General features: G+C 38.9%; 4 protein-coding genes and 1 pseudogene across 8 annotated transcripts; 2 read left to right on the top strand and 3 right to left on the bottom strand.

The window, feature by feature from the left end:
- Positions 1–1,679: 1,679 nt before the first annotated feature.
- LOC113128318 (perforin-1-like) lies at positions 1,680–4,002 on the bottom strand. Its single transcript, XM_026303562.2, has 3 exons — positions 3,866–4,002; positions 3,136–3,677; positions 1,680–3,052 (listed from the first exon to the last, which is right to left on the bottom strand). Exons 2-3 carry the CDS (start codon positions 3,675–3,677, stop codon positions 1,882–1,884), a joined length of 1,713 nt encoding a protein of 570 aa, XP_026159347.1. The 5' UTR covers positions 3,866–4,002; the 3' UTR covers positions 1,680–1,881.
- A 14,187-nt stretch (positions 4,003–18,189) lies between these two features.
- On the bottom strand, positions 18,190–20,434 carry LOC113128328 (perforin-1-like). Its single transcript, XM_026303577.1, has 3 exons — positions 20,383–20,434; positions 19,658–20,193; positions 18,190–19,574 (listed from the first exon to the last, which is right to left on the bottom strand). The coding sequence occupies exons 2-3, from the start codon at positions 20,191–20,193 to the stop codon at positions 18,410–18,412; spliced, it is 1,701 nt and encodes a 566-aa protein (XP_026159362.1). The 5' UTR covers positions 20,383–20,434; the 3' UTR covers positions 18,190–18,409.
- A 10,467-nt stretch (positions 20,435–30,901) lies between these two features.
- Positions 30,902–32,980, bottom strand: LOC113128104 (perforin-1-like; annotated as a pseudogene).
- Positions 32,981–40,510: 7,530 nt separating this feature from the next.
- Positions 40,511–42,332, top strand: LOC113127685 (myeloid-associated differentiation marker-like). Its single transcript, XM_026302373.2, has one exon. The coding sequence runs from the start codon at positions 40,923–40,925 to the stop codon at positions 41,817–41,819; it is 897 nt and encodes a 298-aa protein (XP_026158158.1). The 5' UTR covers positions 40,511–40,922; the 3' UTR covers positions 41,820–42,332.
- Positions 42,333–42,512: 180 nt separating this feature from the next.
- LOC113127684 (testis-expressed protein 2-like) lies at positions 42,513–71,033 on the top strand. Of its 5 annotated transcripts, XM_026302367.1 has the most exons (14): positions 42,513–42,754; positions 42,891–43,156; positions 43,675–43,766; positions 57,453–59,019; positions 59,719–59,919; positions 60,422–60,725; positions 60,947–61,185; positions 61,367–61,558; positions 62,143–62,242; positions 66,301–66,427; positions 67,291–67,404; positions 68,358–68,567; positions 68,753–68,873; positions 69,155–71,033. In XM_026302367.1, exons 4-14 carry the CDS (start codon positions 57,478–57,480, stop codon positions 69,305–69,307), a joined length of 3,303 nt encoding a protein of 1,100 aa, XP_026158152.1. In that variant the 5' UTR covers positions 42,513–42,754; positions 42,891–43,156; positions 43,675–43,766; positions 57,453–57,477; the 3' UTR covers positions 69,308–71,033. The 5 variants fall into 5 exon arrangements, with proteins under 5 accessions (XP_026158152.1, XP_026158155.1, XP_026158153.1 ...); XM_026302370.1 differs by having other exon boundaries at positions 42,513–43,054; positions 43,678–43,766; XM_026302368.1 differs by having other exon boundaries at positions 42,513–43,054.
- Positions 71,034–72,089: the final 1,056 nt, after the last annotated feature.

Genomic DNA, 72,089 nt, shown 5'->3' with positions numbered 1-72,089 from the left:
AAAATGCTGTGCTTTTGTGAAATAAAGAAAGCAGACAGGGTGCGCTCTGTCTTCTCTCTCTGTCATTTCTCCTCACAGACACGTAAATAAAACAACCAGAATCTCAGCGAATACTTGGCTCATAAAAATAAGAAACATATGACTACAAAGCTTGAAATGTTTTCTTTTAAATGAAAGAATTCAAATCGAAAACAAATCATCACTTTTTATTTAATCCGTATGAACGCGAGGAGAAGTACGTTTTCTCCTGTCTCACCTCATTACAGCTAAAGTGACCCCGTCTCTCACTGAGCACACTGTTCATATGGAAATAATTTGAGGTGAGCCAAGTAATTATGTGCACGCCCCCGAGAAATAACATAAAACGTCAAACCTCATTATAGAATTTACTCACTTTTTCTGTGTGTTTGGATGATGGCACGTTACGTGGGTGAAGAAGCGCTTATGTTCCTGACAGAGACGAATAGTTTACTTTCTCCTCAGAGGAAAAACACGACTCAAATGTATTGTATTGTATTGTGTTGCAGTAACCCCCTCTCAGCCACATTGACTGAAAGGCTCATCATGCGGTTCTTTGTGCGGGTCTTTTATCTTCTCAGGTAAATCACATGACATATTCATGGTGAGACACACCTTCCTGCATATGCCTTTTCTAAACAAAAAGTGTCTTAGAAAATTTCAATCAGTGTATTGTTTTCTGTGAATGACTGAACAAGATGATTTTCACATCATTTTGAAGCAAACACTTTACACTACAACATACATTTCTCCAAAGTCTTGTGAACCAATGTTCTGTTTGTGTTTTATGGCCTTATTTCAGTGACTTAAAAATTGTAGTTTTTCACTAACCATGCATAAACACTGTTTTCTCAAAAACGCAATCATGTGTAAACTTGCTGCTCACATATTATTGTAGCCTAGTTTGTGCTGATTACAGTGTTATCAGACTTTAGCCATTAATATGTTTAAAAGCAACTGAAAAAAGCACAAATGTCAGGCATGTCAACACTTGTACAGGGCCCCAAAACATCCTCAGATCCCAGAGGGTTAAATGACAAGTTTCAGGCTTGAAATATATCTGTAGGAGGTGTTTCAATGGTGGAGGTTACTGACGACACTGATTTTCCTGTTTATCACTCTTATCTTTTTTTCATATCCATTTTTTCTTACTTTAGTCTTTATTACCTCCCTCTTAAGTATATTTAGATAGCATGTCACATAACATGCTGTCAGTCATATCCTTCCAAAGTTAAATAAGGAGAAAATATCATACTTGCTAATAATCCTCTACATTTACTTTACAACGTTTTTAGGAGTTATTGTTTGGAATCAACCCATGTCCAGGGTGTACCCCTGCCTACCCAAAAGAGAGCTGGAATAGGCTCCAGCAGAGCTCGATGACCCTGGTTAAGGAATAAGTGGGTATAGATAATGGATGAATGTTTGGAGTCAGATATATGACAAAATCCAGTGTAATTATACTGTTTAATTTGATCCTTAGCAAAGAATTCACAGCTGCAAATTAAAGTGATAACTACAATAATACATCAATAAATATGATCCAGTAATTTAAAACACATTAATTTGATGGAAGCCTTGAGTGCTGTTGCTTTTTGTATGCATGTTTTGCACGTTAACTACACAATTGCAAAACATTTTAAATAAGACAGACATCCATGTTATCTTTATTTAAGCTTTATTAGCAGATTGTCTTAGAAGAAACAAGCATAAAATTTCAATAGTTTCTAACAAACACATATTTGGAGAAGTGTTAGATAAGCTTAACAGTGTAAAAGATCCTATTAACTACTATAAGCAAGATATTCACCATACATCAAATTCATATCCTGTCATCAGCACTTCTCACATCAACAGCCAACCTCAACCTATCTCAATGACAGATTTACTCCTGTCTGACTCTCCAACAAGGACCCCATTTCTGGTGTAGAAGACCTCGGCCAGAGAGGGGCTCATGGGTGAGGGTATGTACTCGTCACATCGGTCACCACCAAGATTTGGTGCACACTCCACTATGTAGGAGAAGAAGAAGGTGCCATGATTAAACATGCAACTGTCTGTCACCTTCCCGTTATGCAGGTCAAATGAGCATTCACCAAGCAGATCACTGTTCCAGTAAGTATCCTCATCATAAACACTAAAAACAAGTTTGTCTTTCATGTTGATGGAGATGGGTCCAAATTCAAATGTTTCTGGCCATTTTGGATTGTTATTGTTACTTATGATGATAGTGTTCTTAATCTGATTACCATATTTAACCTGCACTGAACCATCTGTCTGAGTCCATTTATCACCATACAGACCCTCCGCATAAAGCTGAAATACTTTTAATGTTGCGAGACCTTTTCCAGCAGGACAGCAGTTTGACTTGATATTCTGATTGTTGTTGCAAACACAAGCACAAGGATCCCTTTTGTTTGATCTGTGGCCAATTTGACAAGATTCTGAACATTTCTTCAACACAGCATTTTTCTTGATGTACTTCTCTACCTCTCGCTTCAGTCCGACCAAGGCAGGATGACCACTTGGCAGTACCATGTGCAGAGGCTTTAAATTGTATCGGATCACATCAGGTATAGATTTCAGAGAGGTAAGCCAGTTATTATAGACACTGGGATTTGATTGGCCTTCAAACAAGATATCACCTCCTTCTATGTTTCCACCAATGACCTCTGTGCTACGCTCATGATATTTGCTGCTGAAACTTTGATTAGAGCCTAAAGTCTTCTTCTTCCCCTCACAGTGTTTGACCATGGCTTCAATACGAGCACTATTTACAAAGCTAGCTGATGCCTCAACTGACAAACAATCATTTATGTCTGTTGCCGACAGTCCAGACATGGTAGCCTCACAGGTCCTGACAGAAGTGGTGGCTTTTATTTCTCCTCCTAGAAATACTTGTGTGATGTAATGTGTACCATAGGTGTCGATCAGATTGCGATACAGTGACTCAGTTTTAGGTGAATAGGAAGGAAGGGAACTGATGGCTGATTTAAATTCAGGACTCAATGTGGGATTTGTTGTCAGTCTGTAGCTGTGGAGCACAGGAAATGTAAAAATAAGTTAAGTTGCATTTTATTCACAGTTCCCAGTTTATTAATTTTATTTCATACTCACCCATAGAATTTACAGTTGATAGAATGGGAAAAGAAGTTGTAGCGATCTTGTTTTGACTTTTGTATGGCAAAGGAAGCAACTCTGGAGTGGGAGCCTCCAAAACCAACTCCAATCGTGACATTGTGGTCTACTGGGATATCAAGGCCCATTTTCCAATCATTTGACACTGACGACGTGGAGTCATTGACAAGAGTTTCAACAGAATCATAGAGTGTACTGGAGACCTTTAAACTGCACTTGGGTTGGATCCTCCAGTCAATCAGAGAAACTGGGACCTTCTGCTCTTCATTGTTCATGTAGCTGTTCCTATAAAGCCTGCATGTGCCATTGCCAAGGTTCCACGTTTCAGTGTCGATGACATAGGCACCTTTCCGCTCCATTGTGACGATGTCGAAGCCTTCTCCACCCAGATTGTAACCAGGGACAAAGTGAGCATTTTTACACTCCTGTGGTGTACCAATGAAGCTCACACTGGGTGGCAGACACAGACATAGAGGACTGCATGCCCAGCGCAGGAGAATGAGTTGCCACAGCCGTGCCATCTGCATGAACAAATTTAACAGTGAGAGAAAATAACATGACAGTCAAACAATACAAACCTTGAATGAATAATTTCTATATCAACTGGATGTTACTGAGATAATAAATAGGAAAAGCAAGGATTTGATGTGGGAGATTACTCATTACTCAAAGTATTAGTTGCAGATGGTAGAGAATTCAGGGCTCTTACCGTACTGTGGGTGTTGTCAGCAAACTCTGTTCAGTAGTTTACAATATCTGAGCTATATTATAGTTTTGATGTGGAGGTGGAGTCCTGATTGTCACACATTTTATAATTAACCATTTGCATTTAGCCACTTATTTTTAACTTAACTTTTTTTAACTGTGTGATGTATTTCCTTCCTGTCTTTTTAAGATGAGGGGCACAACTTAAATGTCCACATAGAAAAAGTGGACTTTTATGGTGTTGTCTTCCTGGATTGTATTGTATGTCCCACTGGTATGTGCGAAAACATGATCCCACCAGGGTAACCCCTTATTTTTTTTTACCTTGGGGCAAATTTTGACCGGAGTGCTTGTTCCATCTTTGGAAAACAGGCAGAATGAAATGTTTCAAACAAAACTTTGTTTTAGGGCCTCAATCAATGCCAGGCCTAATAAAGCCACTTCCACAGTTTATAATTTTTTTTTTTATTCTATGAAACTCTTGAGTCCAAAACAACAGAATCAGAATTAGTTCAACCAACTCTGAATTAATTAATTCTGAGTCTCCCAGGTTATAAAAGGTTATAAAAAGCTATCATCAGTGGAGCTCAGATATAACACACATGGCAAATATACAATATTTATCATTCTTTTAAAATTTAGAAAATTTCTTTAAACCAGTGACCTGCAAATGAAAAAGTGATGGATATGTTTACATTATGTATTTTTTTAGGTGTAATCCAATGGGCCAAAAGCACACATGGCAGCTGCTCAAAATTTAAATATAAGAACATTATAAAAACAGGTAAAGCCTACTGTATTAGCTCATTCTTATGGCCTCATTTGGTTTAAGCATATTTGATACATTAAAGGATATTCAGTGATTCACATTCAGTTGCTTTCATTCCAAACACACTACAATTTTAACATGTAGACAAGGTTTCAGCTGCAAATCATTACAATCCTACTAAGAAGGTTAATATTTGAGTTCTACTTAGCCAACAGAAAGAAAGCAGAAGGTCTCAATATGAGTCAAAGACCATCACCAGGCCCTCTGGTAGAGGAGCTGGCCTTGAGTCAGATCATTGGGTGGTCCATTGCTGAAAGTATCCCTGGGGGAAGATCATTAGAGCCAGTCACCTTACAGTACAAAAGAGTTACATAAGCTGTATTATATTCATTAAGCCTAGCAGTCTACAGAAGTAATGACCCCTATTTGTTTACTGAATTCCATCCTCCATCTTCACCCTGACTCTGGTCCTACAGTGGGCCACACTGTAATGCTACTGTTGGCCCACCTTATGTTAAGATGACAAAAGAGAGGACTGACAGGGCCACTCTCTGCCTGCAAGCAGGTAGCCATCAAACTCCCCTGTAATTAAATGGTAATACAGTTTGAAGGGTGTAGTAATAAGAGACAAGAAATTAAATGCTATTTGTACCAAGAAATACCACTGGCAAATCTGTTGTTCAGAATAGGCTCTCAATACATTCTTGAGTCATGGACAGAGCCAGCCCAGATGGCTTCAACATTAGTAATAAGCTGCATCACTTCTGATCTTGATAGTGCACAGGAGAGAACATTCAGTTGCTGAATACTGTAATGTATAGGCCTAGCTATGCTTTGTTAAGAGAGCAACCCATCTACCTGCACACTAATGCTGTGGAAAGACTTTCTGTTCACATAGTCACACTAACTAAGGCTGCTGCAATGGGGATGTGCCTTCCATCAGTGCAGCCTGTGACACTGGGAAACCCTGTAAATTTAAAAGGAATTAGGCCTGTCAGCCCCTCTATGAGGTAAGAGCATGGGACAAAAGTATCATTTTAAATTTTAGTATTTGCTTAAATTCATTTGTCTCTTATGAAACACCCACCTGCATTTCTGTGGAACTCTTATAATAATGTGATATTAATAGTCATTACAGGTTTGTAGCCTGGAGACAATGAAAATCTGAAGTAGGTGATTAAGTGTAACAGCCACTTTTCTTACAGCCCTAGAGGGCATTGTTTTGCCAATATTGTTTGCATCTCCACTATAAGACAATTCCATTGGCAAAAGAACTAATGGCAATGTACCGAATGTGGTCTGACCTGAGAGCAAATCCACTGTGCAGTATTGGAAATGAAGGGGTGACAGCACTTCAAGTCTCGTCAGGTCTGGTCATCCTCCCCTGACATGAAGCTAAATAAATTGTGCTTCTATTTCAACAGTGTTGTGTATTTTGAGTTACCAGGGCCACCATAGTAAAAATTGTGACAGAAACTGTGGCAATACAGCAATGCACGCAAGGTTGACTGTCAAGTGTGTACAGAGTTTACTTTTCCTGCGTGTCTTTTGTGAAGTCAGTATATTTTGAATTCAGTATTTTTGTATATGTAATTTTAAAAAAAATTTAAATCATCTGGTATTTTTGTTTCTGATCTCAGTGTGGTAATATATTATTACACTTTTCATCTTGAGTAGTGAGCAGTTCATCTGTTTACACTGTCACATTGTGAGGGCACAATATCTAGGTAAGAAAGAAAGACATTAGGGTCAGATCAGGGTTAGACATGCAGCAGCTAGGCCCTGAACATGGGTTAGTGTACTTGTGTTTTTTTTATCTGTCGTTATGTGCAAAGGTAACACTCCCCTGTGGTGCTGCACAGCTTAATACTTTAAATGTGTAAACTCCTGGATACTATGTTGTGATATACTAATATACACAACTTTGATGACCCGTCTCACAGTAACTACACATGCACACACATTTTTGATCTCTCATACATTTCCTGCTTTCATTTGAAATAATCAGTGGGTTTATAACGAGGGGGGTAAAAGATACTTTACAGTTATCACTGGGAGGTTGTGATGCATTGATGGAGTCACCTGCTAAACATCTCATTGGTGGAGGCCACTGAACCCACAAACACCCCTGTTTTTTTTTTTTTAAATGTTTCACTTCCTTTATCTGGAGTCTTATTTCCTCCCACTTGAGTACATTTTATAACTCCGCTGGTTGTCAAGAACATTTCTTTATATACGTCACCATGAAAAAATATCTTCATGCAGTTTATCCCTGTATAAACTAATAAAATATTGCTTGTGTTGCTCATAGGGCTCAAACTGTCATCAGACTGTTAGGATTTGCAGTTCAGACCCAAATGCAGAGACAACAAAAGCCAGAATAAGAACAAAAAATCATTTACTGAGAATCACAAAACCAAAGTAACTATCTAACATGAAAACACTGAACTAGAGGCAGCAAGTACCAAGAAGACAGTGAACCTTCCAACACTGAAGAAACCAGGATGTGGCGCTTATATAGAGCTACTGATTGAGATAATATTGGGTAAACTATGTAGTGATATTGAAATGATCAATTGTCTTTTGACATGAATCAGTGAATTAATCTGTTACTCAGTGTGATTTTGATCATTAGTAGTCAAAGTGACATTGTAGTTTGGGCCTTTGCTCTGGTAAGATGAAAACTAGCAATTGTAATAACTTAGTAAGCGGGGACAATTTGGGAAATTATTGAGTGCTGCAGCACATGAAACACCAGCTGATTCAGAGAATAGAGAAAGGTGAGTGTAGCCTACTTTGATGCAGTTCCAGTCCAGCTACAGCTAAGATAAACTTGAATTAAAAGTAATATTCATTAAGAGTCCAGTCATCTCACTCACTGAGCTGCAGGACTGAACGATACAGGAGATCCTTCATCCACACTGCCATCAGGCTCTACAACAGATTAGCATCGTTCAGTCCTGCAGCTCAGTGAGGTGAGTCGTCCACTGCAGCTGCTGGTCCATCAGGATATAGTGAAGGGGGTGGTCAGTGTATTCAGAATATTTATGAACGTGACAAGACTCAGAATTGTACATGAAGTCTGCTGTGTACAGTGTGTACAGGAATGGAGCCCAAACTGTCTGGTGCTGATCAACCAGGGGCCTCTCTGTGTAAACAATATGGCCTGTTCAGATTACATTTGAACTTTTATTAAGTAGTATTTAATGGAATACAAAAGCCTGGTACACACATCACAGCCATGATTCTGTAATGGCAGGCTAACACTGTTGGTGTTTGTCTTCATCTGTCAAAACTGAAGGCAAGGGAAGTGATGTGTTCACTGTCTATAACACAGAGAGCAGCTGTGCTGATACACAGAGGTAAAGTGATTGGCTGGGATCTTCAGAGCACACTTTGTGCTTTTCTAAATGCACACGCACACATACGCGCACACACACACACACACACACACACAGGGGACATACTTGTGTCTGCCCTGTGAAAACATGCATGCACCCAAACCTATTTACTCACATTGATCTATATACATAGAAACTTTTAAACTGTACAATAGATGAATGCATGTACACTTTTATTACAGTTTGTTCATGATGTTAAACTGTGGTGATTTGCACCTACCTCAAGTGAGAATGAAAACACTACTGCTGCCTGTAAAAGGAAGTAAACTGCTCTGACAGAAATAGCACTACATACAATACTGTACAATACAATATTTGACATATGTAACATTAATAAAGCACTGATGAAGTACAGAAGCCTAGTATTGGATGTGATTTCTGGTGTAGAGGAGCAAACACAGACAGTGCTGCAATAAAAATGAGGGTTTGTGCTGTGGTGTTTGTAAAATAGGTGCAAGTGCTTATTGTCTGAAATGGCTTATATTACCGGCATCATGATCAAGCCCATGTTAATTATTTCCTTTCATTTTATTTTTGAGCTTTTTATCTTGCAGTATGTAGCATTACTCTCTCTTTCTCCTCTATGAATCAATGTTTCTGTTCTTTGGGTTTCAGTTCCATCTTTTCTGGTTCATAAAACAACTCTCATGGTTATACAACCACCTCACATCACCAGATAACCTCTACCTGACCAAACACACTGCTCATCAGCTTCTCCAACAAGGAGAAAAACACTTTCTATTGGAAATGGAGTATTCTATTATGTCATGAAGTGTTATAAAGTATTCTATTATGTCATATATCATAAAGTTATGGAAAATGAAAATGTACGAGGCCTGGAAAAGTACTGGAAAAATAAAGATGAAAAAAGATAAAACTGAATTCACACTGTACCAGGGAAATTCAGATTCAAAACTGTTGTTTAAAATTTCAAACATGAACTCCAAGAGGGACAGAAGCATGGTGGCAGTCTAAAGCTTTTTTTTTCTTCCATTGCAGGTATCATGCAGACAGCTGATCCTTCAATGCTGTACTTTCAAAAACAGGGCATTCTGTGAGGTAACAAACCCATAACATCTCATATGAATTTTTGACAAGAGGAGTGTTCTCATATGTGTGCAGTATCTCCCATGTTAGATCCTGCAAATCATGGCTTTTTCAATAGGCCTCTTGTCCTCAATCATTAATAACCCAATTATTTTCCTGGAGGACCGCCTGTTCAAAGCAGGTTTACAGTTCTGCCATGATTTGTCTTTATTGTATACCAGTGTCAGTACTGTGATATTTAGTGCCTGCCATTATGTGACCCCTAGTTAATACTTTTTATGATACACTTTCTTTCTGCAATAATTCATTTGTTTACTTGTGGGCAGTTGTATCCAAGGGCATCATTCCCCATATAGGATGTGATGGACATTTCCTCCTTATTTTTTAAATCATATTTTTTAATTCACTTTTTTTTAGTTCAGTTTTTTAGTTTGAATACTTTGTAAAATCCTTTTAAACTGGATATTTGGACAACAGATACATGTAATGAATTGTACATATACAATTCAGCTCTCTCATACAGCACACATACACAAGGTAGGTAGAATACTGATGCCTTATTGTGTGAGGTTCCACTTTGTCCAGAAGATGGTGCCATTAACTGTATAAATTTGACAGTAGGCTGGGCCAACTGGTTTTAAAAAGATGTATGTATCCACTGGTTGTAAGTTGACAGCTCAATAATAATATAGACTTTCCTTCATCTCCATTCTGGGATTTGTTAAATCATCCATCCATTTTCTATACCGCTTATTCCTTTACCAGGGTCATGGGGATCTGCTGGAGTTAAATCATCAAAATATATATCTTCATTTGATGAGACAACTGCCTACTATATTGTAATGACAAGTGTACATCAGACCTATTGTTGTACTGTAAGTCAGTGTAGCTACCCTGTATAACCTACTACATGATAAGCTATGTTCTCCAAGTCTCCATTCAACCTCCTCACCCAACAACTCTTTGCTGACTTCAGTTGTTCCTCCGAAGCCTCATCTGTAAGTGTGTCTCAATTCATGGGCCATATATTTCAATGAACGTCTACAAAGACGTAAACCTTGTAGCAGTTGAAGACCAATTAATTCAATTCAATTCAGTTTTATTTGTATAGCACCAAATCACAATACAAATCATCTCAAGGCACAAATCCCTTATGAGCAAGCACTCGGCGACAGTGGAGAGGAAAAACTCCCTATAACTGAAGAAAAAACCTCCAGCAGAACCAGGCTCAGTTTGGGCAGGATTCTGCCTCGACCGGTTGGGGTGAGTGTATAGAGGAGAGAGAAAAGAACAGCAACAATAAACAACAAATGCAGGTTGGTGGGGCCAGTAGCTGCACATCAGCAATATACAGCTCCAGGACCAGGGACACCTGCAGAAGGTACAGAGAGAGAGGGAGAGCACAAAGTTAGTGACATTCAATAGTGGAATATACACGTGAGGAGGGAGGAGAGGGGGAAGGGAGGGGAGGGTTAGGGGAGGGGAACTCAGTGCACCGATGGTCCTCAGGCAGTCTAGGCCTATAGCAGCATAACTAAGGGATCGTTCAGGGTTACCTGAAGCCAGCCCTAACTATACTCTTTTAAAGTTTTAAGTCTAGCCTTAAAAGTACACAGAGTGTCTGCCTCTTGAACCCAGACTGGGAGCTGGTTCCACAGGAGAGGAGCTTGATAACTAAAGGCTCTGCCTCCCATTCTAATTTTGGGAACTCTGGGAACCACAAGTAGACCTGTACTCTGAGAGCGAAGTGGTCTATTGGGATAATATGGTACTATGAGGTCTTTAAGGTATGAAGGAGCTTGATCATGAAGGCATTTGTATGTGAGAAGAAGGATTTTAAATTCTATTCTGGATTTTACAGGGAGCCAATGAAGAGAAGCTAATATAGGAGAAATATGATCTCTCTTGCCAGTTCCTGTCAGGACTCTGGCTGCATTCTGGATTAACTGGAGACTTTTTATGGTGTCATACTGGGACATCCAGATAGTAATGAGTTACAGTAATCTAGCCTTGAAGTAACAAATGTATGGACTAGTTTTCATTTTGAGACAGGATGTTCCTAATTTTGGCAATGTTGCACGTGAAAGAAGGCAGTTCTAGAGATTTGTTTTATGTGTGAGTTAAAGGACAGGTTCTGGTCAAAAATAACTCCAAGGTTTTTCACAGCAGTGCTGGAAGCCAGGGCTATTTCTGAGAAATTTAGGCCCAAATACAATAATTTCTGTTTTCTGTGAATTTAAAAGTAGAAAGTTAGTGAAAGTGACTTATATGGCCAAGTATGGTGAACCATACTCAGAATTTGTGCTCTGCATTTAACCCACCCAAGTGCACACACACCCAGAGCCAATGCTGCGGCACAGTTGGGAGTCAAGGGTCTCACTTCAGTCATGGTATTGAAGGTGGACAAAGCACTGGCTATTCACTCTGTGTCACTGACAATTCCTGCTAGACCTGAAACTTGAACCTGCAATTTTTAGGTTACAAGTCTGACTCCCTAGCCATTAGGCTAGGCCCCCAGGCCTTTATGTCAGTTAGACATACTTGAAGTCTGGTTAACTGGTTTGTGTTAGCAGGTTTCATAGATAGATACAGCTGAGTGGGATCTGCATAGCAGTGGTAATTAATAGAGTGCTTCCTAATAACATTGCCTAAAGGAAGCATGTACAAGGTGAACAGAATCAGTCCTAGCACAGAACCTTGTGCAACTCCATAACTAACTTTTGTGTGCGTGGAAGGTTCATCATGGACATGAACATACTGGAATGTGTCCGATGAATAGGATTGGAATTTTAACGCTGTTCCTCTGATACCAGTCACATGCTCCAGTCTCTGTAATAAGATTCTGTGGTCAATAGTGTGAAATGCAGTACTAAGGTTTAGCAGGACAAGTATAGAAAGGAGTCCACTATCTGAAGCTAAGAGGAGATAGTTGGTGACTTTTAACAGTGCTGTTTCTATACTATGATGTGCTCTAAATCCTGAATGAAAATCTTCGAATAGTTCATTTTTGTGTGGTCTGGAATAGCAACAGATTTTCCAAGGATTTTAGAAATAAATGGTAGGTTGGATATTGGTCTATAATTAGCTAAGACTCCTGGATCAAGACTAGGCTTTTTGAGTAAGGGTTTCATTACTGCAGTCGTAAAAGCCTGTGGTATGTAGCCTGATACGAGAGATAAATTTACCAAGTCTAATAAAGATGAAGTTAATTAATGGCAGGGTGTCTGTAAGCAGTCTAGTCGGGATCTATGGGAGAGAAGCAGTCTAAACATAACTGAGGTCTTACAGATGATTCAAGAGCTACTGTAGCAGAAGATTCATTTATTGTAGTTATAGGAAGCATCTGATGAATTTTGTCTCTAATGGTTGTGATTTTATTTGTAAAGAAACTCATAAAGTCATCACTGCTGAGAGCTAAGGGAACACTGGGCTGAACAGAGCTGTGACTTTTTGTCAGCCTGGCTACAGTGCTGAAAAGAAACCTGGGATTGTTCTTATTTTCCTCTATTAGTGATGAATAGTATGCAGTTCTGGCATTACGGAGAGCTTTTTTATATGTTAATAGACTTTTTCCAGGCTATATAAAATTCCTCTAAATTTGTGGAACACCACTTCCTTTCCAGCCTTCGTGATGCCTGCTTTAAGTACAAATATGTAAATTATACCATGGGGCTAACTTCCTCTGATTCACTAACTTCTTTTTCAGAGGGGCCACAGTATCAAGCGCTTCACACAGTGAGGCTACAGCACTGTCAACAATATGATCAATTTGGTAGGGATTGGGATTGAGGCAGCTGCCCTCCACTGTGCTGGCAAATGGCATAGATGTAAATAAAGATGGAATCGTTTTCTTAAATTTATTAGCAGCGTTGTCAGATAAACATCTGCTGTAGTGGAATTTTCTTCTAAATGCTGCATGATCCAGTATCTTAAATTCAAAAGTTATTAAAGAATGATCTGACAAAATAGGATTTGGGGGAAAAACTATTAAATGTTCAATTTCGATGCCATAAGTCAGAACAAGATTAAGGCTGTGATTGAAACAGTGGGTGGGCTTATTAACATTTTGAGTGAAACCAATTGAATCTAATATTGAATTAAATGCAGTGCTGAGACTATTATTCTATTATATATTCTATATTTATATTCTATTTATCTACATGAATGTTAAAATCTCCCACCATAATGACTTTATCTGAACTAAGCACTAAATCAGACATTCAGTTAAAAACTGAGTAAGGGACAGGTGGACGGTACACAATAACAAGTAGAACTGGTTTTTGTGTTTTCCAGTTTGGATGTGAGAGGCTAAGAGTGAGGCTCTCAAATGAGTTATAACTGTTCTGAGGATAAAAGTTTAATAATAAGTTTGAGTGTAAGATTGCAGCTATTCCTCCACCTCGACCTGTGCTTTGAGGAACATGACAATTTTTTATGACTGAGGGGGGTTGATTCATTCAGACTGACATATTCATCCTGCTGCAGCCAGGTTTCAGTGAGACAGAATAAGTCAATTTTGTGATCAGTTATCAAATCATTTACTAACAGAGATTTAGACAAAAGAGACCTAATATAGGTAGGCTGAACTATGGCTTCAACCAAAATGAGATGTGCTAGTCTATGAAGAACTTCCTATTTGCATTATCAACTCTTCCCGCTCCTACTACTGAGTCATGAAATGTTGCTCCAGCTAGCAACCTTACAGCTGTAGGTGGACCAAGGTACCCAAAACAATTTATCACTAATAATTGAGCCAGAAATTGAGATTTTATTGTGTTTTTTTATGTTCATGTTCTGTTAGAGAAAAATGAGACATATTTGCTTTTTGACATCAATGAATTTTGAGATGTAGACGCAAGTTTACACCATATTTCACCTGTTCTATCCTCCTTACATTGGCTTCCAATTAACCAAACTGAACTGAGAATTGTACTCTTTGTTTTTAAAGCCTTACATGGTCTTGCCCCAGCGTATCTTATGGATATTTTACACCCTCACATGCCGTCCAGAACACTTACATCAGGAAGTCTAGAATTGCTCTCTGTTCAGAGGTCGAGGCTTAAACAACGCGAAGACCGTGCCATTACGATTGCAGGCCCTCCAGCTTGTTGGTCTCAGTGATAGTTACAGTGGGGATTGTTCATAAGGAAGCATTCACATCTTCTAGTGGACTTTTAGATGGTACTTGTCTTGTTAACAAGCTGCAGAGGTTCCAAGTGTCCAGCTTACTCTTCAATCTCAGGTCAGCTGCTCTTGTGTTGAGCTCACAGGAGCTTATTATTGGGGCTTGGTATCCTTATCCCAACTACCGCTTACACCTGTGTTAATGTTGGTGCTTTTAAAATCATAAGGTGTTTTCATTGGGGGGCATGTCTATGGTGACGCCTTTCGTGTCCTTGTTTTTGCATCTTTTCTAAGCCTTTATATTATACAAGAATTTGTATAATGCTGCCTCCAGCTTGTTGGTCTCTGACACTCACCAGTCCTCTGCCTCCTTTCCACTTAGTGTACAGTCTCAGGATGCTGGATTTGTGGTAAAAGGACAAGGAGATTCCTTTTCTTCACATCAGTGGCCTCTATTTCCTCTTTTATTATGCCAGGGATTGGCTGTAGTGGTAGATATAGCAATCCCAAGTGATAGCAGCATCAGGAAGAAGGAACATGAGAAGCTTGAGAAATACCAAGGGTTAAAAGAAGAACTAGATAAGATCTGGAAGATGTGTGAAGGCAACAGTGATCCCCGTGGTAATCGGCACCCTGAGGACTGTGACCCCCAGACTGGGAGACTCCAACAAATCCCAGGAACAACATCAGAGCCCTCAGTTCAGAACCCTCAAACTCCAAGGCCATACACACACACTTACACCACCTGTAGGGGTGAGAAGGAAATTTTTATATATTTCCCCTCTCACCCCTATGGGTGGTGTCTGTGGCTTCCTCAATCTCGGGTCCTGGGAGTTTGAGGGTTCTTCGTAGTATCTTAGCTGTTCCTAGCATTGCGCTCTTCTGGACTGAGAGCTCTGATGTTGTTCCTGGGATCTGTTGGAACCACTCTACCAGTTTGGGGGTCACAGCCCTTAGGGTGCCGATTACCACGGGGACCACTGTTGCTTTTACCTTCCACATCTTTTCTAGTTCTTCTTTCAGCCCTTGGTATCAGATCGTTCTGAAATATATATATAATTATTTGCTACATTTATTTTGTCATTGAATGACAACTTTCAGGCTTTATCAATGGGAGGTTGTGTTTCAGTGGTGGAAGTGACCGAGGACACCGGTTTTCCTGTTTATCATTCTTATTTCTCGTATCCATTTTTTCTTACTTCAGACATTATTACCTCCCACTTGAGGATATTTAGATAAAATGTCACATGGTATTATGCTGTCAGTCATATCCTTCCAAAGATACTTAAATTAGGAGAAAATATACTTACTACTTATTCTCTACATTTACAACTTTTTTATTAGTTATTGTTCAGAATCAGCACTGTGATGGACTGGTGACCTGTGCAGGGTGCACCACTGCCTTTTACCCTAAGAGAGCTGGGAGAGGCTTCAGCAGATCCCCGTGACCCTGGTTAAGGACTAAGCGGGTATAGAAAATGGATGGATGGATGTTTGGAATCAGATATATGACAAAATCCAGTATAATTATATTGTTTATTTTGAGCCTTAGCAAAGAATTTACAGCTGCAAATTAAAGTGATAACTACAATAATACATCAATAAATATGATCCAGTAATTTAAAACACATTAATTTGATGTAAGTCATAATAGGGTTAAATGGAGGCAGATGATTCGCTGTGGCGACCCCTGAAGGGAGCAGCTGAAAGGAAAAGAAGAATTTGATGTAAGTCATAACCGCTGTTGCTTTTAGTACGTCAAGTATCTTTAGCAGCTTATTACTTTAGTACTTTTACTTAAATAGAATTTTGAATGGCAAGGAAAGGCAGGTTTATCTATATAGCACAATTCGTACACAGAGTAATTCAAAGTGCTTTACAGAAATAAAAGACAGGTTAAAAGTACATAGGCAAGAATCAAAATAAGAAATAGCAAATAGTGAAATTAAAATTAAAGGAAACTGAGTGCAGATAAATCACTGTCAGTTGTCATATGTTATATGCCACACTAAAAAGAAAGGTTTTTAGCTTGGATTTAAACATTGCCAGAGATGAAGCTTGTCTAACATCATCTATTCCGGGTTAACTCTGACTCTGGGCACGAGCAGAAGGCCTGTCTCTGATGTTCTCAGAGTTCGAGATGGTTCATCTGGCATCAACATGTCAGAGATGTAATGTGGTGCTGAGCCATGAAGAGACTTATACACAAGCAGTGTGAGAACAGGAGTAATGTGGTTGTACTTCCTAGTTCTAGTCAGGACCCGAGGGGCAGTGTTCCGAATGTACTGCATTCTTTTTGAGAGCCCCATGAATAGGCCGTTACAGTAATCTAACCTGCTAGAGATAAATGCAATTGCAACAACACATCATCAGTAGGGTAAAACTAACCTGTCTCGCGATGGTCTAATCCCAGCTCACGTTCCCTATAAATGGTTTAGACATGATTCCTTTGATTCTGGCAATGTTTTTGAGATCGTAAAAAGCTGACGATGTTATCAATTTAATGTGACTGTTAAAATTCATGTCTGAGTCCATGATTACCCCTAGATTTCTAACTTGATTTTTAAATTTTAGAGAAAGAGACTCGAGGTGACTGCTGACACTTTCTCTTTGTTTCTGTGGTCCAAAGATGATTATTTCAGTCTTGTCACTGTTTATTTGGAGAGAGTTGTTTTGCATCCACAGAGTGATCTGTTCAATACAGTGACACAATGAATCTACTGGTCCATATTCACCAGCTGTGAGTGAAATGTAAATCTGAGTGTCATCTGCATAGTTATGATAGGACACATTATTGCTGCATATTAACTGGCCTAAAGGAAACATGTAAAGGTTGAACAAAAGAGGTCCCAGGATGGACCCTTGGGGGACCCTACATGTCAACACCATTTGGTCTGAGACACAGTTACCAACTTCAATGAAATACTTCCTGTCTTCAAGATAGGACTTAAACCATTTAAGGGCAGTACCAGAGATGCCTATCCAGTCCTCTAACCTTTGTAACAGGAATGCAGGTTTCAGGAATGCAGACTTTTACTTGAAACAATGTATTCTTACACTGTGGTTAATTTGAAGAGCTCAATACTTCTTACACCAATGCTTATGCAAATATAAATTTTAAGTTTAAGCATTTAAGTTGTGCACATTAACCACAAAATTGCAAAACATTTTAATAAATAAGACAGACATCCATGTTGTCTTCATCTGATGGCTGTGAGTACCCCTGTCAAAGTTTGGTCAGTCTATGCATGCTTATTCATTTACAGTGGAAAGTAACTACTACCCACTACTACTACTAACTACCTACTACTACTAAAGAAGAAGAAGAAAAAGAAGAAGTACTTTATTAATTCCCCAGGGGAAATTCAATTGTTACAGCAGTTATTCTAATTTAAAGTTATTAGATTTAATCTTATTTAAATGATATTAATTAATAGTAATTAATAAAGTCATAAAGTAATTAACTTGTATGTAGAAAAGTAATAGAGTATTTATTTACTTTTGGGGGTTTGTGTGTGTGCGTGTGTGTGTGTGTGTGTGTATGTGTGTGTGTGCATTATTGTTTATATTGTGGAATTGTAGTCTTACTACCTTACTACATTTCTTTTATAACATTAGTTAGTACTTACTGTTTGAAATCAGATATATAAAACTAAATTAGCTTGACCTTTATCAGCTGCAACATTAAAGTGATGAACACAATAATACATCAGTAAATATGACCTGAGTAATATATATGAATTGGACCAGTGCTATTGAGTACTTTTATTTTTGGTACTTCATGCTTGCTGTTCATACTTTTGTACTTTTACCTAAATAAAATTTTGAATGCAGACTTTAACTTGTAAGTAGTATTAGTACACAGGGGTATTTATAATTACAGTGCAGTGATCTCAGTACTTCCTCCACCAATACTTATGCAATCATGAATACGCATTTCAGTTGTGCACATTAACCGCAAAATTACAAAACATTTTTCACACATAAGACAGACATCCATGTTGTCTTTATTGATGCTTTATTAGCAGATTGTGCAACTAACAAGGAACAAGCGTAACATTTCAACTAACAAACACATATTTGGAGAAGCGTTAGATAAGCTTAACAGTGTAAAAGATCCTATTAACTACTATAAGCAAGGTATTCACCATACATCAAATTCATATCCTGTCATCAGCACTTCTCACATCAACAGCCAACCTCAACCTCACTCAATGACAGATTTACTCCTGTCTGACTCTCCAACAAGGACCCCGTTTCTGGTGTAGAAGACCTCGGCCAGAGAGGGGCTCATGGGTGAGGGTATGTACTCGTCACATCGGTCACCACCAAGATTTGGTGCACACTCCACTATGTAGGAGAAGAAGAAGGTGCCATGATTAAACATGCAACTGTCTGTCACCTTCCCGTTATGCAGGTCAAATGAGCATTCACCAAGCAGATCACTGTTCCAGTAAGTATCCTCATCATAAACACTAAAAACAAGTTTGTCTTTCATGTTGATGGAGATGGGTCCAAATTCAAATGTTTCTTTCCATTTTGGATTGTTATTGTTACTTATGATGATAGTGTTCTTAATCTGATTACCATATTTAACCTGCACTGAACCATCTGTCTGAGTCCATTTATCACCATACAGACCCTCCGCATAAAGCTGAAATACTTTTAATGTTGCGAGACCTTTTCCAGCAGGACAGCAGTTTGACTTGATATTCCGATTGCTGTTGCAAACACAAGCACAAGGATCCCTTTTGTTTGATCTGTGGCCAATTTGACAAGATTCTGAACATTTCTTCAACACAGCATTTTTCTTGATGTACTTCTCTACCTCTCGCTTCAGTCCGACCAAGGCAGGATGACCACTTGGCAGTACCATGTGCAGAGGCTTTAAATTGTATCGGATCACATCAGGTATAGATTTCAGAGAGGTAAGCCAGTTATTATAGACACTGGGATTTGATTGGCCTTCAAACAAGATATCACCTCCTTCTATGTTTCCACCAATGACCTCTGTGCTACGCTCATGATATTTGCTGCTGAAACTTTGATTAGAGCCTAAAGTCTTCTTCTTCCCCTCACAGTGTTTGACCATGGCTTTAATACGAGCACTATTTACAAAGCTAGCTGATGCCTCAACTGACAAACAATCATTTATGTCTGTTGCCGACAGTCCAGACATGGTAGCCTCACAGGTCCTGACAGAAGTGGTGGCTTTTATTTCTCCTCCTAGAAATACTTGTGTGATGTAATGTGTACCATAGGTGTCGATCAGATTGCGATACAGTGACTCAGTTTTAGGTGAATAGGAAGGAAGGGAACTGATGGCTGATTTAAATTCAGGACTCAATGTGGGATTTGTTGTCAGTCTGTAGCTGTGGAGCACAGGAAATGTAAAAATAAGTTAAGTTGCATTTTATTCACAGTTCCCAGTTTATTAATTTTATTTCATACTCACCCATAGAATTTACAGTTGATAGAATGGGAAAAGAAGTTGTAGCGATCTTGTTTTGACTTTTGCATGGCAAAGGAAGCAACTCTGGAGTGGGAGCCTCCAAAACCAGTCGTGACATTGTGGTCTACTGGGATATCAAGGCCAATTTTCCAATCATTTGACACTGATGATGTAGAGTCATTGACAAGAGTTTCAACAGAATCATAGAGTGTACTGGAGACCTTTAAACTGCACTTGGGTTGGATCCTCCAGTCAACCACGGCAACTGGGACCTTCTGCTCTTCATTGTTCATGTAGCTGTTCCTATAAAGCCTGCATGTGCCATTGCCAAGGTTCCACGTTTCAGTGTCGATGACATAGGCACCTTTCCGCTCCATTGTGACGATGTCGAAGCCTTCTCCACCCAGATTGTAACCAGGGACAAAGTGAGCATTTTTACACTCCTGTGGTGTACCAATGAAGCTCACACTGGGTGGCAGACACAGACATAGAGGACTGCATGCCCAGCACAGGAGAATGAGTTGCCACAGCCGTGCCATCTGCATGAACAAATTTAACAGTGAGAGAAAATAACATGACAGTCAAACAATACAAACCTTGAATGAATAATTTCTATATTAACTGGATGTTACTGCGATAATAAGTAAAGAAAAGCAAGGATTTGATGTGGGAGATTACTCATTACTCAAAGTATTAGTTGCAGATGGTAGAGAATTCAGGGCTCTTACCGTACTGTGGGTGTTGTCAGCAAACTCTGTTCAGTAGTTTACAATATCTGAGCATTTTTGATCTCTCATACATTTCCTGCTTTCATTTGAATTTATCAGTGGGTTTATAACGAAGGGGGATAAGATACTTTACAGTTATCACTGGGAGGTTGTGATGCATTGATGGAGTCACCTGCTAAACATCTCATTGTTGGAGGCCACTGAACCCACAAACACCACTGTTTTTTTTTTTTAAATGTTTCACTTCCTTTATCTGGAGTCTTATTTCCTCCCACTTGAGTACATTTTATAACTCCGCTGGTGGTCAAGAACATTTCTTTAGATAAGTCACCATGACTAAATATCTTCATGCAGTTTATCCCTGTATAAACTAATAAAATATTGCTTGTGTTGCTCATAGGGCTCAAACTGTCATCAGACTGTTAGGATTTGCAGTTCAGACCCAAATGCAGAGACAACAAAAGCCAGAATAAGAACAAAAAATCATTTACTGAGAATCACAAAAACCAAAGTAACTATCTAACATGAAAACACTGAACTAGAGGCAGGAAACAGTGCAGGATGTGGCACTTATATAGAGCTACTGATTGAGATAATATTGGGTAAACTATGTAGTGATATTGAAACGATCAATTGTCTTATGACATGAATCAGTGAATTAATCTGTTACTCAGTGTGATTTTGATCATTAGTAGTCAAAGTGACATTGTAGTTTGGGCCTTTGCTCTGGTAAGATGAAAACTAGCAATTGTAATAACTTAGTAAGCGGGGACAATTTGGGAAATTATTGAGTGCTGCAGCACATGAAACACCAGCTGATTCAGAGAATAGAGAAAGGTGAGTGTAGCCTACTTTGATGCAGTTCCAGTCCAGCTACAGCTAAGATAAACTTGAATTAAAAGTAATATTCATTAAGAGTCCAGTCATCTCACTCACTGAGCTGCAGGACTGAACGATACAGGAGATCCTTCATCCACACTGCCATCAGGCTCTACAACAGATTAGCATCGTTCAGTCCTGCAGCTCAGTGAGGTGAGTCGTCCACTGCAGCTGCTGGTCCATCAGGATATAGTGAAGGGGGTGGTCAGTGTATTCAGAATATTTATGAACGTGACAAGACTCAGAATTGTACATGAAGTCTGCTGTGTACAGTGTGTACAGGAATGGAGCCCAAACTGTCTGGTGCTGATCAACCAGGGGCCTCTCTGTGTAAACAATATGGCCTGTTCAGATTACATTTGAACTTTTATTAAGTAGTATTTAATGGAATACAAAAGCCTGGTACACACATCACAGCCATGATTCTGTAATGGCAGGCTAACACTGTTGGTGTTTGTCTTCATCTGTCAAAACTGAAGGCAAGGGAAGTGATGTGTTCACTGTCTATAACACAGAGAGCAGCTGTGCTGATACACAGAGGTAAAGTGATTGGCTGGGATCTTCAGAGCACGCTTTGTGCTTTTCTAAATGCACACACACACATACGCACACACACACACACACACACACACACACACACAGGGGACATACTTGTGTCTGCCCTGTGAAAACATGCATGCACCCAAACCTATTTACTCACATTGATCTATATACATAGAAACTTTTAAACTGTACAGTAGATGAATGCATGTATACTTTTATTACAGTTTGTTCATGATGTTAAACAACACTGCAGGTTGGTGGGGCCAGTAACATCAGCATTATACAACTCCAGGACCAGGGACACCTGTAGAAAGTACAGAGAGGGAAAGGACAGAGAGAGAGAGAGAGAGAGAGAGAGAGCACAAAGTTAGTGACATTCAGTGGTGGAATATACATGTGAGGAGGGAGGAGAGGGGGGTAGGGGAAGGGAAGGGAGGGGAGGGTTAGGGTAGGGGAGCTCAGTGCACCAATGGCCCTGGGACAGTCTAGGCCTATAGCATAACTAAGGGATCGTTCAGGGTTACCTGAAGCCAGCCCTAACTGTAAGCCTTGTCAAAGAGGAAAGTTTTAAGTCTAGCCTTAAAAGTACAAAGAGTGTCTGCCTCCTGAACCCAGACTGGGAGCTGGTTCCACAGGAGAGGAGCTTGATAACTAAAGGCTCTGCCTCCCATTCTACTTTTGGAAACTCTGGGAAAGACAAGTAGACCTGCACTCTGAGAGCGAAGTGGTCTATTGGGATAATATGGTACTATGAGGTCTTTAAGGTATGAAGGAGCTTGATCATGAAGGCATTTGTATGTGAGAAGGATTTTAAATTCTATTCTGGATTTTACAGGGAGCCAATGAAGAGAAGCTAATATAGGAGAAATATGATCTCTCTTGCCAGTTCCTGTCAGGACTCTGGCTGCATTCTGGATTAACTGGAGGCTTTTTATGGTGTCATACTGGGACATCCAGATAGTAATGAGTTACAGTAATCTAGCCTTGAAGTAACAAATGCATGGACTAGTTTTCATTTTGAGACAGGATGTTCCTAATTTTGGCAATGTTGTGCACGTGAAAGTAGGCAGTTCTAGAGATTTGCTTTATGTGTGAGTTAAAGGACAGGTCCTGGTCAAAAATAACTCCAAGGTTTTTCACAGCAGTGCTGGAGGCCAGGACTATGGCATCTAAAGTAGCTATATTGTTAGAAAAGCTGTTTCTGAGGTTTTTAGGCCCAAATACAATAACTTCTGTTTTCTCTGAATTTAAAAGTAGAAAGTTACTGGTCGTCCAGGCCTTTATATCAGTTAGACATGCTTGAAGTCTGGCTAACTGGTTTGTGTTATCAGGTTTCATAGATACAACTGATTGTTATCTGCATAGCAGTGGTAATTAATAGCATGCTTCCTAATAACATTGCCTAAAGGAAGCATGTACAAGGTGAACAGAATTGTTCTTAGCACAGAGCCTTGTGGAACTCCATAACTAACTTTTGTGTGCGTGTGGAAGGTTCATCATGGACATGAACATACTGGAATGTGTCCGATAAATACGACTGGAACCTTTTTAATGCTGTTCCTCTTGATACCAGTTACATGCGCCAGTCTGTGTAATAAGATGCTGTGGTCGATAGCAAGATGCAGCTGAATTCACACTGTACCAGGGAAATTCAGATTCAAAATTGTTGTTTAAAATTTCAAACATGAGTGAGGCAGAGTTAGCTAGCCCTGCACGTCAGTCACCCCAACCACAGAAATTTCACTCCAGTTGCCAGTGTGAAGACACCTGCTGCCAAATGCAGTGTTCTCTTTTCTGAAGTCATTTCATTTATGTCAAACACAGTGTGAGGTAGTGTGGGCGCTTCATGTGGCTTATTCCCTCTATCTAGGGGATCCACTGATATTCAATACAACTCCGCTGGAACCTGTAACAGCCAATTTATGTATTACTGTTATAATTACTGCTGTATTACTTTATAGCACCACTTGATGGTGCCTCTTTTCTTTGTGATTATACTGTAAGCTTGTACATATACAATTCAGCTCTCATAAAGCTCACATGCACACATGGTATGCAGAATATTGATGCCTTTTTGTGTGGGGTTCCACTTTATCCAGAAGATGGTGCCATTGACTGTATAAATTGTTATTTATGATCTTGATTCTCAAAGGAAAACTAGCCCCAAACTTAGAAACCAGGATCAAAACTGTAAAGCTTTCATTAGCTTGATGAACACAGCCATGGTATAAGCCTGCTTCACGAAAACTGAGCTTGGAGTAGGGCTGTGAGTGGGTTAGGAGTTTGACTCACCAGTACTCTTGAACCACATGAGACAAGTATCCAGACTGGCCACATTCAAGGCAGTTTTTCTCTCACATGATGTTGATGTTATTTGGTGGAGAGCTTGGTTCAGTCTAACTACAAAGGTTTGCCAAATCTCCTTGTCTTCAATCAAAACCGGTTCTTACTATAAATGAGGGGAAACAGGAAAGTTTGCCCACTTTCACATCACAGTAAGTGCAACCCCCTATACATCAGTATTGTGAAAACATGGAGAATGGAATGGGTTTGTCCAAGCTAAACTGATGCTTATTTGCTAACACTGTTTAGATGTTTAGTAGAAGCACAGAGCCATAGTTCACATGTCAATGTCACACAATCAGCATTTGGTCTCTGTATGATCACAGTGAGCTGCTCTGTAAAAGACTGATCAGAGATGTGATACTGTGGCTATATGTGGCTACAGAAACCTGTTATGTAACTGACTGCCCTTACAAAAAGAAGTTTATTCAAGTTTGCTATTACTTCTTTTAAACTTTAAAATACAATAGTATAATTTCAATTTACTCTGTATATACAGTACCTAATTAAAGATGTATTAAACAACATTATACCCAAGTTTATTTTATACCCAATTATTAGCTTATACAGGTACAATTAAAGTATATTGAGCCTGTACTTGTACTTATACTTAAGTGTGCTAGCTTATATTGAGAAGGATACTGAAGTATCTAAATGCATTTCCTTTATACTTGTATGTAATTTTTAGACTTGATATACTTAGTAAAATTAAGTATAATCAAGTATAATCAAGCATTCATGGCTTATACATACCATTAAAGTAGCATGCCAGGGTGTCGGGGGGGAGGTGGAGAGGGTAAGATTGATGAGATTTCCCCAGCATACCCCAAACATGGACACTGCGACTATTATTGTTACATTCCATTTGTCGTGTGTGTTTGTACCTGGTTATTATTTTATCTTGTGTTGTAGTTAATTAGTCTTGTCCAGTTATTTGTACTTGCACCCTAGATGTAGCTGCTGTTGTGATACATGCTCTGGCCTTTTGCTGTTTGGTGGTTTGCTTAGGTGATTGTACAGCACTATCTGTTGCCTTGTCAAATGAAAGGACAATTATGAAGCTGTCATAGTTTCCTATACAGGCCAGCACTTGCTACAATTTATTTGCAGAGCCCAAAACATCTTCAAAGTATATTAATATACTAGCTTTACACTTTAAGAAGGGAGCTGAGTCTTATGTGACTAGCAACTAACAGTATATATTTAAGCTTATTTGCAGTATAATTCAAAGTATACTTTCATAAACTAAAAAGTGGGGCAGGAGTATATACTGTAACTAGTTCCATTAAGCTCAATTCACAGTAGAGTTGTAGTAGAAAATTAAACCTAGATATCCTAAAGTTTACTTTAGGATATCGGTTATGAATCGGTGTGGTGTTGGTGAAAGACGAGAGGTAGGACCGAAGTGCAGGACAGCAGGCAGTTTATTCCCCTGAAACATCCAGGGCTCTGGCAAACAAATACTCACCGCCACTTGGCGGGCAGACAGACAGGTAAAAAATGATAATGCCACTCAGTGAAACGAACAGGCAGGTCAACAGGTAAAACACTCTTCTGGCAAACATTAACTACGTTAACTGGGCAATGCTCCGACAGAGAACAAAGGACATACAGAAACCTAAATACTCTCAGAACATGACTCCATTAACAACAGGTGAAAGCAATCTTACTAATGAACAAACGGAACACAAAGCTACCTGGGATTAATAAACAGAACCGGAACACAGGAAACTGACCAAAACAAAAGACAAACAGGAACCAGAAACCTCGGGGCCTAACATACCCAAAGTAAACTTAAAAGCATGCTTATATAAACAAAAAAGTATACTACTAGTATATTAGCACTTTGAATTGCGTAGTGTATGAAAGGTGCTATACAAATAAATTTGCCTTTGCCTTTGTCTTTGCCCTTGCCTTTAGTATACTTACAATACAACATAAAGCATACCGAGGAAGTGGGTGGGGGATGTGCTTTTAACCAGCTTTTTAAACATTTTTTAATCATGTTTTGATATGTTTTTATAGCATTAAGATGACTTACCCTTATATGGAGGGTGTTTTTCTTCTGTTGGTGCTGGTATGTCATTTTTTATGTGGAGTTCTGGCATACAAACAAACCCTCCAGTACAGTCGGGATTTTTGTCATTTACTGCACAACATTGGTGTGAATTCCACGGCAGTTTTTCCTAAAGCGATTATTCAGCCACTGGACTAAGTTGGTGCTGGGTGTGTACAACGATGGCAAGGAAAGGAGGAAGATGCGGTGGTGTGTGTTGAGGCTTAAGAGATAGTGATTTCGAAGGATTCCCATCACCTCAGTTATCCTCGCCAATGTCCAGTTACTTAGCAACAAAGTGGAAGAACTTCAGGCAAATGTCAAGTTCGGAGTGGGAGTAAAACAGTGCTTGTATCCTTGCCCACATGAAAGCTTAAGGAATATGACTTGCAGTCTGATTCAGAGATTGATAACTTTGGAGTTCCCTTTCATTTGGACAGAGACCCTGCAGTGACCAGTAAGTCACTCGGTGGAGTAATGCAGTGGTCGTTAGAACATCACTATGTACGCCAGATATTGAGCTCCTTAGTGTGTCCCTATATCCCTTCTACCTTCCAACTATTTGTGACTCTTGTTTATATCCACCTGAAGGCTAATATTGATAATGCTACTTAAGGCTTAAGCAACAGTACAGTACCTCCAGGTCATTGCGTGAAAGGCATGAATGTTCGTTATGAGTGATGCGGAAATCCCTGGGTAACATTTATCAGTATGTGACTTGTCCTACCCCTCTCTGCAGGTGTTTGGATCTTTGTTTTGGGACTGTTAAAGGTGCTTCTAAAGCTTCTTGCAGAGCTCCACTTGGTACAATGTTCTGTTTTACAAATCAGTACTGAAGAGAAATAAGCCAATATGACGATTGGTTCCGGCCTGGACAGAAGACTTGATTCAGTGTCTCCAGGACTGTTTCCTTTGATTGTAAGGGAGTTTTTCACCAAGCGCTTGCTCATTCAGGATTTGTTGGGTTTTGTTTTTCATTTTTGTAGAGTGCATTGAGATGACTGTACTGTGATTTGGCACTATACAAACAAAATAAATTGAATTAATTAAAAATATAAAAACAGGATTGAAAATCTGTTGAGCTATGGAAATTCACATTCTGCTTGGGAGAGGGTAAAAAGACATTGTGCCACTGGCAGATATCTTATGCTTCGTTTTTCAGCTGTCTTTACAACTATATAAGGTCCCCTGATCAAAGCCCCTAAGCTTTGGAGTAACCTGCCTGAGGATATCAGATCATCAATCATTGCTTTATGCTGCATTTTTTTTTTTTTCCAACTTTTGGTGTGCATTTTATCTTGTTGTTCCTTTAATTGCTGTCTTAAGCTCTTGTGAAGTTTGGAAAAGTGCTCTATAAATAAAACTTATTGATATTTTGCTGAAGTGTCCCAGAGATTTTAGACTGATTCCAACCCTTGATTGCTTCCCACATTTCCTTTTCAGCTCCTACCAAGTTAGTCCCATTGTCTGATCTCATAACATCACCTGACCTCTCCAAAAGCTTATCTCCTTTTTAAAGAGCTGTCAATTCTTTGCTGAAACTTTGGCTTTGGCAAAACTTAATGATCTCCATTTAAGTGGCTCTCTCCTACCAGGCAAAACCAAAACAAAACATCTCCATGGCACTCATGGACATTAGGGAAACCTGACTTACCATCATAACAGTTTGCTTACTAACTTCACTCAATTATTCAAAATAATGGTCTACAATAATATCTCATTCCATTATTATATTATACCACCGTCCTCAGATAATCTAACAAACAGGGCCGTGCAGAGACCTTTGAAGAGGCAGGTGCTCAAAGTATAAAAGGGGCACCTGGAACAAGGCTTTATATACGGCTGTATATATATACAATACTGTATATTGTGACATATTCCTTGCTGATATACATATCAATACAAAATATATTCTGTATTGATATAGCAGTCAATGCTGTGATGCAGTTTTGAAAAAGAAACTGAACATAAAAGTCCACTTTAAATGTGTAAAAGGTTAAAAATATTTTCTTTGAACCTAATAACCCTCATGTACAGTACAGGATGTTCTCATCCACCAAGGGTCATTTTTCACTCTTAATTTGGCCATAACTTTCACTGCATTTCAGCAAATGGAATGATTTTGGGTGATAAACCTTAATTTGACATAAATTTTGGAAATATGATTTTAAAATTTTCCATAGGTCAATAATAAATCAAATTCACTAGCCTTTCATTATGTTCGGGATGAAAACGTTCACTAAACAAACTGCTGTAAAAAATATATAAGATAAATATTTTTTTCAACTTTTTTTTGCATAAATCTGTTCATCAACTTCAGTTCTGATCAAAACTACTAAATGTTAAAAAAAATTCCAGGATTTTAATGCTGTAACACTTCCTGTCACAATTCCCGAGTTCTCCCCGGTTGTGAAGCACCACACAACACACTGCTAGCGTTTAATCTATTTATTCAGGTCTCTCTTGTCCAGTCTGCTCTGCAGCAGACCTTGCTTGGGCTCTCGTCGTCGTCTCGCTGCCTGTCTTTGTTTGTTGTTGTGCCGAGCTCCTCTGCCCATCACACCTTTTCCTATATATCAGGAGACATCTCATCAACCTTCATTGCAGTCAGTTGGGCCCAATTTCAGCTGCTGTTCCTCAGGCCGCTGCTCCAGCGCTCTCCCTCCCTGCAGCTTTGCCAAAATCACGCCCCACCACCACAAACTCTTTAAATGCCAATTTCATAAGTGATGTCACAGATTTGGGGGGGAAAAACACACAAACTGACTTATTTTCAATATAAAAAGTGATTGTGGACTGGATATTTATATTTTTTTACCCCCTTTCACAGTCTTTGATATGTACCTCAGCTCTCAGAAAACAAAGACTCTACATTGAGCAAACAAAAACAAAGTAAGTGTATTTATGCACCTGCTGAATTTTGATTCAGGAGAAGTACAGACTAAAAAATATAAGTGGATTTAAACACTGGCATGCCATCCTGCTGGTCATTTTATGGTGAGAAGCAAGCACCATGAGTAGTGGCTTCACTTGTACCAAAGTTTTGGAAATGATTATGCAGCCTGACACCTCCAGCAAGCTGCAGAATATATTTGTCATGAGTCCCCTTTTGGGACTTCCTGCCGGGGACCTTTATGCTAAAAGGACTTCCTGTTTTCCCCCTGCATCGGTCCCCGGCAGCTTTACATTTGGTTCTCATTATTCACACCTGTCTCCAATTACCTGTTTCTGCTTTCTATAAGTTCTCCCTGTCTTCCTTTGTTTTTTGCAGAAGCATAAATCTGTGTTGACGGTAGCAGCTCTGACGCTTTGGATGGTCGGATGGACTGGTGACCTGTCCAGGGTGAATCCCTGCCTTTCACCCAAAGAGAGCTGGGATAAGCTCCCTGTGACCATAAATAGGAAAAATCAGGTATTGATAATGGATGGATCTAAATTTAGACCTTGTTGATGTTTTGTGTATCTTTTATGGCATTAGATATTTCTAGTGGCATAGGCTACAATGTCATTACTCTTGCAACCTTCCTTGTTTAAGACAAGTCAAAATTCCAGCTAAACTGCAAGGTTAAACTAAGCCTGGTCTATTCATACCAGATGTCCCTACCACTGGAGTAACTAGCTAATGATTTACAGAAGTACCACTTATGATTCAGTGCATAAAGCCCCATAATACCCTGGTTTTCAAATGTATTTGAACTGCCTTTTTGTGTTACAGTTGAGGTAAGATTTGTTTTAGATAATTACAGGTATTTTTGTAATTATTTATGTATTCGTTATTTGTAATGACTCGAGGTTTATTTCACATATAGGATCACTGTTGATCTTTATCAACATATAACAACACCTTATGGCAGAAGCTTAACCATGATGCCTATATTAGCACCATAAAGCAAAGGCTTAAAGAGGAGTACCAAGGTTTCACCTTCTTTCACTAGAATACATGACCCCTCAGCAGAATCTCATTTAAGAAAAAGTTACTAAATATTAACTATTTTAATAATTTCCATGCATCTGATGGCCGTGAGTACCCCTGTCAAATTATGGTCAGTCTATGCATGCTTATTCACAGTAGTGGAAATTAACTACCTATTACTACTACATTTCTTTTATAACATTAGTTAGTAGTTACTGTTTGAAATCAGATATATAAAACTAAATTAGCTTGACCTTTATCAGCTGCAACATTAAAGTGATGAACACAATAATACATCAATAAATATGATCTGAGTAATATATATGAATTTGAGTACTTTTATTTTTGGTACTTCATGCTTGCCGTTAGTACTGTTGTACTTTTACCTAAATAAAATTTTTAATGCAGACTTTTACTTGTAAGTAGTATAATCACACAATGGTATTTATAATTATAGGGCAGTGATCTCAGTACTTCCTCCACCAATACTTATGCAATCATGAATACGCATTTCAGTTATGTACATTAAAAATTACAAAACATTTTTCACACATAAGACAGACATCCATGTTGTCTTTATTGATGCTTTATTAGCAGATTGTGCAACTAACAAGGAACAAGCTGAGTATACTGACTAGTTTCTCACAAACATATTTGGAGAAAAGCTAGATAAGCATAACACTAAAGGATCCCATGAACTACTATAAGCAAGGTATTCATTATAAATCAAATGCATATTTTGGCATCAGCACTTCTCACATCAACAGCCTGGTTCTGCTGGAGGTTTAGGTACTGCTGTCTGACTCTCCAACAAGGACCCCATTTCTAGTGTAGAAGGCCTTGGCCAGAGAGGGGCTCATGGGTGAGGGTATGTACTCGTCACATCGGTCACCACCAAGATTTGGTGCACACTCTACTATGTAGGAGAAGAAGAAGGTGCCATAGTCAAACATGCAACTGTCTGTCACCTTCCCGTTATGCAGGTCAAATGAGCACTTGCCAAGCAGATCACTGTTCCAGTAAGTATCCTCATCATAAACACTAAAAACAAGTTTGTCTTTCATGTTGATGGAGATGGGTCCAAATTCAAATGTTTCTTTCCATTTTGGATTGTTATTGTTACTTATGATGATAGTGTTCTTAATCTGATTACCATATTTAACCTGCACTGAACCATCTGTCTGAGTCCATTTATCACCATACAGACCCTCCGCATAAAGCTGAAATACTTTTAATGTTGCGAGACCTTTTCCAGCAGGACAGCAGTTTGACTTGATATTCTGATTGTTGTTGCAAACACAAGCACAAGGATCCCTTTTGTTTGATCTGTGGCCAATTTGACAAGATTCTGAACATTTCTTCAACACAGCATTTTTCTTGATGTACTTCTCTACCTCTCGCTTCAGTCCAACCACGGCAGGATGACCACTTGGCAGTACCATGTGCAGAGGCTTTAAATTGTATCGGATCACATCAGGTATAGATTTCAGAGAGGTAAGCCATTTATTATAGACACTGGGATTTGATTGGCCTTCAAACAAGATATCACCTCCTTCTATGTTTCCACCAATGACCTCTGTGCTACGCTCATGATATTTGCTGCTGAAACTAGAGCCTAACATCTTCCTCTTTGCCTCACAGTGTTTGACCATGGCTTCAATACGAGCACTATTTACAAAGCTAGCTGATGCCTCAACTGACAAACAATCAATAACCTCTGTTTGTGATAATCCACATAGGGTTGCCTCACAGGTCCTGACAGCAGTGATGGCTTTTATTTCTCCTCCTAGAAATACGTGTGTGATGTAATGTGTACCATAGGTGTCGATCAGATTGCAATATAGTGACTCAGTTTTAGGTGAATTGAAATCAAGGGAATCGATGGCTGATTTAAATTCAGGACTCAGTGGAGGATTTGTTGCCATTTGTTATTTGTTTGTCTGTAACTGTGGAGCACAGGAAAAATAAGTTAGTGTATCACAGTGGCATTTCATTCACAGTTTCCAGTTTATGTTGTTTGCTTTTTCTCATACTCACCCATAGAATTTACAGTTGATAGAATGGGAAAAGAAGTTGTAGCGATCTTGTTTTGACTTTTGCATGGCAAAGGAAGCAACTCTGGAGTGGGAGCCTCCAAAACCAACTCCAATCGTGACGCTGGGGTCTACTGGGACATCAAGGCCCATTTTCCAATCATTTGACACTGATGATGTAGAGTCATTGACAAAAGTTTCAACAGAATCATAGAGTGTACTGGAGACCTTTAAACTGCACTTGGGTTGGATCCTCCAGTCAACCACGGCAACTGGGACCTTCTGCTCTTCATTGTTCATGTAGCTGTTCCTATAAAGCCTGCATGTGCCATTGCCAAGGTTCCACGTTTCAGTGTCGATGACATAGGCACCTTTCCGCTCCATTGTGACGATGTCGAAGCCTTCTCCACCCAGATTGTAACCAGGGACAAAGTGAGCATTTTTACACTCCTGTGGTGTACCAATGAAGCTCACACTGGGTGGCAGACACAGACATAGAGGACTGCATGCCCAGCACAGGAGAATGAGTTGCCACAGCCGTGCCATCTGCATGAACAAATTTAACAGTGAGAGAAAATAACATGACAGTCAAACAATACAAACCTTGAATGAATAATTTCTATATCAACTGGATGTTACTGAGATAATAAATAGGAAAAGCAAGGATTTGATGTGGGAGATTACTCATTACTCAAAGTATTAGTTGCAGATGGTAGAGAATTCAGGGCTCTTACCGTACTGTGGGTGTTGTCAGCAAACTCTGTTCAGTAGTTTACATTATCTGAGCTATATTATAGTTTTGATGTGGAGGTGGAGTCCTGATTGTCACACATTTTATAATTAACCATTTGCATTTAATTACTTGCCTGCATTAGAATGTGTGACGTTTGTATTTCCTTCCTACAATATTAAGATAAGAGATGCAACTTAAATGTCCACATAGGAAAAGTGGACTTTTACGGTAATAAAAAGTAACTTCCTGGATTGTACTGCATGTCTCATTGCTATGTGCAAAGACATGGCCCCACAAACATAAACCATTGTATTGTTTTAACAAATGACTGCTTTGTCCTGAATACCTGCTACATTTTTGAATAACAGGCAGAACAGAATGAGACTTTTAAAGCAAAACTTTGTTTTAGACGCTTAATTAATTTTTTATTCTTTATTATTCTGACTTGATTAACCCCGACATGTGAAACGCTGAGTCCTTGGCTCCAAAACAGCTCAACCAACTCTGAGTTGATTAACTGGATTTGTCAGGATTGTCACATCGGATGAGTGTTGTTCTTTTCTAATTATATGTTCTTATGGAAAACAACACCTGTCACAAAAATGTCACATGCACTTTCTGAGGTGACTGTGAGTTTATGCAGGCACTGGTTTTGAGAATACCAGGGTATTAGGGTAGGGTAGGGTAGGGGACCTCAGTGCACCGATGGAGAGTCCTCAGGTAGTCTATAGCAGCGTAATAGCGTAACTAAGGGATGGTTCAGAGTTACCTGAATCAACCCTGACTATAAGCTTTGTCAAAAAGGAAGGTTTTAAGACTAGCCTTATTTGTACCAAGAATTACCACTGGCAAATCTGTTGTTCAGAATAGGCTCTCAATAAAGTCTTGAGTCATGGACAGAGCCAGCCCAGATGGCTTCAACATTAGTAATAAGCTGCATCACTTCTGATCTTGATAGTGCACAGGAGAGAACATTCAGTTGCTGAATACTGTAATGTATAGGCCTAGCTATGCTTTGTTAAGAGAGCAGCCCATCTACCTGCACACTAATGCTTTGGAAAGACTTTCTGTTCACATAGTCACACTAACTAAGGCTGCTGCAATGGGGATGTGCCTTCCATCAGTGCAGCCTGTGACACTGGAAACCCTGTAAATTTAAAAGGAATTAGGCCTGTCAGCCCCTCTATGGAATAAGACCATTGTAAATGTAATTTGTAGTAGATGATAAGTGTAACAGCTATAGAGGCCATTGCTTTGTCAATATTATTTGAATTGGTATATAATCAATTGGGAAAAAAACAAAGAGCAATGCACAGAATTTTAGGTTTACAGTTATGTGTGATGCATGGCTGTGAGTTACCTGCGAAAACCACCATGTTAGTGGAGGCCACTGAACCCACAAACACCTTAATTTTTTTAAATATCTTTCACATCCGCTATCTGGCATTTCATTTCCTCCCACTTCAGCACATTTTATGACTCCCCTGGTTAACATGCACATTTCACTTAGTTACAGCATCAACATGACATTGTCCTGTAGGTTAATAAAAATATATTCATTGCAGTATACTGCTAAACAGGATTAGTTTTACTCCATTCCGTCCCAAAGTAATGAAATATTGACAATTTGGTGAAAAGACAGAAGCCCTTTTACTGTAGTACATAAGCACTCAGCAGCACTTCAGAGGTATACTGGATAAAAGTTATTTTATTATTTTAATTGGTTCAGATACTTGTTTGTTTGGCCAGTCTATCCATCTTATGCAATAATTATAAGGTTTGTGCCCAGTCCCCACTTCTGTAGGCCTCCTCCTTGGCCTGGCACACTTTCCTGAGGTTGGGTGTGAACCATGTTTTATTGTTGCTGTACGCACAGGAGGACTTGGTCTGCACACACGTCCTCACAAAAACTGATGTAGGACATCACAGTGTCAGTGAGTTTGTCGAGGACTGCAGCTTCAAAAACCCTCCAATCAGTGCAGTCAAAGCAGGCCTGTGTATCCAGCTTTGATGCCGCTGTCCATTTCCTCAAAATACCACAGGCTTAGAGGATTTTAACTTTAGCCTGTAGGTTGAGATGAAGCAGACAGTGATCAGATTGTCCTAAAGCAGCACAGGGAACAGAGCGATAAGTGTCCTAACTGTGTAATAGTGGTCCAGTGTGTTCATGACACCAGTGGAAACATTTATGATGCTGTCTGTATTTGGGAACTTCATGGGTGAGGTTTGCTCTGTTAAAATTCTGAAGAATGATGAGTCCAGACTTATTTCAGCTTTGTTCTTTCTTCACATTTGTTACCTTGCCAATTACTGTAGACCCCTATACACCATCAATGTTAGCTAAGCCAGCTGTTTTAGAACAAACGAGACAAATAAAACGGTTTTGCAGAGTCCAGGTTTTTGGCATTGAGAAGTAGCAGTTCATACATCTTATTTGCCAGGGAGTGGACATTTGCTGGGAGTATATACAGGAGCAGAGTGCGCAAACCCCACTGTCTGATGAGCACTCCTGCGAGCTTCCCTCGTCTGCGCCTCTGGCGAACTACATGAAGAGCAGTAGACATGCCTCTGATCAAAAACCCGATAAAAAACATGATGAAAACATACTCAGGGAAGACTGTGTGATGCTCAAAAGTTCCTCTCTGGTATAAGTTATCAGAGAGGGGAAGCAGAACATAGAAAAAACACACATAAACACACACAGTACTGGAGACCGAAGGACTGTGGCTGTCCTCAGTAGCGCCATCATAATTGTTTTTGGCATATTCTACCACTACTTTCTAACAAACACATATTGGATTATATCTGAGAAATTGAGAATGCAGCTCTGGAAAGACTGAAGGGTTTCTGTTAATGACTACTGCACTCCAGACCTTGCCATACCACCCATAGCTTATACACAGAGGCATGTTTATGAGAAGCCTTCAGTTTCCTTGAAGTATATGGAGATCAAATGCACAAACTATGGTGACCCCTTCAGCAAGAGTAAAGAGCTGTTTGCTGTTCACTAGAACATAATCCAAATTGTCAGTGTCAATGTCACTTCAACCCAACAGAAACAACAGTATTCAGATTCTTTAGTATTTCATGGCAAGTCTGATCAAGTTGAAGTGCCTTGACACAGGCGAGCTGATATTTGCCCAGGAGATGGGGTAAGATAATGTGTGCGACCAGAAGATATCTGGTTGACATGATTGACAGTTTACTTAAGAGTAAACCTTAAAAAGAGCAAGAAGAATTTAACTTCTATTTCTTTACTCAGCTCATACACTGACATGTCTTCTTCCACCAGTGTTAAGCTAATGACACTTTTCCTCTCATTCTCTCCTTTTCACATTCAGATGTGGGCAGATGGATAAGCTTTTCAGTTTGTTGGGTAGATATTTAACCAATTCAAGCAACAGACCTGGGGGATCAATTGCTCAGTTAGTCCCAGATTTTGTCCATGGTGAAATATCTATATAAATATTGGCTGCATATTGCCACGAAAAGATGATTTTGGTTATTTAGGATCACTCAGCAGTCAAAGATTTCAGGTGGTGATGTAAAATAGCTCAATATCCCCAACTCAGACATAAAATCTGCAGTAGATGCTTATGGTCACCAGACAAATTATCTTAATGCTTTCAAGGTGCTTTCCAAATGGAGGAACCTTTTCATATTTCTTAGAACTGTTGAAGGAAGTTCCCTTTTTAGGACAGCTCCTACTTCAAAGTAGGTACTTTTCTAGTTCAGTAGAAATCACAAGTGACATCCGTTTACATTGCAGCACTGGCAACTGGCAAACTTTTTTTTGTCATTTTATTGGTGTAAGCAGCAGCTTTTGACATAGAAGAAACTCACACAAACTGACAGATGCCAAAGTCCAGGCTTTACTGAACCTACAGTATGAAACAGAGGAAATTCAGAGAGATCTTGACGGATCAAAGTGAAATATTAAAATTGTCACTAGCGTTGTCGTTGAATGTCGTGCAGAAGTGACATTGCTATAGCAACCATCAGTGTTACTTCAGTGTTCCTACTGGTGGTGTGCATGCAAACCAAAAAAAAAGGCTTTAAGGGCTGTAGGTCTCTGGTCCATTCTTCAGCGGGGCAGTTCCTAGAACTGATTCCCTAGAGCTGTGCGGTCCAAAAGTGCTTCAGTTTAAAGGTGTATAGACCTTATTTATGGATTGTCCAAATACAGTAGTCATTATAATTGCAGTGCATAAACTCTAAGGGTTTATTCTTTAAGTTTAGGAGTAAAGGTGTACTTATTCATTTGTCAGGCTTACTCATACTTGGTAAACCCACAGTTTTTGGTTTACTGTAATTTTTGTTCTTTTTTTGTCAGCACTATAAATACCTTGTGTGAACAACTGGATGATAAAGCACTTACACATGCAGTAGAAACTGTTTTTGCAAATTAACAATAGAGATCATAGTAATAGTCATTTCAAACTCCCTGTCACTTCAATAGAACTGTACTCTCTGTGCAGCAGGTTTGCAGATGTCTTCCAGCTTAATTTCCTTTTTTTTAATTGCTTTTTCCATCTCTAAGTGTATTTACTGAATGATGTGAATTGAAGGTTGAATTGCCATTGTGATTGTGATAACATATTATCACAAGAAGAACTTTGTGTGTTTTTCCTCTAAATGCTTGATTCATTGCTGTGACATTTCATGAGAACATGAAAAGTACTCATTCATAGAAACACTGCTACACCACATGAGCCAAAATGTACCACAATTGGTCTATGCTCATCAGGCATTTCATGCTGCGTGCTCATGTGCTTGAGCCTTGAATAAGTAAGTTTCATTTTGCACAGGTTTTCTCTTTTAATAGTATTTCAGCCATTCCTGTTAGTAATAGTTATGCTTTCAGGAGTATTTCAAGAATTCAGGCATTCTTTAGTGTACCCTATTCAACCAACACAACTTTTCCACACAGTTTCCTTTGAGCAGCACACAGTAATGAGACACAGAGATATTATCTAATCATTTTTCACATATTTCCATCTTTTTCATCCATCCATCCATATATACCCGCTTAATCCTAACTAGGGTTACAGGGATCTGCTGGCGCCTATCCCAGCTCTCTTTGGGTGAAAGGCAGGGGTACACCCTGGACAGGTCACCAGTCCATCACAGAGATCAACAACCTCAGACACACTCACACTCACTCCATCCATCCATCCATTTTCTATACCCGCTTTCACACTTACTCCTATGGGCAATTTAGAGTAACCAATCAAACGGACATTAAAGTCACTGTGTATGGCATTGGCTTCAGTTCAGTATAACTATGGCAATGGTTTTTTCCATGTGATTACACATGCTCTCCCTGTCAATATGTGGCCATAAAAATTACTTATTTACTCCAATGATGATTTACATTTGGCATATAGCATTAAAATTGTAAGTGGGGTGAATGTTCTGTACTGGAACTAGTTGCTGGTTGAACAAATGGCATTATAGGTTTTTTGAAATGTAGAATAAACATCACAACTGTGACAGTCATCTCAAGAGACTCATATGAGACTTCCTGTGTGACACAGTGGAACTGTGCTCTCTCTGTGCAGTTTGCAGATGCATCCCACCTTAAAATGCAACACAGTCTACAAAGATGTTTACTGACTGAAAGGACTGTACAATCTTTTGCTAAGCTTATTACCTTTACAACAGTGGATAAATCAGCTGAATATGATGGTGCAGCACTGCCTTTTACTACATACATTCACAGTGAATTTCTCTTTCACTACAGTAAAATTTATGTTAGTATGTAGTTTTTTAAAAATATTTTGTGGGTTAATTTAAGTACTACTCCAAACGAATTAAAACAATTATTGTAATGAAGACTAAAAGATTTATTTTGTTGTTTGGTCTCAGTGACAAATTAATAATTCAATTTAAGGTATTTTAAGCAACACGTGGCAATAACAATTTCAGTAATGATACAAGAACAAAGGTTCATCTTTCAAAGATTTTCACAAAGGCCAGACTGCAGGTGCTTCCTTTTGCCAATGTTTAACCATTACAATTGTATCAGTTTATCTTTTATGTCATTTTTTTTTCTCTTCGTCATAATTATTTGTATTTTAATGCACAATACATATTAACATATAAGTAATTTTTTTAAAGAATTTTGCAAAATGTTTTAGAAAAGTGCAATATCATTATTTTTGTACTCTAGTTTAATACATTTGCTAATTCAACACTTTTGTACTGCTGTAGCTCCATAAACACACTGTATTAATATATTTGATGGCTTCTAGCTCTTTTTCCTATTACATTTAAAATTATTTTAAGTCATAACTTTCAATTAAAAGTAAGCATAATATTGACTTTTTGTTAAAACAAACAAACAAAACACAAATAATATTTTTTGTTTCAATGTGGCAGCATTATAAACCCAGATGCTTCTAACTGTGAATTGTTATGTTTATTAAGACCAAACTGTACTTTTAAAAGTCATCATAGGTTGACACTTTTTTAATTGTCAGTTAAAATAGCTATTAGTCTGCAATCAGATAATCATTAATTAAGTGATTATCTGATTGCAGTAAGTAGTATGGATAGGTTTTCTTTTACTGCATTTTTGTTAGCATCTTGTTGATGTATAAGTATGCCCTCTGCTGCTGTTCATTCAATACTACAGGCAAATAAATAAATTAAATGTAAGTAATTTCAATGGGGCATGATGAAATAACTAAGACAATCTCACCACAATGACCTATTCAGATTACATTTTAACTTTTATTAAGTTGTATTTAAATGAATACAAATGCCTGGTACACACATTATAGTCATGATTCTGTAATGGCAGGCTAACACTGTTTACCACTGGTGTTTGTCTTCATCTGTCAAAACTGACTTTTTGAACTTGAGCTGTGTGACACCAGGGAAGTGATGTGCCCACTTTCTATTTATAACACAGAGAGCAGGTGTGCTGATACACAGAGGGAAAGTGATTGGCTGGGATCTTCAGAGCACACTTTGTGCTTTTGTAAATGCACACGCACACAGGGGACATACTTGTGTCTGCCCTGTCAAAACACACATGCACACAAACATATTCACATACATGGATCTATATACATAGAAACTTTTAACAGTACAACAGATGAATGCATGTACACCTGTATGGATACAACAAGAAGTATTTCATGAACACATGTACATTTACACAGAAGAAGATTTACAGCTTGCTGCTGGCACCGACACACACACACTCAAAAACTCATTTCAGTGCTGTCAGTTGAAAGGGGACACAGATGCTGTTCACCATATCAGATTTTAGTCTCCTGAGGGTAGAGCAGATACACACCCACAACCAGATCCTCTGATGCAAGAGGATGATTGACGGCACTCAGCAAATCAGTAGATCTTGCCCTAACACAGATGCTCTACAGACAGCTTCAAACGCCATGTAAACCGCTGTTCAGAGACCTGTGACCATATTTTATTCCTCCACCAATGAGGTCAGAGTGGTTGAGAAGAGGTGGGCAGCTAGTGGCACAATAGTGCTGAAAGTCAGAAGTGTTAATCTCTGTAGTTTACCTCATAAAAAATGGAACAACATGCACGAGATTCGAGGGTGGGAGGAAGAGAGCTTTGTTTGCATTTCCTTTTTACTGTGGTCATTTGCACCTACCTCCGGTGACAATGAAAGCACTGCAGCAGCCTCAGAAAGGAAGTAGGCGAGGCTTGTTTTGACTGCATAGTTTTACACAGTAAATATGTTTTGATGTGTTTTTCTCTAAAAGGATTACACACTGTGAGAGAAAGAGAGGTGCAGCACGTTTTTTTCTTAAAATCTAAGGATTCAAGTAGCTATTTTTTAAAGATTTGTTTCAGGTTGCTGTTTTCATGGACTATACTGTACTATTCAGGGCGGGGCACTGGACTGATATTTTGGAAACTACACTATTTGTCTGACAGCCTTTGGAACATAAAGATTTTGAAAAAAAATCTAGAGGAATTGACACTGAGGTATTATTTGACACACCTAAGGAAATCTTGCTTTTGGATATTGGCTCACTCAGATTCAACCTTGTGACAATGCCTGTGATTGTACTGGAGGCGAGAGACTTCACAAGTCCCCTGTTTTTGGTGCGAACATGGGAGGTCTTGTCTAGTTGTACCACCTTCAGCCTTGTGGCCTCGCTGGAACCTTCAGAATTAAACCAAAATTCATCTCACCTCCAACACCTCAACACATTCAGGTGCTTCTGCATGTTTAACTGGTGCTTCTTCTTCACCCTTACTCTCCTTATCCACATTCTCAATGTCATCCAGTTTCACAGCCTCATACCACTATCTTGGAAGAACTTAACTATGACAGTGGCAGTGTTAGGCGCACTGATGTGTCTCAGTGCGTCTGTGGTTTTCTCTTGGCTCGTCATGGATCATCAAGGGGTGACACCGCGTTCTGTGACAGCTGTGGTAGTCTCCTGTCTCGCCTTCCTGGCCTATACCACAGAGTCCTACATTTTACGTACCCAAGCCCATGAACAAAGAGGCTACATGGGCAGCATGCCTGGTCTTCTCAAGATACTTCAACTTTGGGGAAGCTGTCTGATGATACCCCTGGTTGTTGAGATGCTCTTTGGACTGCGTGAAGTACAGTTTCAGCAGCTCCTGGTTTCCTGTGTGTCATACGGCATCTGTGTCCTTATGTCCCTGGTCACAGTGGTGGTAATTTTGGGGGATTTTGCAGGGCAATGTCTCCTACCTTTTGATCGATTTTTGGCTGGCTTCAGTCTGATTGGGGTGTTGTTTTACATGATGGCCACAGTGATTTGTTTTACCAAGATTCTGCAGTTACAAAAAATCATTTTCACAGAACAGGCAAAGCTTGTTATCATGGAAACAGTGGTTGCTAGTATCACACTGTTAGCTTATACAGTGGACCTTGCCTTCTCTGTTAAACTGTTGTGTGACAGGAGTCATTTATGAACTAACACACCACATTATATGTACTGCATGTGAAATTTAATGTGGGCAGACTGGGTAATATTAGGGTAAACTTGTGTGTTTGGAAAGTATGTAAATTCAGATGGAAATGAACAGTTTTCACTGTTAATTATTAATGTGTAATCAAACTCTTTCTCTAGACTTCAGACCTTCTAAATTACGAAGCCTATACATGTTGTTTGCTGTATCGAACTTACACTATGACTGCATTGTGTTGCTATGCTGATTATTACAAATACAGGTGTTTTTATTAACATGTGAAGGAGTTATGTGACATTTATAGTCTCTTTCGCTATGACTCACATACTATATAATAACTTGGAATAAATGACAGGGGCACTGAGTCATAGGCACACGGCGTCCTTTGGGCATAATGAAGTCCTGTATGAACTGTAGCCAAACAGCAGTCACCACTGATAAAGCTTATAAATATAAACTGTTGTATAATTTAGTATTAGGACCTATTAAACTGACCTAATATTTTCTTTTATATCATACACTGCAATGCACACAAATAAATCTTACATGAGCCTTAATTTGAAGAGAACAGTTGTTATTAACTAACACTAGATGGCAACACTCATTAGTGTCTATTTAAAATACTGGACTCAACACGGCAATATAGGCTATAGCGTGTTTTTCTACAACAGAAATGCATTGGTTTCAACAATACTTTATTATAAATGTTTTTAGATAAATGCAGATAAATCACATCTAACTTTAATGTAAATAGTTCAGTAAGACTAAATCTCTTCACCCGGACTGTCTGGAGCAGAGCTACACGACTTATCTCAGTAGGTACAAGTTATTGGATGAATTGATGAAACTAATGAAGTGATGAGATATTCTAGGTTTTGACTGGTTGTTTTGCAGGGTAACCGAATAATTAAAAGCCCATAGCATCACATAATTCTGAGGTAACTCTCTCAATACTACTCATTACTACAAACATCTATTATTATTATTATTATTATTATTATTATTATTATTATTTTATTATTATTATTATTATATTTTTTCTGTTTACTCTCACGTCTGCCTCCTCTCCTCTAGGCCTTTACAGCAGCTCCATCGAAAACTCGATCGAGGAGCCTGTTATCTTGCCGCTGGGCCTCGATTGCTCTGGTCTGGACAGACTGCTGCGTTTTTTCTTAGAGGAACTGAGTCCAGTTAGCCAGTTGTCAACAGGCTGCGCGACGAAACGCTGAAACGACCTGGTACGTGGAAGCGATAACACACGCTATTGTACTAAAGAAAAGCTTTACGACTGGTTTCGGGAGCTTGGTACGTGTAGACAAAAATGAAGTCCCCGACACACGGTAAGCTATCTTTGACTTCTGCTCTTGTTAAAAAAAACATTTTGCGACTTGAGAGAGAATGACCACGACCAGCGCGACTTTAAAAATAAATTTGCAGTAAGCTAGGTTTTCCTTTCTCAGCATTTTTAAATCGTTTATCATGTGACATTGAAGCTAACATGTGTCTCAGTGTCCGTAGTTGAAGTTTGCTGTCGTACCTGCATCACAACACAGGCTGCTCCACTAGTCGTTGTTAGTTAAGCTTGCTCTTACACCTTGACAGGTCCATGCAGACCATGTTAGCATGCTCATTAGCCGCCCCACCACAGCACCCATATGAGAAATACTACTGGAAAGGCTGTTTATTGTTTGCCATATGGTTAGCTCACAGTCCACAACCAGTGTACATAAAGGCTGCCAATGTAACTGCTTAATCACCGAGAAGCAAATAGACTCCATTTATATTGCCATTCATTATGCCAGTTTGTTTTTGTATGGTTAATGATTATTTCTCTTGCTGACAACGTGTTTCTTCTCAGAAGCCCCCTGAGCATCATGGCCATGTGAAACTTGACTCTGCATCAGGCAGATGTAAGTCCCAGGCTGGATTGAATGGCACTGAGGATACAAGGTAAGCACTCTGCCAGTAAATTTGAACTCACTATTGATCCATTTCCTAAGCTGCAAATGACCTTATGATGGCAAAGTCCAGATAGACAGAGAGAGAAGGGAGAGGCAAAAGGCAAACATAGCTCAGGAGACCAATGTTCAGAGTAGGAATACACGAAAAACCGGTGTACATGGATGCCTCCAGGGATGAAGGGAAATGCCTGAATCCTAATCTAAAGAAAAACGGATAGTTAAATATTCTGTTTGCCTTATCACGTGGAAATCATAAATGCAAAGAGTATGTTTGACAGCTTTGTCGAGCAGTGCAGCAATTCTGGTGCAGCAAAGAGAAATTGTACGAGGCAGATTAGTTCTCATGAAACCTGGCCTCTACATGACTGTGGAATGGCTTTTTAAAAATGGCACAGACCTCAAGGCCTTGAGCAAGATAAGAGACTTGTTTTTGTTTTTGTTTTTTTTGTTTTGTTTCTTCTCCCAGACATTTCCAAATGTATGCCAAGGCTTTTCTCTGAAGTTTGGGTCTACATTTCCACTTCAGGGTCTCCAAGTAAAGGTCCTGAAGAGTGCATGATTAAAGTCAATAACAGCAAGCTGTTTTACAGGCTTCTTTGCACACATTGACCTCAAGGAATATTTTAAATATTAAAATTCTTCATATGCATAATGGCCCCCACCCATTTTTCCAGTTTTTTCCTTCAGTTTTTACTTTTGACATGCAGCTGTCACTCTTGTACTGTGAAACATCTGATACAGGCGCAAGTTGGAGTTCAGCCTCATCTAAGAGAATTTCAACGGGTCACATTAGTATTATATTTGATAAGGCTACAACAGAATGCTAAAAATTGGGCTGTTTTGGGCCTTTGAACAGGCTTTGATGTCTTGGGGCTTAAGTCATGTAATGATGATTTATTGATCACCAAATCTGTTGCAGTGATCTCCACCCATATGCATCCAGGCTTTCTGGGGCTTTTGGGTTTCTGAACGTCAGTCTTGTCTCTCTTGTTATTCATGTAAAAATGTACCACACAATCATTTGCATACTTTAGATTCTTGCTTAATTTGGAAAACGGTATGTTATTAGGTTTATTTAATACTATTGAAAGGAAGTAAAAGGAATTTTTAATTTTGATGAATTTTATCCACTTTAAATAGACTAAAAATTTCTGCCTTTACTCTTCTCTTTCCTATCTTCAACTTAGTTCTGGGGTGGGTTTGCTGCATAGATCCCAACTAATAAACTGGGATGTACAGGCCATTTCCAGTTCATTCTTTGATATTCGGAAAAAAATGTCAGCCAAATGTAATAGTACATCTCCTTTAGGGGCTTTTAAAAAGGTTTTTGCATAATGACTGAAAATAGAGCTAGGCAAGGAGGCATAATCTGAATGTGTTGGCTATTTGTAGGACAAATAATTAGAATTTGATTACAATATAAGATATATTTGTAGTATTTGTTGATAATAAAATGATTAGGTAGCATTGTTGTCCTTTTGATTTACCTGATAGATTAGATAGGGTTAGACAGAGGGAGTGAAGGAAGAAGATGTCATCTTGCTTAAGAAAGAAAAGGCAAAAAACAGGATTTTAACACTTGTGAGACTGGAGGAGTAGTAGTGGTAAAGGGAGATGTCACACTTTCTCAGCAGCACAGCTGGCAGTGTATCAAAATGGTTTGGAGAGAATCAGACCTTCGTTTATGGTGTGTGAAAATGTGTTAAAAAGAACCATGTACTTTGCCATGTGCTGAATGTTCAGAATCTGAATGGAGTTCACCTTTGTCTTGGTTGAAAATGCCTAAGCTTTCACTGACTTGTCAAATACCAACTTGTTTGACTTGATGGAAATGAAGTGTTTGCCAGTGCTGTGAAAGCCAAACATTTCTCTCTCATGCTTTTGCGATGCAGTGAAACAAGTAGTGGCAGTGGTTTTTAGTTTTTCATGGATGTTTTTTTTTTTTTTTTTTTTCCCTTCAGACAATGTGTGTCATAGTCATCTCTCACTATTGGATAATTCTCTGCGTAGGAATTGGCCGACACCCGTGTTGACTATGTTGACACCTGTTCAGAACTTTGACTCATTTTGTGGACCTCTCACCAGGGCCAACCTATTTTAAGAAACAATGGAAAAATACTAATAGGAGTTTTGCTGCCTGTATAGCCTTCTTGAGAACCAAGAGAATAGCAGAACAGTTTTAGGCAATTCTCGTTCAGCTTGCCTTCTGTCATATACTAATTCTGTTTTAGCTTTTAAACATGTCATAGATTTCAGGTCCCTCAAGGTTTATTTATATTTAAATGAATTCTGACCAAGTTTTCTCGTTTTTTATAACAGTGGAGAGGCCTATTGTCACATGAGCATGAGTTTATGGAGGAAACAGTTATTGTCAGAGCAATGTCCAAAGCTTTGTTAGATTTGTTTTTTTTTTTTCAGAATTCTACATAGGGCCTTGTCTCTGTTAGACTGAACTTTTTAAAAATCTCTTTAGACATTTGTGATCACAAAGATTTAGTGGTTAACACCTGAAGAACTGCATTCTGCTGCAGGTACCAGCAAATATCACTGTTATTGCAGGCAGGAGCCGCTACCTCACCTGTCCAAACCACTGAAATAATGACCATTACTGACTGAGAATGTGTCTGCCTGCCAGCCAGCATCAACTGCAGGCATGTTTCTGGTGCTATTTCCATCGTACGCTGACGCTACCTTTCATCCTGCTGCCGTCATAATAATCACTTGTTACCCGAGGAAAGAGATAGAGGCGAGGTGGAAGGTGGGAAGAGGTATAAATATCTCCTATCTATAAATATTACTTCATAGTTGCTCACTTGAAACCGAGACATTATTCACAAAAATTTAAGTGCATTCACAGGCAGCATTTTGCAATAGAGCAGAAATGAAGGAAAAATTGAATTGTCACAGCAATGGTGAATTCATTTGCTGTTTTAATTTGAGCCGTGAGGAATAGTTCAGCTCTCTTTTATAAAATTAAAGCCACTCCTTCAGAATTTCAGTCATTCACCATGATCTACAGATTAGTCTGTAATACAGCAACATAACACAGCCCATTTAAGTCACCCTTGAGTGGCTCACACACTTGATAACAATGTAGTCTTTTGTCATTACAGTTTGGCAGAGAAGTGCTTTCCCCAGTTTCTTTCACTTTGCCCAACACTGATAACAATAATCGTGGGATTACTGCATTCCACACTTTTAGTTTCCACTGTACGTTCTGGTAAACAGGAGTGCCAAACTTCTACTAAATGAGGATCATGATTATTTTGTTAATATTTTGATAGATACTTTTGAGAAGGAGGTACGAATTCTGTTATACATTTTGGTTGGTGGTTATTATGAGATTGCCTTTTTTATATTGTGCTTGTGGAAATCAAAGAATGTAGTATTTAGACATATAGGAACGCATGGGAACAATGTAGGGGAACAGTAGAGTCTTTCTAGAGGCAAAGCAGGAAGTTTGTGTCCTGGGATGAACCAGATATGGCTTGCTGAGCTGATTGCTGCAAAAAAGACTTATTACCCCATTCCCATTTTTTCATGTAGTTAGAAAGCTTAGAAGTGCTATTAACAGTTTTTGTGTAAATATTTTGGTACTTTTAGGCTTTTGTTCATCAATGTAAACTTGTGAAAAAGTCCTAAAGACATTGTTTTTCCTCTGCCAGTTCTCAGATATATAAACCATAACTAAACAAAGCACTAGGCTGGACCTTATGAAAAGAGCCCTGGTTTGTCTTGATAACTTGTCTGTAATACATGATTTCATGTGAGAGCTCTTGTGCTCAGTAAACAGTGACGTAACGCCACTTTGTTTCTGTAACCAGTCTTGTTTTTATAAAAAAAAAACTGCATGTGACTAGCTTCAGAGTAGCTTCAGAGTTATTGAATTGATAGTGATAGGTTATAATACCTGTAACAGTAATTGTGAATTTCCTAATTAAGCAAATTTTAACAAAACAGCTAAGACTAACCAGCAAAGTGCTTTATTTTATAACCGAAAAAGCATGTGTGTTAAGGCTAACTTTGCTTGAGCTGTGTCACAGTTTTGTCACTGCTGCAGCCAGGAGATTCATTCAAAAATAATGAGGGCTTGTTGATGAGGTTAAGTAGTTAAGTGAGAAGTGCATTATTTAACACAAACATAATCAAGGTCAGTGCACTGACGTGGTTTGGAAAAAAGGACAAAGCATATTAACTGCCTTTAGAAACACTGTGTTTCTTTGTGTTCTTTGTAAGTAAAGTAAGTGGTAGTAATGTACTCTCTGGATGAAAGCTCTCTCTTCCTCTGTTTTTCTGAATTTTTGTTTCTTAATACAAGATTCTGTTTTAATTCCTAGTCTTGTTGGGTGCTGTTGTCACATGCAAGTGAGCGTGATCTAACAGTTGTGATCCACAACAGCTGACCCATTGCAGGCAATAATTGTGTAATATAACTGTCGTGATGACCCTTAGAAGATAAATGTTAACTATTGCAAATACTTCTTAACAGCATGGTCAGCACAATGTCTGAATACTAGCAAAAAGGAGGAAACATCAAGTTACTTGGGAGTAAGGCCTTTGAATATAACTACAGTATCTATAGTTAGAAAAGGCAGGTATGCTCAAGATATAAATATAGGTATGTTTCTACACTTACCTTAATTTTAGCATGGTAGAATTGTGATCATATAGCTGCAGCAGTAAACATCTCCAAGCTTTATAATTAGTTAATTGCATTTACTTACTCACTTAGTTAATAAATCTTCATTGTGCGTGGAGAAGTATTATTATGCCATTAAAATGCAGTCATCAAAAACTGGTGCTATCTCATTTTCCAACATATGTCAATACCATCTTGCTTTGTCTCATTAGTCTTTTGAACCTGTCCCAATGACCTGACTTAAATACACATTTCAAATTTTAGCTAAATGGTTTTTACCTTCTTGAATGTACAGCGTGGAGTGGCTGCTATTCATCATGTATTTGTCATGACAATACCAATACTGTAGTGTAAGGATAAAAATCATATTCCATTTACTTACATTTGACTGAAATGTGTCTGACACAAACACAAAACCTTATCAACGATGTGTACTTCAAAGGTATGTTTACACAGAATCATCTATTCAAATCCTGGCTCATGTGGGTTAACAGACAGTTTCTTGTCTGTTATCGACGTCGTTGGTTTTCTCATCCATTATCGCAACAGCTGAGGCAGCTGATGTTCCCTAAAAACTACTGTCATGAGGCAGAACCTTATATGTCTGAGGGAATTGGTAAAAACTGGATATTTTTGTGAACATGATAGTTTTAAAATGATACAGCCCATATTGGTTTATCACTACACATTACTATTAGAAAGTTTAAGTTCAAAGAATGAGCAGCAGTGATGCAAAAGAGCCTTGGATTCACAACAGTGATAACAAGATCAGAATACAGTGCTGCTAGTTTGTGGTTTAACTGTGGCTGACCTTCCATAACTTAATCACATTTTATCAGTATATGCTGGTTTCTTGTTTCACTGGCAAGGTGTGCTCTAGTAGGCAGAGGAAGGCTGGAAGACAGTTGATACCCATTATGACCTCACCACTTAACATTTCAGTCTCTGTCTGCCTCACCAGTTTGTCAGCATTCTTCAGAACAGTTTCAGCTCTGTTGGGCTGCTATTGTTTATTTGTCTCCAGAACTGAAATCTGAAAGTAAGTGCATTCACCAAGTTACTAGTCACTTAGCCACCCTAACATACCTGTATATACACACACAAACAGGTTTTTACACTCCCTGGGCACAGCTAATTCTGTTAAGCACACTGAATTCTACCCTACGGTGCAGCTTATTCATCTAAACTGTATCTGTTTTTTACAGTAACATAGAGAAAGGAAGTTTGAAAGCATAGAAAAGATGTCATTTTATCTACTGATATGCAACTACTTAATTGAATAGGTAATGGCTCTCTGTTTTATGGTTCTTTCCCAGTTTAAGCACATGAACCTTATAGTGTTACCATAATGAAAAAAAGCTAAAACAGGAACATTTAAGCATGCTAAGCTTTCATTTTAGTTACATCACTATTGTCCAGACAATAGGGCATATAAACCTCGATTGTAGATATGTGTAAATTACTCTTGCCTGTGGAGCCGTTAACTGTCAGCTGCTGTAACTGCAACGTTGGCTGGAGCATTAGTGCGAGAACTGGGCTGTGAGACACTTTGCAAGTCATTAGCTAAATTTTCAATGTAGGCACAGGGAAAGCCATTACTACCACAAATAAACAGCAGGATTTAAAGTAGGACTTCTTCTAATCCTTTCCTAGCCAGCTGGTATAAGGTATAGTGATGTGGGATTTCATTGTTTTCCACAGGAGAATGTATGTATGAGGCATTTCTTTGTTTTGTTTAGTAGGAATCCTTAGCTTAATACCATGGATCATCTAAATACTAGTGTATGACATTTTAGATGCTTTTAGAGGCCTGCCATATGAAGTCTTATTGGCAGATAACAGGCAGGATGACTTGCAAAAAATATCCTAACAGTGCAGTTACTGGACACTCAATGGAAACATGGTCACCCAGATATTTCAGGCCCACATGATAGAGAGAAAAATATGGGTGGTGTAATTAATTCATGCTTATGTTTTCTCGTGTAAACATCTAGTCCGTGAAACAAGGAGTCAGAAAAGAAAACTGTTCAGTCTGTCCAGTGCAGACGCACTTCAGTTTCTGGAAATTTGACACAACATTTAAGAGTTAATGACTGTGACTTTGCTCTGCTCTCATACCATGATAAGGCTCTGGGGTAGTTCGTCATACGGAGTGGATGTAGTCACACAGAATTAAGGGGTTAAGGAAAAGTGGACAGTTGTTTGTGTCTAGTGTGAAACATCATATGAGGAAGTTTGTTGTTAAGCAATTTCTTACCCACTTGACTTCCCACTTCTAAAGGCTAGACATGCCATGTCTTCCCTGATTCAAATTCATGGCATTGCACTCAATAGCACTCACATGAAAAGTGACAGAAGATGTCATGTCAAGACTTAAAACGTGAGTTTGAGAGAGAGGTTCAAATTTTGCCTCCTTTTTCACCTTCTCACCTCTGACCTCAGCCCTTCTCCTTTTAGGATTATTGTAGTGCATAGTATGAGACTCACCTACACCTTTGCAAGGTTCTCTAGGTTCAGAATTATAACTGTTCCTTTGGCTTGCTCAGTGATTAGTGTGGCTACTGTAGTTTATGTTCAGTATATTGGATCTAGGAGTAAGTATTTCCCATCTTGGGACAAAACAGGCAACACTTAATTTCTCCCAGACCACTCTCTTTGCTAATGTGTTGCAAGAAAGAGGTGAGGTGTCTGAATGACACATGATATGGTATGAGGAAGGGTTTCTTTCCTTCCTGACACATTTGTGGATCCAGACCAACACAGTGTTACTTGGAATATGAGGTCATGGAGGAGATGGTCCCATTGTGGGGACACTGACTCATGCTATTCAGACTTATTTATTATTGGGTAGCCCCAGAACCCAAGGTAACGTTTGTTACATAAAATGAAAATAAAATAAAAGAACAATCCTCTCATGCCTGTACTTCAAGTGTTATAAAATTAGCATGATTATGTATTCCATTTAACCTGGTAATCTTGTCTCTTCTTTTACTGGACCCACTTTTCCTCATATGACTACTGTTTAGCAACTTTTGCTTCAGAGCCTTCCCACATTTCTTTTTAACAACATTATGAAATCTCTCTCGAGAATGGATCTGAACTTGCATTGAACTCAGTGGTTATTGGGGAAGTGAAGAGTAATTTATGTAAAGGAATTAATTGGCACAATGTCACTGATAATGGAATACTATCATTACCTCAAAGTGCTCTTGAAGTGAAAACATGCTACATCGCTAGTCCAGCCTTTCAGTTTTATTGCATGTTGAATAATGCATATAGTGGGTCAAATGCCTTGTCCCTCGCTGTGATGAACCATTTTTTAAGTTCCTCCGGTATTTATTTTTGACAATCTTTCCTTCCTGACAGATATTGGAAGAAGTAACAAAATTATATTTCTTATTAATGTTGCTTAGTGTTGTGAAATCATGGTTTTATCCTCTCTTAACTTTCACAACAGAACAAGGGGTCAGCAGATTACGTTGTTCTGCTCGCAAAGCAAGCCGTTAGTTGCAGCATCACATTCAGGAAGTCAAGTGGGTCTGTTTTTTCATATCTTGACCTTGATTATAAAGGTAATCCACAATGCAGTATAGTGTGACACTGTCACTGTCAACTTTTCTTGATTTAAAATACTTCAAAAAATCAGCTTTGCATGTTCAGGGCTCGCAAAATTTCAAAATCCCTGGTAGCCCTTCAGGCAGACACTCTTCAGTTTTTGGTAGCCCAAAATAAATTTAAGTGGCCTGACTAAAAGAGAGATTATTTTTAATGTATAATAATGTAAAGGAAACAAAACATCAATCAAAAATGTGTTAAAACACAAATTACATTATAAATTAGTCAAATTACAATAATCAACTTAAATATTTGTTTCTAAGTGAAAGTCCATGAAACCAAAAACCTGGTTTTCTTTTTGCCTCATAGTCTGATTTTTCAGAAGTTTTCTGCTTTGTGGTAGTCAGCTTTTCTTTGGCTGTCACTTCTTCACCCTGACCTGTCTTATTTGGCTCAGGAGAACTAAAATACTTGCGCAAATCCATGTGCCGCTTATTTTTACACATGCACACACATAACGGTCAGCGATTTTTGAAATTCTCTCCACTGCGCAATCAACCTCTATCACACGTTTGAGCTTGCGGCGGGAGTTTTCACTTGTCACTTGAGGATAGGCTAATAACTGACAGGACATTGGTGCGCAACTATTCCGTCACTGACCAAACAGTACTGCAGTTCGCGCGATCGCAAAGTGAAAGTAAAAAAAATAAAAAATTCAAACGTAATTTCAATACTTCACATATTGACAGTGGCTCCCCGATACCCGAAAATTATATAATTACCCATCTATATTTAAGAAAGAATGCAGAAGCATTGAAATATATTTTCCCTCCCCATATGATAGCCCGACGGGCAGGGCTGAGAAAGAGTTTGGTAGCCCGACTGGAAGACGCAATAGCCCCGGGACGATGGGCTAGTGATTTTGCGAGCCCTGATGTTTGATGTTGAAATGCGTTTGACACATTTGTTAAAACTCAAGGATACGCATAATGCATTTTGGATAGTAAAAAGTGCACATTTAATAATTAATATACACTAAAGCATTCTGAAGGTTTGAAATGCATACATTTGAGTTGTTCCCATTACATTTCTACTGCTGTGTAAACACAGACAATATTAGGAGTGCCTTTTCATGCATACATTAATAAGAAACCAGGTCTCCTTTTACTATAGGTACTGTGAAAAATTGCACCTTGATTTTTTAATTTATTTAATTTTTTTCTTGTTTTAAGATAAGATGAACCTTTTTGTCCCACAGTGGGGAACATTACAGCCTAAACAGCATGTAAAAAATAGAAGAAAGAAGACTATAGAAAATAAAATAAAGTAATACAAATATAATAACAATTGGAAACATATTGCTCACTGGCGTAATAGAATATTTACAAGTCTTTACAGTTTCGGTCTATTAGGGATATGGGGAGTTGTCTTCTGTGAGCAGTGCTGCTTGTACAGTCAGCAGGAAAGAAGGACCTGTGGTAGCACTCCGTCACACACTTGGGATGGAGCAGTCTGTCACTGACAGGGCTGCCCAGTCCTTCCAGTTTCATGCATAGAATGATAGTCATTCTCCAGCAGGGATGTTGGCCAACATCCTCCTGCTTCCCACCACCTGCACTGGGTCTAGGGGGCTTCTAGTACTGAGCTGGCCCTCGTGATTATTTTGTTGAGTCTCTTCCTACCCAGAGTGGGGATGCTACTGCTCCAGCAGATCACTCCATAGAATATGGCTGATACCACCACAGTGTCTACATGGTCTTCAGGAGTGTCTCCTGTACTCCAAAAGACCTCGGCCTCCTCAGTAGGTAGAACCTGCTCTGTTCTATCTTACAAAGAACATCTGTATTATTTGACCAGTCCAACTTATTGTTGAGGTGAACACCTGGGTACTACTGAGACATTGCTCACGCTTGATTCATGATAGCTGGAAAAATTCTTGAAAGATAATATAGAAATTTAACTTGACCTTTCAGGCATTGTTTGAATCTCTGTATTTTAGGCTACTCACTATTGTTCACATCACTTGTTCAAAATAGATTTATGTGAAATGACAGTTTTAATTACCAGTGTCACCTCCTGTCTTGAACAGCAAGTCCTTCTCTAGTTTGGATGATGGATCCACTGAATGGATAAAATGAGTATGCATGAGTATCTTGTATGTGTGATAGCTCTTAGTCTCCTGATTACCACTGTGTGTTGCCTTGTACAGCAGTTGTGAGCTGTGAACATGTCCCTATTGAGTGCAAAACATGGGGATTAATGAGGCTGGCTTGCTTCTCTAATTAGCTCTTATCACTATCAATAGCAAGATATTCTGTACTGTTCTAAGTTTGTTCATTGCCTCAGAGAAAGGCTCTGGAGACAAACAGGGAACTTCATCATCAAATGAACATAGACACATTTGGATGGGCAGCCAAATACATAAACATTTACTGTAGATATATGTGCCCAGTCTTTTGTTCTGTTTGTTTGTTGTCCATTTCCACAATGTTTAACTGGGACACACTCATACATACATTTGCCACCTCATCACTAATCCTTTTGTGACATTGGCAAGCTTCTAGTGCATTTTTGAGTTTTCTATGTTAAAATTAAATCCATGTCCAGCTGGCAATCTTCTAGAATGGCCTCATTATGTAGCTGCTGACTGAAGGCTGGACAGCAAGGGACAGAGGTGGCTGGCAGACTCTCTGGCTGGGTAACAAGTTTCCTTGTGACCCATGTGACAATGAGTTGCCAAGTTGAGTCTGTATATAAGTCAGGCAGCATGACCTCATGCCACCCCTGTTATTAGGCCAAGGAACAAGGATGCCAATGCCAAATGTCAAAAAGACATTATTTAACAGAGAATGTCTGACACATGCAAGAGTTTGATCAGATATGCCAGATATGTCCCGCCATCATTTTCACAACAGTTAAAAAATTGAGGTATATAATACTATATACTGTAGTCTGATAGCAATGATTGTCTTTGCTGAGTTTGTAAGATATGCATTTTTTGCTTTCGCATTACATCACATATGAAGTGATGAATACGAATAAGTATGTAGCTAAGGTAAAGCACAGTTTTCATTTCACTGCACTGGACAGCTTAGTAGGACACTAAATTGTATGTGTAGATGGATCTAAATTCTGAGTTGTAAGTTCTGATTCATAGATCAGAATATATGACCATGACCATCATGGTCATATATTCTGACCATCATGACCATGACCATCATGGTCATATATTCACCTATACAGAGTCAATATCAAACTATAAATTGTACACTTAATTGCTCTTATGCTTACTCTATGGTTGCTCATTTGTGTACACTTTCATTCTTGGGAAAGTTACATTATTTGGCCTGAATAGATCTTTGCCAAATAATCCTAATAGCAGCTATCCTTACATCGTTTGTTTTTAAATGGAAACTTGTTGTGTGAGCCTTCTAAATAGTTTTCTTGTAAACTAGTTTAGTAGCATTGTTACAATAGTAGTTCAGCTGTAAGAATGTGGAATGAACTTGCATGTCAACTTACTAGCTGTGTCTAGTTTTATTTAAGATATGATTTTTAAGCTGAATCAGTCTGTTTACTGACTACTTCAGTGTCTCAAGGAGAAAACTGAATTTATGTCACTATTTATTTTTTTACACATACCTGGTATATCAGTTCATTGAGTATGTCAGGCGTCTTGTTGTGACACCCAACAATCTCAATAAATTATGCAGCACTACATCTTTCCAACCTCAGTTCATTATCTGGACTTTGGCAGATGACTGGCTCTGGACGTGTGCCCTAGAAACCTGTGTTGCAATATAGTTTTCAGTACCATGCAAAACTATAATTGAGTGATAAACGTTTAAGACTTTTGCAATATTGTGACAGTCGATGAATGTTTGTTGGCAAAGATTTAAATTAGGACAGTCACAAGACTGTTGTGTGTGGTTTACCTATTGACAATCTAAAACTAGAGAAAGCTAGAGCTTGTAAGTACAAAAGCCATATTCTCATTATCACAGTAAAATTGTGTCAAATGCCACAGAGGTAAAGCAGATGCAACTATACCTTGTTGGTCTTGATTCTTATTTTAGCGTAGCTAACGCATGTACGGTGGTTTTGCATTTGATTGCTCCTCATCCGGCTCTTTGATTTTGCTGAATATTTGGGTACAGCTTGCTGTAGGTATTTGTGAGAGTGTCAGCAGGTGGTGAGTGGGACTGAGGGTTCTGATTATTAGCTGTATAAATGTGTGTCAGAGTGTGTGATTTAAGATGCAAAATTACTGCTGAATTAAAGTCTGATGCAGCCAAACTGGTTGAGTTATACAACACTGCATTAATGAGCAGTCACGTGAGCAAGTACACATTTTTAGACAGGAAACAGCAAGAACAACTAAGGTAAAGTAAGTTCTTTTTTGTCATTGCTGATGATAATCTTTAAGCATGCAGCACAATAACAAGTAACTTCACTGAAAAGATCTGATCGGAAAAAGTTAAATTCACATGAAACGTTCCGTATGTAGTAAAATAATTTAGACTTCAAGGACCACAATTTTGAGCTTTCACTGGCATCTCACAATTTAAAACTGTGACCACAACTATTTCCTGCTATTTAGCTGCATAGTAATAAGCTTGTTACAGGTGAAATCATAGGCCAAATTTTTATCTTGCTGTTTTTTTATCTCTAAAGAAAACATCTGCATATTTACTGCTTTCTTGCAAAATAACTCAAACACTTTCTATGATTTTGTAATTATACAAAAACATATTTTGAAAATATTTTTTAAATAGTTGCCTTTTGTTTCAGTCCTACATCTAATTAGTGCTGCAACAATCACCTATTTTAATAATCAATTAATCAATTGCTTACCGTATTTTCTGGACTATAAGTTGCTTTTAGCAAAAGCGGCGCATCCACCTCCTCTCTCGGGTTGTCCGAATGGGTGGAGAACAAAAGAATATGGAGAAGTTTGTTTTCAGCATTTTATTCTCAAAATATTAAACTTTAGCAATGAGTTTGCTACTCATGTAATAAAACAAAAACATTATTTTAAGGTGGCTAAAGGTCACATGGGTCTCATGCCCTTGTCTTGGAGTCAGTGTGGAGCAGTGTCAGATAAAACAGAAGTCTGTCTGCTAAGTGAGATGGGCAAGTTACTGTCTCAATTGACCTGAGAACCATGAACATTTTACTGGATGACTGATTATCTGACTACATAGCAGAAAAACTAGAAGAAGGCACTGCTGTTATCCACATAAGTGTAAAAATTGTTTTAGTTACAGAAAATGTGACTTTCACTCTTCTCTGCTTCTGCCATTTTCATTGCTGCAACAGCTCACCGTGTCACCATGTGCTCTCACAGCTACATCATCAGAGCTAACTAATCCATAAATGCATTCATTGCCAGCTCTTTTAATAATCGATTTTTATTGATTTTTATTAATTAGTTGTTGCAGTTTTAGTCCTAATTAGTGTCAACTTTTTCCTTCTCCATAGACTGTGACTCAGTGGAAGAACTGCAATGACCAGCCAGCATCCCAGCCATGCAGACGGCCCTCACTCCACAGACAAACAGCTACCTGCTGTGGCCCCCAATGTCCATATGCAGCGATCGCTGTCAAAGGAGACCATCACCATTCGCTTCTCAGCTTTTGGGACGGAGGAAGAGGAGGAGGAAGAAGAGCTGTATACTACAACAGTCTCCACTACCTCAGCCACTCAGGATTACTCAAATATTGTGACAGCCTTAGAGGCAAGTGAGGAAATGTTTGAAGGGGTGCCAGTGGACTCTGCTGCTGAGGTTGTCATTCCTGAATCAAGACTTTCTCCTGTTTCTAGACGTCACACTAACAGCTCTCCCACTCAGACTCTGCCATCGCGTATTGCTGAGCAGAAAGGCTCAACTTCCAATTCCTCTCCTAGTAAATCTCTGAGCTTTCCCTCCATTGACAAACCTTTTTTAAGCTTGGTGAAGTCTCAGTCCTCTGATGCCGAGGCTCGTGACGGAGTCTGTTCTATTCCTGCTCCATCATTGAGGCATAGGCATCTGATGAAGAATATTGTCAAATCCTTATCCTCTGATACATCCCAGGACTCAACCTCCTCATCTGCACCCTATCGTCTTCCAGAATCCCGCCTTAACCTGCAACTTTTCAAGCAGTTCACACAGTCCCGGATCCCATCTGCTGCCATGTCATCAGCTAGTGATTCTAAAACTGCTCCTTCTTCTCCATTAACCTCACCAGATAACCGCAGTTTCTTCAAAGTCTCAGATGTCGAGGCACGAATTGAAGACACTAAGCGTCGTCTGTCTGAAGTCATCTCTGAACCGTTTCAACTGCTGAGTAAGATCATGGATGAGAAGAGTGGCAGCTTAGTTAGCAGCAGCATTTACAGGCCCAAGGCCCTCTCTGCCAGCGCCTCAGAGCTCTCCAGCATTACTTCTATCAATGGTCACCTGGAGAGCAACAACAATTATTGTATTAAGGAGGAAGAAGGAGGTGACTGTGAGGCTGAGAGCCCCAACAGCAAGACCTCCGGTCTGCCTGAGTCATTGATTTCCTCTTCTGTTGACACTAAAAGCCCCAACAAATCATCTTTACTTTCCATGTCATTAGACAAGTGCTCTATGTCTGCTCTTGCTAAACAGGAGGATGACGACTTTTGCGTTCTATACAGCGAGGACTTTGAAACTTGTACTGACACAGAAGGCAATGGTGGTGATGGAACCAATGATAAAGCAACTGTTAGTCAAAATAAACTTCCACCAAGTGATAGTACTGGACCATGTAGTGACGATGAATCTGAAAGTATTGAACCAGCACCTAGTGTTCCTTACTATACTCTTATCATCCTTACTCTACTCATCTATGGGTATTTTGTATTACCTCTACCCAATTATGTAGGAGGAGTAGTGCTTGGGATTGGGCTGGGCTTCTTTTTAGCCATTGGTGTTGTGTGGCTGACAGGACCAAAACCTACTGGTGGATTTAGACACTTTAGGCACCATGGGAAGCTGTGGAATCTGGCCAGGTTGGACATTAAGGAACCAGAAATCTATAAGGTCTGTGAGTCTTCTCTCATATACTGATCAATTTTAGACATGCTGCAGGAGTGTTTTGCTAATGAAATGTGTATGTGGTTGGTTACCTCTGTGTTTGTTTTCCTGTCTTGATATGCAAATTAAGTCATGATACATATTACTTTCAGATATGATATAATGACCCATTATATAATAACTGCATTAAATGTTTTAAAGCTTCACTATATCACATAATTATGATTTATGCTGCCACAATATCAAAAACTGATCCAAATAGTGTTTCCATCCAAACCTTTGTGCCCCTTCAAATATACAATGAAAATATAAGCAGCCTTGTAAATGCCATTATTGACTACTACATAAAATTAAACGAACCTGGAAGGCATCAGTTCTCCAACTTTTATACTTATGTATTAGTCCAAGTTACAGTATGTAACATAAATGTGTTGTGATTTCTAAATGTGTTGAAACTGCTTGTTATGGCTTCAACAGGAAATGTTTTCTGGCACTGTAAAACATGTTACATGTGTGACAACACACTGTGAGCATATTTTACAGTGATATTTTTCGAGGCACAGTGTTGGATTGTTTTTTTTTCTCTGTGTTTGTAGTTGTATAAGTTGTATAATGTTTCAAGACAATAGATTTTTTTTTTAAGAAATAATCACCTTTATGGGAAAAGTTAGTATGCTTATTAAAACTGTTACATCTTCCTTACAGGGCTGGATGAATGAGATATCAAACTATGACCCAGAGACATACCACGCCACATTAACACACTCTGTATATGTTCGGTTGGAGGGCTCCATCATTCGTTTGTCTAAACCCAACCACAACATTGCTCGCCGTGCCACACACAATGAACCAAAACCTGATGTCAGCTACATTAGTCAGAAGATCTATGACCTCACCAACAGCAAAGTACGTTGTTACATAGTTTGTTTGTTTTTTTTGCTTCCCCTCTGACATTTTAAAATAGAACTACATACATCATAGCATTAATCTATCCAGTCATTATCTATACCACTTACTCTGTAGAGGGTTACGGGGTAGCATTAGGTGAGAGGCAGGACACAAACTGGACAGGTTTATCTCAGGGCCAATACACAGATACTTTCTTAAAACTTTGTAAATTTTATAGAAACTTGTTTCTAGTATTTTTTTTAACTTAATAGTGTTGAATGTTAGTGGTTGTTACTCAATGAGCTGGTAAATGTTTTAACAAATGGCACATTCTGGGATGCTTAGATCTACTGTAGATATGGCTAACTTAAGATTATTTCATTAGAATCTATTTAATTATAGATGCTAAAAAGTACACCATACAGAATTGTGTTTTGGAATTGTCCTGAAAAGTTTGTTACATTTTGTAGGTATATATGGAAACCAAACTTTGACTGATTTTTCCCAAATCTTTCCTCAGGTATATCTAATGCCTCAGAACCTTGCCAGGAAGCGTGTATGGAACAAAAAATATCCAATCTGCATTGAGCTTGGAAAACAGGATGACTTCATGTCAAAGACGGAGGGTGACAGGTGGGAGGCCGGTGATGGGAGAGGAGGAACACAGGAGCGAGGGTTTTCATCTTGCTCCAGCAGAGACTTGACCCTCTATTTGTTTGGAAGAACTGGAAGGGAGAAAGAGGAGTGGTTCCAGCGGTTCCTTTCAGCTTCAAAGCTCAAGGCAAATTTGAAGAAAACTTCCAGTTTTGTGGGAAGTAAGAGTGGTGAGCAAGACACAATTTCTCTCCTGCCGTTGTAAAGGGTGGAGATTTCTCTCTTTACATTGTTGTGTGTAACAATTACATTAAATTGTAGTATACATTTATACACTACTTAGCTAGATCAGTAACATTTGAAAAGTAAAGCTAGTGTACTTTAAAAACAGCAAAAACTGTGTAGTGTAGGATCTAATTCTTCACTTCTCTCTGTTTTCCATGGTCTACAGCTCTAAGCTCTCACAGTCGCAGCAGCAGCCGAAGCAGTCTGGACGAGGCACTGGCATCTCAGCCAAGGTCAAAGGACTCCTCAGTCTCCTCGACAACAGCAGGCAGTGCCAAAACCAAGCCACAGTTAGACTACTGTGTTTATATGGCCTCCTTACTGCCAGAAGAGGTGACAGCAAGCCCTGCAGCTGCTAGCCCACCTCTCCAGAGTCCTCAGAGCAGCCCTGGGGCCGACAAGAAGGTACTTTTATTCACAATGATTCAATGTCTGACAATCAGTCACTAAATAGTACCCAAAACAGCACAAAGAGCTAGCTAATGGACAAATTAACTGATGTACCTTAGTGCCATGTTGCTGGGCCCTGTCAGCATTGTAATTGTCCTGTAAAGATAAATGAGATTCATATTCTCACTTCCTTTAGCTTCAAAGCACATCAGCTCAGGTGCAGTCCAGAGGGGAGGAGGAGGAGGAGGAGAAGGTGGAGGAGAAAGAGGAAGAAACTGTTGCCTGGGTGAATGCAGCTCTTGGCCGGGTCTTCTGGGACTTCCTGGGTGAGCCCTATTGGGCTGAACTGGTCTCCAAGAAGATTCAGATGAAGCTCAGCAAGATACGGGTGAGTGCAGCAAGGATCTTAACAACCATTCAGTTTAAACTGGGTGGAAATTGAAACAGGCAGACAAGAGAAGCTTATACAGTAGAGACAAAGTAAAAAAGAGATCATGCTCACCCTCCTGATAAAAAGCCTGTAAGTAGGCACACAGATAAACTCTCCAACTGTCAGTGTATATTTCAGAGCAGCTCTTCAAAGGCCCCAGTAGATCCAAACTGGCTTTAGAAGTAGGAAAGAAAGAGATGGAAATACCTCATTCACCTTCTATTCCTTTACCCTACTCTTTCTTTCGGATTTTGTCCCAGGGGGACATCTAATTTTCTTGATCACATAAAAAGTTTTGGTTGCTGTGGATGGTCCACAATGTACTCTGGCAATAGTTCCAGGGAATATTGTAGTCATAGTACAATAGTAGAAAAAGCACTGTCCACATGATACAGAGACAGCTGATTATGCACACAATCCATGCCAAGTGTAGTGTGCCTGGTGTCTTTAGTTTGTGGGGGGTTATCATTTATCATTGGTTTATCATTTTGTAAATTATTCATGTATAGTCATCTCACTTTTATGCTTGTCTTGTTTTCTAGTTGCCTTACTTCATGAATGAGCTAACCCTGACAGAACTGGACATGGGTTCGGTCACTCCCAGAATCCTTGGGGCATCTAAACCTTCTGTTGATTACAGAGGTAAAAAAGAAATGTCCATCAAACATTAACACACAAAAACCGTGGGTGTCATAAGGTGATACTGGCATGTATTGCCAAATGTGTTTGTTTACTTTACCACACAGCACATTTAAGTGTTTCTAACATTTGAAAGTATGACACTCCTTCACCAACCAACTGTATATATAGTATGCATGTAAACCATCAAATACACAGATATTACGAAGCCACTATATAAAAAAACACACACACACATTGAATTACTTTCCACAGACATTTGTGGAAATTAATTTTATCCCTGTTTTCTAAACCCGATTTTAAAAAAAAAAAAAAAAAAAAAAAAGTTACTCTTGGAAATAACTTTTTGAATGAAGAAGAATTTTCATAAACAAACACCTTCAAGCAGCCTATTCCAAAAACAGTGCAGTCACCATCACTCTGTGCCACTTGGTGGGTCTCAAACACAGATGAGGATTTGCTTATGTTATTCCCTTGCCCATTCTGAAAATCTGGTTGTGTCTACACAAACACACACAGTTGGCCACCTGACTAGAGTATTTATTTATTTACTGTAGCTTTGGGTGTATTCTAAACAGACTAAGCCTCTTGAAAGCAAAAACAAAACCACATTTCACAGGCAAAATAACCCTATTTTAAACTTAGTAGAATTTCAGGTCTGCAATCTGTAAATTCTCAAAAACATGCAGTATAAGAAATAGTATAAAATGTCAAATGAGTCAAACACTTTTGCAATCCATTGTATGCGCACACTCATGGGCAGAAGTGACATTTTTCCTCTTTCTGTAGTCTTCTTTCTGTGACTAGTACACTTGCAATGCTGAGGCTGTGTCTGGGAGGTTTACCATCCAAACAGCAGCAGCAGCACTGGTGATACCAGTCCTAAGTCTCCATGGTAAACAACACGGTCTAGACTGAAACGCTCACAAGACTGTCTGACATAGCAAACAGTGAATTAAAATGCTTAGAATAATTTAAAGCAGGAGTAGAAGCAGCATTATATTCAGCATGCTGAATGTGCTTAGTGTATATACTTATGACTGTGTGTGTTTTTTTTTGTTTGTTTGTTTTTTAAATATAACAGTGGTGCTTGCCTTTTTAGGCCCAGTAGGTGGGAATACAACAGTAAGTGCCCCATTTCAGTTCCAAGCATGCAGGTGTTAAGTTTGTGGTGTAACATGCACTTAGACCCACTGAGCTTGAGACTGTAGTGTTGTTGTACCCTTAATGATACAGGGACATGCTTGTTACTTATAGGCTCTCAGCTGGTTAAATAAAGAACAAGGGTTTCTCTTCCTCTATAGCTGTGATTGTTTCAGTAACAATTACTGTTCATCATTTAGCAGGATATTTTTTTATTGGGCTGATGCCAGTGTTATACAAAGGCTTGTGTACTCAATTAGTATGACCAAAGGTGTTATGTATAACAAAGCCTACAAACACTTGGAAAGCCATGTTTACAGAAGTGGAATGGAATTTGATTGGTTATTGAATTCATAGTTGAGAACAATATGTACCAACCCTAAGCACTTTACCTGCTCTCATGGTTATCTGTGGGCCAGATAAACTGAGGCTTAGCAAATGTGAGGTTTTAGCTCTGTAAGAGCCCTGATACTGAAGTTTGCAGTTAACTGCTTGTTTTGATCAGAAGGAGCATTGTACGTCATTTTCAGCATTGCTATTCTCATTCTCCCTTACATTTTGTGACAGAAATGTCGTCTTCATGTTTCTCATTTAGTCTCCTAGTTTTCTCTTCCTCCTTTCCTTTCACTTTATGTTCCTCTTTGTGTCTTCACTTTCTCTTTGGTCTCACTGTTCAGTCTTCACTGCCTCATTTTTTATCATTGCAACACTCGCATAATGAGAGCAGGATTTGATTGCATCTGCAACTGAGATAGTGCTGACATTTTTCAGGTCAGTTCCAGGCAAAAGACATCTCAACAGCCACTCTAAAGACGCCCATGGGCAGCACATGGGACAGTCAGTGTTTTTGAAAGGTTGTCAGCTTTAATTGAACTTTAAAATATGTTGCCAAATGTTCTCATTTGATATTGCAAATAAATTCTCCCATTGTAAGTCTAAAAGAGCAGAGCACCTCTTTTTTGGATGTATGTCTTGGAGGTGAGAGCAGGAAGTAGGACAGAGGTTCATGCTCCAAACAAAAGACTTATTTTCCACTTGGCTAAAGATACCTGAAGGAATTTACTGATCCCTGTGGTGGTCTCTGTTTTGTACAGCTTACATCTCATGCAGAGAAAGTGAATGTCATTCATCTTTTGTGCAGTTTTCATCAGCATTTACTTTAAAGTAATACTTAAAAAACCTACAGTTGAAATAGTGAGTATAATTTTCCCTTTTGAAATTTCCACTGGTGTTACAGTGGTTATATACACCAGGCATCTCAAGTTCTGCTTTTACCTTGTCTCACCCCACCGCTTCCTGGAACAAGCTGCTGAGTGCAATGGATCAATGAACCCCTCCAACTGTGTACGTGTGCACATCTCCACAAACAGTTCTGTCTGCATGCTTGTTCATTTGTTTGTGCATGTTTGATTTTCGATGCACTATGCCATATGCTGATGCCTTATGAGTTTATTTTAAGATGCATATAAGTGATCCTGCATGTGTGTGGGCATTCCTTTGCAGTACACATATGCACACAATATCCTCACTCTTCACCCCAATTAAGGAAACATTGCCCTGATCCAGCAGCTTGTGCTAAGGCTTTTCACTCCTTCACCAAAGTAAGCTCAGTGCCCAGCCAGGCCCAGTCCTATAATCAACCATGCCTCTCAGAACAGGCAGGTGAAGCCAGGCACACTGGGTTCAGCAACCCAGCATGTTCATCCAGACTCTATTTTTTCTCCGCACTTTCTCAAACCCTCTTTGACATTAGACCCTTTGTCTGTTTGGTACTCAAAATTCATTTTTTCTTTTTTGCTTTCTTTTCTTCCTGACTTTTTGTTTCTTTTTTCGACCCACATTGTGATTGTTTTTCTCTCTGGCTCACCAGACACATTGTATTATCACATCATTTAGCACAACCAGCAGGTGTTCAGGAAACAGAGCAAGGAGGAGAGGGCATCTAGTCTGTTTGTCTCTGCGGTGTCTGCCTTCGCACACTATATGACTTGATCATATCTGAACAACTTTTTTTTCCCTACCCGTGCGCCTGGGTTATTATGAGGAAGGCTATCTCACTGTTCTTTTAAGGACTTCACTAGCTTTGCATCGGTGTTGCACCATGTATTTGTACACACTTGGATTTCAGCTTTGTGCAGCTATGTATTTTAGGTTTACAATTCCTTAATTTTTTTCAGCCTCTTAAGTGACACAATTCATTTATCCTTCCTGCATCAACTGCTACTAGTTGCTGCCTCCCAGTGGTGTACAAGGAAACAACACCCAGACTTATTACTAGTTGTTGCTCTTGTAAAGTTTGTGATCCTGTGTTGTAAAGCAGAAGAAAGAAAAAGGAAACATTGTATGCATATTTCAACTGGCGCAAGATTTTATGAAGGCTTTTAAGTAGTTCAGTTAGGTTTATTTTATAAGCCCGTTTGGTAGAGGTAAAATTAATTCAGGGGAGAGTGGGAGAGTCCTCTTTATGTAGCCAGTCCCCCTGCTGATGGATGGAGAATATTACATGCTCTCCAAACCTCTTCAGTCTGTTCTCTCATCTCTCCCTTTCTTTCCCTGCATTCAACAGGTCTTTTTTGCTGTATCTTCCTAATCTTAGCATAGGGGTCAAGAAATAAAATGTCTTGTGTTCACTCTCTGTGCTACTTCAGGGAGAAAGAGAGGCAAGTTAGAATGTGAAGAATGTGAGAGGTAAGGAAACAAAGCAGTGAGTGAGTGACAGAGAGGACAGGCAGCTAGGATCACTGTGGTCTGAAATGCTCCCCATGACATCTTGATTCAACACTGCTTCTTTCAACTTGTTCATAAATGGGTTGTTCATAAATACATTATGTATGTATTTCATATCTCTAAATTGTAGTTTCACTTCTTTCATTTTTACCCCAGATCAACATTTCTAGTAAGTACTTTGTATCCCTCAGGTCTGTGGTTTGATCTGGAGATCTCCTACAGTGGCTCCTTCCTGATGACACTGGAAACCAAGATGAACCTCATTCGCCTTGGCAAGGAGGGAGAAGGTCTCCGCGTAGGGGAGTTTGGCAAAGATGGGTAAGACAGTCAAGCACCACCATACCACATGAACCCTTTTAGAAAAATAAAACATTTTTCTTGGTTTGATAAGACACCTTTTTTCTCTCTACTTGATACTAAAAAATACTTGTCTCTGTCAGAACTCTGGCATATTCTACTTGGCGCTCTTGTCTCACTCAGCGTTCTGCATCTTTCCTGTCTGTTATGTTCTGGTTCTTTTCACTGCTATTCCATCTCTGCCCTCTGGATTCTACCTTTATGCGACTATTGAATGGATACATTTCTGCTTCTGGTGAGTGCTGTTTGACTTCCAACAGTCTCCTCTATTCAATTGTCATTGTGTTGTTTAGTCTGTCTATAGTTGTTGGTGCTTCAATTTAAAATATACCTCCATGCTTTATCTCATCAGCCAATTTTATAGAAGTGTTCCCTTATTCACAAATGTAATCTGTACACCTCAGTATATGGTATACAGTGTTATGTTAAAAATCACAAGGACGGGGAATGCTGTGTCATTAAAACCACATTCGATAACACAAACACATTGTTATATAATGGTCCAGCCAATTTTATTGGTGCATCCCTAAAGTACAGTGTGTGTGCACAGTAGCTACTGTACCTTACAGAGTTGGACTGGTTTCCAGCATATGAGAAGTGATCTTAGTTTTTCCATTCTTTAAGGAAGCAAGTTTAGGGTCAGTTTCATATAAAATGTTATCTGAAACTTTACACTATAAACAAACAAACATGTTTTTTTTTTTTGTTTTTTTTTTTTGTTTGTTTTTTTTTAACAGACCCAGAGTTTAAATCTTTTGTGTAAACAGTTAAGGGCTTCACACACTCACAGTATCTTACACTCCATACCTCATTTTTGTTTCCAGATACAGGCCACGAACTTACTGCCTAGCTGATAGTGATGAAGAGTCGTCCAGTGCTGGCTCGTCAGATGAGGAAGACTCCTCAGAGCTCTCAAATGACTCTGCTGGAGCAGAAGGGTGAGAACATCTCTGCATCTCTGAATCCACAATTTGAGAAATATTGGCTATTTTTTTGAAAATATAGCTGAACATGCAAAACAGTCAAAAAGTGAAGGTGATCAGATTACTTTGTGAATGCACGGTATATATGGTAGCCATGCTGGTTACGTGTCCCCTTAATTTTGACAAAGTCACCAACAGTGTCACCAGCAAAGCACCCATACACCATCACACCTTTGTCCCTATGCTTCACAGTGGGAACACCACATTCAGAAACGGTTTGTTTATCCTCTTTGTCTGTATAACTGTATGTAAGACATGGTGGTTAGAACCAAAAATCTGAAATTTGGACTCATCACACCAAAGGACAGTTTTCCACTAATTAATGTCCATTCCTTGTGTTTCTTGGGCCACACAAGTCTCTTCTGCTTGTTGTTCAACCAAAGTACAGGTTTCTTTGCCAGAATTCGACCATGAAGGCCTGACTCACGCAGCCTCCTATGAATAGTGGCTCTTGAAATATGTCTGCCACTTGAACTCCGAGAAACATTTATGTGGGCTGTAATGTGTGGTGCTGTAAATTGGCAGTTTCTGAGGCTGGTAATTCTAATACAGTAAACATATCCTCTGCAGCAGAGGTAGTTTTGGTCTTCCTTTCCTGGGATGGTCCTCATGAGAGCCATTTTCATCATAATATGGATTTGTACAGGAGTTATAGTAGCACTAATAGGGCTATTGACTTTGTACCCATCCTTCCTCTGCAGAAGACATGGTGGTCTAAAACGCATTAAGAAGGCAAAAAATGTCAAGTTACTGAGTTATCTGTCTCTAACCAGCTGCTGTTGGGGCTCTAGACACACTGTTTCTTTACATCAGGAGCAATGAAAATAATATTGTAAGGGAATACAAAATAAATCTGCACGAAATGTAGTATGTGACTTTCACAGTAACCCTGCTTTTATTGAATACAGTTTGGTTGGAGGCCACAAGCCGAGCAAAATAATGCGCTTTGTGGACAAGATCACCAAATCTAAATACTTCCAGAAGGCCACAGAGACAGAGTTCATCAAAAAGAAGATGGAAGAAGTGTCCAATACGCCTCTTCTGCTCACAGTGGAGCTGCAGGAACTCCAAGGGACTCTGTCTGTCAACATACCCCCTCCACCCACAGACAGAATATGGTACGCGAAGAAATTGTTGTATCTGTGGTATGCTGTGAAACATCAACAACTGTAATTCTCTCTATCTTGAAGCTGTATGAAAAAAATAAATGTAGATCTTGATATGTCTTTGTTCAATATATTGCTGCTGGTCACTTACATTACTCAATTATGTGAATGATTGTGTTCATTATTTTCTGTTTTAGGTATGGCTTTAGGAAACCGCCTCACCTGGAACTGAAGGCACGACCCAAACTGGGAGTAAGAGAAGTCACTCTGGCTCATGTTACAGACTGGATAGAGAAAAAACTGGACCAGGAATTCCAGGTATTGACAGAGACTGCATTTCACTTTATATATTGATGAGGTTTAGAGACCTCCCCTGTGACACTTTACAAGTTAAGTGGTATAGGTAACAGATGAATGGGAATGGGAATTTAGGAGCTTAACTAGGTTTGTTACATTCAAGTTAATTAATATTCTTGTCACTTAGAATAACATCAGTTGTAACCATCTGAAGTTTATACAAAAACTATTATGAATGCTTACAACTTCTGTTTTAAAGTACAGTTAGTCCAATCACTGTTTGTCCTCCATTTTTGACTTAGAAAATCTTCGTAATGCCAAACATGGACGATGTATGGCTGACTATCATGCATTCTGCCATGGACCCACGCACAGCTGGTGGACCCTTAGTGGGCCCTTCAGTAGACCCTGAGCCTTCCCAGCTGGAGAGGGAGAGCACCAGCCAACAGCCATGAAGATTGTTTACAGTATTTCCTAGAGCTTATGAAGTCTCACACTGGGAACTGAAGCCAAAGTCGATAGGTCAGGCACTAATGTAACACAAACACATTCCCGTAGTGAGTGGGGTTGTCACTTATGAAAGAAAATACCATATTGATTTTAAAGGAACAAGTTGAGTTGACCAAGGAAATGCTAAAGATAGACTGTCGCTTGCTGCTTTGTTCAGTAGTATTCATGTTGCCAGAAGAGAATTGTTTTTGCTTTTTGAAGGATTTATATAACTGTAAGGACCTATTGAATAAGCACTGGTATGTGAAGACAGTCATGCTTAGATTTGAATTTGGTGTGGTTGAAGTTAATACATAAGGCTATACAAGTATATAATGTCCTACGAACACAGTGATTTGTAAGCATTCACCAGATACCTTACAGCTGTTTCTGCTAAGACTAGTGCGTGAGATAGAGCATGATAGTACCTTTATTATAGATGTGTCAATTTACAGTATGATACAATGTTGAGCTTTGAAGTGTTTAATAGTTGATATGTGTGAAGGAAACTTCTTTTCCATTGTTGAGAAGTTTAGGCAGGTAAAAAAAGGTGTATTGGAAAAGCTTAAATACTTGATGTTATGTTTATTTGCCATAAAACATTAACACTTTAAGTGGCTTTATGTGAACAGTTTTTGATCAGGTGTTAACTAACAGTATTCATGTGTGCTGTGACTACACCCTGAACACCCCATTTATTTGCCAAACGTGTCCTTGTATACCAATGATGCCGTTATACATGTCTCAACAAAAATAATTGAAGCATTCATTATGTAAATTCCATACTAATGACAAATACATAAGTGCAATGATAAAAACACTACATGGGCTTTGCTATAAATTTGTATGGATATTATATTAAACTGTATGTGTGTTGAGAAGTACAGGGCCTCTGTTTATTGAATGTATGTATGAACATTTTTGGTTCCTATTGCAATTGTATGAAGTTTTTACCCAGTCACATTTTGATTGGGATATGCAAATTGTTGCACAAATACAAGTTGTCATTTTCTCTCATGATAAACACTATCTCATCTTGCATCTGTTCCCACATGTCATTAAGTTACTATCTTTATGGAGCCTCAGGTCTGTACATACTGACTCTGACCCCCATACCATATTTAGAGACACATCAGTGTAGTTAGCAATGCTTGGGTTAAGTTTGGGTACGTACCATGAAGTAAAGCATCCATTGCCAAGAATGTATACCCTTTGCTAAAGATTCCCCCCCCCGAGCATACCTTTTTAACCACATTCAAAACTTAACCAAAGTCTTTTGTTTCGGCGTATAGTGCCAGATGTCTCTGCTCAAAGGTACACGTATGTACAATACCTGCATTAACATTATTACAGGAATTTGTACCTTGTTTTTGTTTTTTTCTGTCTTAGTGTATTGAAGCACTGTAACACAAAATGGATTTTTTTTTTTTTTCCACACAATTGTCCTTCATGCCTTGGTTACTTTTTGTTAGTGTTTCTGAATGACTAAATGAGGGTTATGGTTGTTTTTCCTACTTCTTTGGAATACACAGAATGAAAGAAGAATTTTGATGATATATTAAGGTTGTGTCATGATTTGTAGCTGTGAAATATGAATGACTTTTTAAGAGAAAATGAAGTAATTTTAAGGCCAAAACTGATTATGTGTATCTGCCTTATTTATAGAGCAAAATAAATCTCTGTCAATGAAAATCTTTCTGCCTCAGAGTTTATATTCCAAATTGTAAACACAAATCTTGCTTGGCTTGTTTGTTTGTTCTATATCAGGGGTGTCCAAACTGAGGACCACAAACAGAAAAATATATGAAGGGCTGGGCCAGCCACTGTAGGTGGGGTATATTGCCTCACCTATAGTACTCAGTAAAATCAATCAAATGTAGGTAAATTATGCTTCATAATTAAATATTCTTAAAGAAAAAAACATTATCACATCTCTCCATTAATGGGTTTCCATTTGTTGTATTACAAAAAGGCTTGGTAGCTTATTCTTCTAACATTGTTCTCAGATTGCTTCTTAGTCAGGATGGTGATCTCCCGTCACAGTTGAGATTTCACAACAGTGTTCATCACATCGTCAAGCTGGACTGTCTTGGCACAGAGGATTCTTTGTGAATGATACAGTGCATTTCAACAGCCTCACCTCCACTCTCTTGCACCTTAATGCACACCACAGATGCCATTCCTTTGCACTCGCCTCTCATTGCTGGAGCACCATCTGTTGCCAATGTAGCCTCTTGTGTTATTTCTAGAGATGCAATGATTATAGAGTTTGTTGGTATGATTCTTTCGCTAAGAAAGGAGTGGGTCTGGCTGGCCAGGCTAATAGTTTGAAGAATAATCATGGTTTCACAAATATATGATTATTATGCATTGATTAATTTCACAACACTACTAATGCATAAAACATGAACACTCATTAGGTTTTAAAGTGTTATTTATTGCTGCCTTTTGAAATTGAAACAGTAACCAAATAATACACCACAAAATAATAATTAAGACAAACTAAGGAAACAGTCACCGCTAAGGCACTGATTGTGACACGTTTATATTTAATTCCCTACTTGGCACGTAATGTAACTAAGTTATATATAACCTTTACTTTGGTGTGCCAAGATGGGTGGTGATCCCGCAGGCGCTGCATCAAATTTGATGTATTGGCTCCTTTAGTAGCAACTTTTTCTTACAGGAAGTTTTACAAAGAGGTGATCCATCACCAGTGACGCCCTGGTCATTGTTGGCGTACCCAAA

This window comes from Mastacembelus armatus, chromosome 1 (assembly GCF_900324485.2).
Source record: "Mastacembelus armatus chromosome 1, fMasArm1.2, whole genome shotgun sequence".
Classification (NCBI taxonomy): Eukaryota; Metazoa; Chordata; class Actinopteri; order Synbranchiformes; family Mastacembelidae; genus Mastacembelus; species Mastacembelus armatus.
The sequence above is the reverse complement of the archived record's forward strand: the minus strand, read 5'-3'. Positions and strand labels throughout refer to the sequence as shown.

What these genes read in the sequence shown, in the direction of transcription:
- LOC113127685 (XM_026302373.2), top strand. Translation starts at nt 40,923, where the DNA reads ATGCCTGTGATTGTACTGGAGGCGAGAGACTTCACAAGTCCCCTGTTT.
- LOC113128328 (XM_026303577.1), bottom strand. Translation starts at nt 20,193, where the DNA reads ATGGCACGGCTGTGGCAACTCATTCTCCTGTGCTGGGCATGCAGTCCT. An exon ending in ATCAACTGTAAATTCTATGG is followed by an intron (nt 19,575 to 19,657) that starts GTGAGTATGAAA and finishes TGTGCTCCACAG; the next exon opens with CTACAGACTGACAACAAATC.
- LOC113128318 (XM_026303562.2), bottom strand. Translation starts at nt 3,677, where the DNA reads ATGGCACGGCTGTGGCAACTCATTCTCCTGCGCTGGGCATGCAGTCCT. An exon ending in ATCAACTGTAAATTCTATGG is followed by an intron (nt 3,053 to 3,135) that starts GTGAGTATGAAA and finishes TGTGCTCCACAG; the next exon opens with CTACAGACTGACAACAAATC.
- LOC113127684 (XM_026302367.1), top strand. Translation starts at nt 57,478, where the DNA reads ATGACCAGCCAGCATCCCAGCCATGCAGACGGCCCTCACTCCACAGAC. An exon ending in AGGAACCAGAAATCTATAAG is followed by an intron (nt 59,020 to 59,718) that starts GTCTGTGAGTCT and finishes TCTTCCTTACAG; the next exon opens with GGCTGGATGAATGAGATATC. An exon ending in GCCCTGGGGCCGACAAGAAG is followed by an intron (nt 61,186 to 61,366) that starts GTACTTTTATTC and finishes CACTTCCTTTAG; the next exon opens with CTTCAAAGCACATCAGCTCA.